At 55.8% G+C, this 67,972-nt stretch overlaps 5 protein-coding genes across 8 annotated transcripts; 3 read left to right on the forward strand and 2 right to left on the reverse strand.

The window, feature by feature from the left end:
- Positions 1–4,061: 4,061 nt before the first annotated feature.
- TULP1 (TUB like protein 1) lies at positions 4,062–16,440 on the forward strand. The gene is made up of 14 exons (XM_046639862.1): positions 4,062–4,268; positions 4,627–4,753; positions 4,989–5,147; positions 5,528–5,914; positions 6,670–6,771; positions 6,848–6,967; positions 7,279–7,394; positions 9,941–9,946; positions 10,049–10,219; positions 10,391–10,503; positions 11,671–11,785; positions 11,857–11,955; positions 14,101–14,272; positions 15,851–16,440. The coding sequence occupies exons 1-14, from the start codon at positions 4,062–4,064 to the stop codon at positions 15,982–15,984; spliced, it is 2,028 nt and encodes a 675-aa protein (XP_046495818.1). The 3' UTR covers positions 15,985–16,440.
- LOC124226537 (translation initiation factor IF-2-like) lies at positions 14,279–26,805 on the forward strand. The gene is made up of 2 exons (XM_046639906.1): positions 14,279–17,397; positions 26,671–26,805. The coding sequence occupies exons 1-2, from the start codon at positions 16,386–16,388 to the stop codon at positions 26,682–26,684; spliced, it is 1,026 nt and encodes a 341-aa protein (XP_046495862.1). The 5' UTR covers positions 14,279–16,385; the 3' UTR covers positions 26,685–26,805.
- On the forward strand, positions 26,691–38,832 carry TEAD3 (TEA domain transcription factor 3; the record flags this gene model as incomplete). Its single annotated transcript, XM_046639863.1, has 12 exons — positions 26,691–26,922; positions 28,902–28,966; positions 32,792–32,854; positions 33,696–33,707; positions 34,556–34,693; positions 34,803–34,852; positions 35,406–35,467; positions 36,024–36,157; positions 36,332–36,505; positions 36,676–36,816; positions 36,894–37,046; positions 37,239–38,832. Coding segments are annotated over 12 exons (1,338 nt in total), but the record flags the coding sequence as incomplete, so codon positions are not given.
- Positions 38,833–43,192: 4,360 nt separating this feature from the next.
- On the reverse strand, positions 43,193–45,461 carry RPL10A (ribosomal protein L10a). Its single transcript, XM_046639907.1, has 6 exons — positions 45,388–45,461; positions 45,020–45,094; positions 44,854–44,934; positions 44,464–44,612; positions 43,676–43,848; positions 43,193–43,394 (listed from the first exon to the last, which is right to left on the reverse strand). The coding sequence occupies exons 1-6, from the start codon at positions 45,390–45,392 to the stop codon at positions 43,224–43,226; spliced, it is 654 nt and encodes a 217-aa protein (XP_046495863.1). The 5' UTR covers positions 45,393–45,461; the 3' UTR covers positions 43,193–43,223.
- A 2,211-nt stretch (positions 45,462–47,672) lies between these two features.
- On the reverse strand, positions 47,673–59,248 carry FANCE (FA complementation group E). Of its 4 annotated transcripts, XM_046639902.1 has the most exons (10): positions 58,823–59,248; positions 55,794–56,427; positions 55,163–55,207; positions 54,802–54,870; positions 54,365–54,508; positions 53,817–53,940; positions 53,514–53,592; positions 52,072–52,138; positions 50,858–50,983; positions 47,673–49,323 (listed from the first exon to the last, which is right to left on the reverse strand). In XM_046639902.1, exons 1-10 carry the CDS (start codon positions 59,068–59,070, stop codon positions 49,222–49,224), a joined length of 1,638 nt encoding a protein of 545 aa, XP_046495858.1. In that variant the 5' UTR covers positions 59,071–59,248; the 3' UTR covers positions 47,673–49,221. The 4 variants fall into 4 exon arrangements, with proteins under 4 accessions (XP_046495858.1, XP_046495859.1, XP_046495861.1 ...); XM_046639903.1 differs by lacking the exon at positions 55,163–55,207; XM_046639905.1 differs by lacking the exon at positions 54,365–54,508.
- Positions 59,249–67,972: the final 8,724 nt, after the last annotated feature.

The following is a 67,972-nucleotide window of genomic DNA, read 5'->3' on the forward strand; positions in this document are numbered from 1 at the left end:
AAGGTCACCCAGCTGCAACGTGGTGAAGCAGGACGCTTGGGTCCGTTTCTGGGCAAAATCTCCAGCTCTTAACCACTGCTTCAGACTTGTTCCAAAGACCCCTCCTCTCACCTCTGTGCCACATAGAGACCTGGGTCTGAGTCCCTGAGGCACTTGGGGCTCCGTTTCCTTTTCTGTGAAATGAAGGGAAAGCGACACGCAGCTGACATAGGCAGGACACCTGCTCTGTGCCAGGCCCTGTGCTAAGAAGTTACATGTGTCGGTCCACTTAATTCCCACAATGACTTCCGGAAAGTCAGGTACGATTATTGTCACCACTTAACCGGCCAGAGAGTGGAGGCATAGAGAGGGGAAGTGACGTGCCCACCTGCCTCTCGAAGTTTCCGCAGGGACTCGAGATAACACAGTAAACACCAGGCACAGACCAGGTGCCTGGTCAATGGTATGGCCCGGAGTCACTTACCTCCTCCGGGCCGCAGGTGAGCGAGGGTGCTGCGAGGATGGGTGCTGTGAGCACGGGTGCTGCGAGGATGGGCGCTGTGAAGATGGGTGCTATGAGGCTGGGTGCTGCGAGGATAGCTTGAAAGCCTGGGGCGCAGTGCCCGAGACATGGTAGCAGTCATTTATTTATCAGCATCATAGTCACTGGTGGTAGCAAATCTTCATCTTCTGAAAGTGGATTTAATTTTAGAAAATGGCTAAAATTCATGTGGAATTGAAACTGGTGACTAATGCCAGTGATCAAGCTGAGAAATGTCATTTTTAGACGAAAACAAGTTGTAATTATAGAGCCTGAAGCCTGTTTTTCTCTGTAGAGAGGCCCGGTGTTCTGGCGTCAGACCTGAAGCTGCTAGAGGTTGTCTGTGTTCCTGAGCTGAATCTTATCCCCAAATTGACCCTCCTTTTAACCAAAATCTTGATGCCCAGTCCTAAGCCACCCCTGACCCAAATCTGAACATTGTGCTGCCTCTCAGTTCCCCACACGTGCTCGCCAAGCTGGCCTCACCAGAACCTGGAAGTTTCTTTTTGTCCTTTTCTGTGTTCCGCTTTTGCTGCTTTCTGTTCCCATCGTGATCTGGACCTGCACTCATTCGCAAAGGACTTAAAAAAATGTAATTGCATTCAAAGCATACAAATTTGAATACATTCCCCTCAAAAGTAACTATAGTAAATGTTAAAAGACTTCTTTTTTTTTGAGGAAAATTAGCCCTGAGGTAACATCTGCTGCCAATCCTCCTCTTTTTGCTGAGGAAGACTGGCCCTGAGCTAACATCCGTGCCCATCTTCCTCTCCTTTATATGTGGGACGCCTACCACAGCATGGCTTGCCAAGCAGTGCCATGTCCACACTGGGGATCTGAACAGGCGAACCTGGGCCACCAAAGTGGAACATGCACACTTAACCAGTGCACCACTGGGACAGCCCCTGAATTAAATTTTTACTATTTATTAATCATAAATTATAATCATAAATTATGTAATTTAAATGGTTTTAAAATTTTTAATTCCATCTTGTTAAATTTTTTCTTTTCTGAAGAATATTCACCCCGAGCTAACATTCGTGCCAATCTTCCTCTATCTTGTATGTGGGTCACTGCCACATCACGGCTGCTGACGAGTAGTGTAGGTTCACACCCAGGAACTAAACCCAGAAGCTGAAATGGAGCACACCAAACTTAACCACTAGGCCACAGGGCTGACCCCTAAATATTTTTAGAAAAACAGAACTGTTCCCAAAATAGCATCTAATGTCCCACTAGCCGCTAGCATGAAGAACTGCTGTCAGGCTTCACACGTAATGTTCAGACGGATGTACACTCAAGTTCAATAGTCCAGGGAATTGTTTAATGTTACAAGATGTTCCTCAGTGCTGTGTGCAACTGTTATGAATACCGTGCTAATTCATGAGACCCTTCATAACACAAAAAGAAGCCAGAAAATGGACATTTTGTCATGCAAGTATCTGTCACATCCATGCAACCTGAGAGGGAAGATCTGAGGAGTGAATTTATCCTTTCTTTCACTGAAGAGCTTCTACTGTTCAAATCCGCCTCGCACTCAGAAAGAGTGTCCTCTGACGTGGGGGGCAGCTCAGCCCACGCCTCTCCTGTGGTCCCATGCAGGCACCTTGGGTTTTGAGAACAGTGAGCAAGACGTGGGGAAATGTTCCCTGCAGCCTGAGTGGTGTCAGAACGTGGATGTCTATGTAGGTTTGCCGTCTGGAGGTCAGCGCTGAGCCCTAGGCGCCCTGTGGTTCTTCATCATGTGTTTGGGGTTTGAGATCTTAGGAATCTTCCGAGTGCAGTTTTTTTTGTTGTTTTTTTTGTTTGTTTGTTTCGGGGTTTTTTTGCTGAAGAAGATTAGCCCTGAGCTAACATCTGTGCCAATCTTCCTGCACTTTATATGTGGGTTGCTGCCACAGCATGGCTGAGGAGCAGTGTAGGTTTAACCACCACACCATGGAGCCAGCCCCCTGAAGTACAGGTCTTAGGCAGGGCTGTTCTCATCTTGGTCGAGAGGGCAGTACTGCTCCATTGTGCCAAGTTCTTTGCTGCCTGGAAACATTTTGCATAAGCTACACCTTGTGTGTGGAACATTCTTTTTCCTAGTCTGAAATCCTTCATGTCTCAGTTTAAAAATTCCCTTCTCAGACAGCCCTATCCTCTAAATCCAGACTGGATCCCTCTTCTCATGGAACCCAGTTCTTTCCTTCTGGGCATTTACTATAATCAATAATAATGAGATCATTATAGCTAATCTGTGTATTTGTGTCTTCACTATCTGTCTTTCTCACAAGAATGTAGGCTCCATGAGGGCAGGGACCACACCCTTCTGTCCATCACTGTATGACCAGTGCTTAGCATACTGTTTGGCGCATAATTGGTGCCCAGGAAATATTTGTCAACTGACTCTCAGTCCCAAATTTCCTAACCTTTAATATCAAGGAGTTAATGTTTGCCTCATAAATATTGGGAAGATGGAGAGAGAATGGGAGCAAGGGGCTGGCACACAGTAGGTGGTCAATAAATGCTATTATTATTATTATTATTATTACACATTCAGAGGCAGGTGAGGACTGAGGAATCTTGGAGGGGGGGACTTAGGGCCACCGAGAGTTGGATAGGTTCTGAGGAACAGGGAGGGCATTGCAGGAAGGAGCAGCTTGAGCGAAGGCCATTTTATGAATGAGGAAATGGAGGCCCAGAGAGGCTTAGTCACCCAGCACGTCCCTCTCTTTGAGCGGCAGAGCTCGTGGCTTGGGCTCAGGGCTGACCCAGGCCTGAATGACCACCTCCCTCCTGGTGCTGGACCTCTGAACACATGCCTGGCTATTCCCAACCTCCAGGCCTTTTTCTTGCTGTTCGCTTTCCAGGGACACATCCCACCTTTCTATTTTTCATTGACTTTTTCAGCCTGTGGAACTCCCACTCATCTTTCAAGTCCAGGAAGCCTGCACGACCCCCCATGGGACCTGTTCTGGGGGGCTGTGGGGGGGGGGGTGCCCTCAACACTTAGTGAAACCTGTGCCCTGACACCCATCACACCAACACTATGTCTCCGGGCTCCAAACTTTTAAAACAGCATGTTCCCTATCAGTGAAAAATAAATAAGTGTACACCCTCAAGGTAGGCATGTTTCTTTCTACGTACCCATGCTTCTGTCAATCCATATGTGTTAAGTAAATCCTGGTCCTTTCTTTTATGAAAAATAAAGATAAATACAGGATCAGAGCTAATAGTTCTTCCTACACCCCACTGACCCCCGACGAGTCACAGGCCGGCATCTCTAACCGGAAGCTGGGAGTGGCTGGTCCAGCGATGCCATCCTTCAGGGCCTGGGGGTCTAAGAACTTGGGAGCTCAGCCTCCTGCTCCCTCAGTGGGCTGGGCCTCGCGGAGGTTGGGGGGGCGGGGTCGGGGAGGCGGGTCTCCCTCGGGGCTGCGGGGCCGCCCCTCCCAGCCGGGGAGGTGGGGGCGAGGCTGAGCCGGATTAGCTGGGGGGCAGGAAGGCTCCCAGAGCGGCAGGGTGGCCACAGGAGGGGCTGTGGGGAGGCGAAGGCACGATGCCGCTGCAGGACGACACCCTCCGAGAGGTGTGGGCCTCCGACAGGTCCGGAAGGCACCCCCACACACACCTGGACCCTGGGGGGCCAGAGGCATGGGTGGGGAGGCGGGTAGGAAAAGGGGAGGCAGACCCTCATTCCTTTGCTACCCTCAGCGGGCACGAGGAGGAAGGCCAGAGCCCGGAGGTCCAGCGGCGCCCCAAGCAGGTATGTCACCCTGCTTGGAAAGGGGGCAGGAAGACCCCCAACTATAAGGCCACGCAGGGAGGGGATCCGGGAGCGGGGCGGGTCCCCCTCAGTGGCGTCTGGGGTTGCTTATCTGGAGTGTTTTTGTAGGAAAGGGGCGTTCGGAGGCATGGAGGGTCCGGAGGAGGAATTGGGGGTTTGGGGCATTGCACATTGCAGGTGGCCGTGATGGAGGGGAGGGGTCATCCTGCCTCACCCCAAGAAGGAGGCTGCAGTTCGCCTCCCGCTAATCTGCATTTATTCCTGACGGCTCAGGGATTAGAGGGTGACTGGCAGCCCTCACGGCCCCCCTTTCCTTCCTTTTGACCCGCACCCTCAGCGGCCCGCCCGGGGGCCGAAGTTGAGGAAGAAGAAGACGGAAGCCCCTGAGTCCCCCTGCCCCACGGCATCCAAGCCCCGGAGACCGGGCGGCGGGCGGGGGGCCGAGCCCGGGGGCGCCCCCCAGGGTGAGGGGCGCGGGAGGGAGGGACCTGCGGGCGCGCGGGGTGGAGCCCTCCCAGGGGAGGGGGAAGGGGAGAGGGGGACCCGACGGGTGGGAGCCGGGGAGGTCGGGGGCGGGGTTGGAGGGATGGATGAGAGCCGGGGAGAGGTGTCGGTGGTGGAAGCAGGCCCAGGGGAGACCCCGGGGCGAGGGGCCCCAGACGGGAGGGGGTCCTCCCTGACCCGCGCATCTCGGCCCAGCCGGGCGGAGGGGGAGGCCGCGGGAGGAGCCCGCCCCGGGGTCGGCCGAGGTCCCCGCGCCGCCGACCGTCTACACCAGGTTCCTCAGGGACCCCGAAGCCAAGAAGCGCGACCCCCGGGAAACCTTCCTGGTGGCCCGCGCGCCGCACGCGGAGGACGGTGAGAGAGGGCCCGAGGGAAGGGCGGGGGGAGAGAGGAGGAAAGGGGCTGGCCGGGAACCGCGGTGGGGAGGCGGAACACAGAAAAACCGCCTCCACTCCTCTGCTTTGTCTTTGAGCCAAAAAAAACCTTTATTCTCTTGTTCTTTCTCCCATTTCCAGATAGGGAAACTGAGGCACACAAAGTTTAAGAGTTTTGCCTTAAACTACAGCCAGGGGCCAGAGGTAGCCCAGATGGGTCTGCTCAAGGTCAGAAACAGAGACAGACAAGGACAGGGAAAAGCAGAGTGGGAGAAACAGCGGAGATGCAAAGAGACGGGCAGGGAGGGGAGAGTGTGTGAGGAGGTGAGGGTCCCAGAAAGAGCGAGGGAGGGCCTGCAGAGGAGAGTATTTTCCCTGAACAGGACTGCCAAACCCCCAGCAGTCCCCACCTCCAGCTCACTCTCCTGACTGTAGGCCCCCCCCAAGACTTGGGTGTCACCCCCATTCTTCTCCTGTTCCTGTTCCAGAAGGGGAGTCTCCCACCCCTGCCGCTCATTTACCCTCTCTGGGCAATTGAGGGACGCGGCTCCCCAGATAGGGGGGCCTACCCCAGCCCCCATTGTGAAGAGTTTCTCCCTACAGAGGATGAAGAAGAGGAGGAGGACGATGAAGATGGAGAGGAGGAAGAAAAGAGAGAGAAAATCCCTCTGCCTCCCAAGAAGCCCCCTAAAGAGAAGGCTTCTGCAGACACCAACGGGAGGCGGGCTAAGGCCCAGGCCCCGAAGGGTGGGTGTGGCGGGCGCAGAGCAGAGCACAGACACCGCCAACTAGTCCTGCCCTGGAGGGGTCAGGGCCTCGCTGATATGCAGGAGGGAGACTGAGAAAGTCACCCGGTGCCGGTCCCAGAGCATTTCTTCCCCCTGGTGGTCCTGAAAGGACCTAGATAGATATGTGCTCCCCACCGTCCCCCCTGCCCTCTGGCCCCTGCCCCCTGCCCAGAGTGCTCTGTGAGCCAGGGGAGGGCAGAGGATTTGTTTTCTTCGTGATGTTCATTTAGTTTTTTTAACAATATGAATTATTGTTATAATTTTTACAAAAGTATCAAAGTGATTGCAGTAAAAATCAATGGGGGAGTAAATGCTGGTGGCCAGGGCACCTTGCCCTGTGGCTACCGCAGTCTGCTGTAAACGTGGAGGGCGCTAGACCGCGGGCCTCCGCGTGAGGGAGAGCTCTGTCTGTGGCAGCGGCCAGAGGTTTTCAGGGGAGATGGGGTGGGAGCTGGGATTCAGAGGTTTGGTTAGAGGGCATGGCCTTCATTCATTCATTCATTCATTCATTCGGTAACTGCTTATTAACTTATTAAGCTCCTGGTGTTTGTCCAGTTTTGGACTCAGGGTTAAACATGTGAGGAGCAGAGGGCAGACCCTGGGCCTTTGTCAGGGCTTCAGCATCCCTGGGGCCTGAAGGCACCGCGAGTGGGTTGGAAGGTGGCCCTCAGCCCCAACAGGCCTTCTTTGTCTAACCCCACCCTCCATGACCAGGGGACCTGGGGAGCCCTGTCCCCCCGAGGAAACCTCTGCGCAGTAAGAAGAAGGAGGCACTGGCGGGGGAAGGGACCAAGACGAGAAAGACGAAGAAGAAAGGTGAGGCTGGTCTCTGGAGGACCAGGGGCCTCGGGGTGCCGTGGGGGGTGTGACCCCCTCCCATCCACACACGCAGGGGCTGGGGAGGCTGACAAGGACCCCTCAGGGAGCCCGGCCGGAGTGAGGAAGAAGACCCCAGCAGCCATGTTTCTGGTTGGAGAAGACGGCCCAGCTGAGAAGGCTCCCAAGAAGAAAGGTGGGTGGCAGTGGCCCCCCGGTGCCATGACATCCGAGGCTGTCCCGGGGTGGGGAGCTGGGGTGCAATGTGGGTAAGGAGTGTGGGTTCTAGAGTCAGAAGTCTTGGGGGACATCTGGATCCCCGCTTTACTAGCTGTGTGGCCTCAGGCAGGTGTCTTAGCTTTCTGAGGCTCTGGTAATAGTGAGACGGGGTTACTCTCCTGGGGTTGGGGGGTGGTCCCAGTGAGACATGGGGTGAGAAGCACTCTGCAAACCGTGAAGTACTCCGCCAGGTCAGGGGTCATCAGTGTTGTCCCCCTCCATGCCCAGGCACTCCCAAAGCCTCAGAAGACAGGAAGGAGGAAGAGGAAGAGGAGGAAGAGGGGGCAGCTGTGGTGACCACGAACAGCAATCCGAAGGGCAAGGCGAAAGGAAAAGGCAAAAAGGTTGGGGACCAGAGGGGAAAGGGGCTGAGGTCCCTTCAGGGAGCAGTGACAGGGGCCTGGGCTCCGGGGACTAGAGTGTGGGACCTCATGCACTAAGGCCGGGGAGTCACTTGGGGTCAGAATCTTGGCTCCCCCTCTGGCACCAAACTTGTGAGAACAGAAGAGGCAGTTGTGGGGGACAGGCTGGGACTGGCCACCTGGGGGCCTTCTGCCATCTGGATTCTAAGCCCTCCCCTCGGCAGCCCAACCATCAGACACAGCCGGGGGACTCACACGGCGCCCACATGAAGAGAGACACGTTTTCTGTACCAGGGAGTAGAGCCCACAGGCAGACAGGCACATGTGCACATGCCCTTGGGCACAGGGGCTGACCCATAGCCAGCGGTCCATGGTATCAAAATATTTCCACCCTACTGCTCTGAGTTCCCCAAATGCTTTCTGCCGCCCCACCCAGGACCTCCCAACCTTCCAGCAACTAAGGGGTTAACACTGGCGGTGAGGGCCCTCTGGACCCTCCTCCAGGCGACCCACGTCCATTCTGACTGAGCATTCTTCATGGGCAGTACAGCTTGTGAAATATTTTGAATATCACTCTTACTCACAAACAGGACTCAGGCACCAACATGCACAAATGATTAAGCAAGAGAGAGAGGTCCAACCGAAGAGAGAAAGTGAGGGAAGTCTTTGAGAAACTGGTTTCCATGAGTGCAGAGATCCCCATGAGGGCAGGGCCGGGGTCTTAGCTATGTGGGTTTATTAGTTTGTTCAAGAGTCGTCAGATCTCAGGGGACGGATTCACATTAGCCAACATCACCAGATACTGATGTATAAACTGCAAGGCCAGTTTATTATCTCCCTGGAGGACTATAACTGCAGTCCAGCCTTCAATACAGTAGGCCCTTGAATTCACAGCTGCAGAAATGTTTGAATAAGCTCTGGCTTTCTCCATATCACATTCCGAACATAGTCTTGTGTTTCCTAAGTTTCTTCTGGAACAGCCTAGAGTGGAGAAGAGATGCTCACTTGCCCGCAGGCTAAGGGCCCGCTCCCCAACACCAGCCTCACCTCCTACACAGTGCAAACTTGCCCTCAGCAAAAATGGCCAACCACAGCACATGTGAACCCGGGGCTTCTCAGTGGCTCAGAAATAGCATTCAATCCTCATGTGCGCACAGCAGGGCTGGCAGTCCCTTCTCTCCGCTGTTGGGGAAATTGGGGTTAGGATCTCGGCTCCCGCCTTGTGAGGGGTAGAACATGAGGGCAAAGGGCAGCAGGTTGGTGAGAACAGAGGGGCAGTTGTGGGGTCACCAGGCCAGGGCAGGCCACCCCAGGGCTTAATGCAACTCAATTGTTACTAGGAGTTTCCCCAGGGGCAAAATGAGCTTATTCATTCATTTGTTCTCTTAACCATGTATCGCTGTATAACAAAGCACCTCGAAATGTAGTGCCTTCAAACAACAAACGTTTATTTTCCTACTTTCTGTGAGTCAGAAATCTAGGAGCAGCTTAGCTCAGGGTCTTCCATGAGGCTGCAGTCAAGATGGCAGCTGGGGCGGCAGTCATCCTGAGAGCTTGACCGGAAATGGAGGAGCCGCTGCTCACATGGCTCGCTGCCGTGCTCGCTGGCTGGAGGCCTCTTCACAGGGCTGCTCAGCTCTTCTTATGACATGGCAGCCAACTTGCCCCAAAGCCTGAGAGTGGCCCAAGAGAGAGCAAGCAGAAGCCACAGTATCTTTTATGACCCAGCCTTAGAAGTGACCCCCCCCATCACTCCTGCCGCATTCTATTGGTCACAAAGACCAACCCTGGGACAGTATGGGAGGGGACCACACCAGCATGTAAATACCAGGAGGCAGGGGTCAGGGGGCCATCTTGGAGGTTGGCTACTCCATCCATTGTGTGTCTACTCTATGCCCATAATAACAGCAGAAGCCAACACTTCTGTAGCACTATGTGCACAGAACGCAGCACTCCATACCTCAGCCTCACCTCAGTTCGCCCTGAGGGTGTGTCCACCTGGAGCAAGGTCTTTCTAAAGGCTCTGGATGTCACAGGAGGCTGGGCAGCGTCCACCTCTTACTAGCTATGTGGACTTGGCCAAGGTACTTAACCTCTCTGAGCCTCAGCTGCTTCATCTGTAAAATGGGACAACCCCCTCAGCAGGTACGGAGAGGAGGATCAAACGAGTTAATATTTGCAAAGTGCTTAGAACCATACCGGGCACATCAGTAGACTTCCTATGAGTGTTTGTTAAACATATAAACTAAATAAGGTTGTCCCAGGGATCCACCCGACCCTACCCACTTCTCGGATGGAAAAACTGAGTCGCAGCAGGGTTAAAACTTGACGAACTTGACAGTTAGTGGTGGAACCAGGATTTGAACCCAGGCTGTCTGGCTCCAGAGCCTGGGCTCTTAACCACAAGCTAAAGGAAATAGTAATAAAGTGCAAACCTCCCCAGAACCCCCTAACAGAGCCCACTGAGCTGCTGGGGACCACGAGGGCCTGGCTGCAGTCTAGCTGGCCTCTGTTCTCTCCCCTCACAGAAAGCGGTGAGTGGTCCGACCTACCCTGCCTGTGTCCCGGCGCTGGGGACCTGCTGAGGGCACGGGAGCCAGGGCTCTGGGGCTGATGCACCCTCTGCCCCCACCCAGAAGGAGGAGAGGGCTCCGTCCCCACCTGTGGAAGTGGATGAACCCCGGGAATTCGTGCTTCGGCCCGCCCCCCAGGGCCGGACAGTGCGCTGCCGGCTGACCCGGGACAAGAAGGGTATGGATCGGGGCCTGTATCCCTCCTACTTCCTGCACCTGGACACGGAGAAGAAGGTGGGTAAGGGGAAGGGAGGGGGAGGGGAGAGAGAGTGGAGGTGCCAGGCTGAGGGAGGGTCTGGGGCCAAGATGAGGGGCTACAAGGCAAACAGGGCTTCTCCTCCCCTCCCCCTCGTCCTTCTGCCACCCCTCCTTCCCATCCTCTCACCTGTCTCCACCTCTGCCCAGGTGTTCCTCTTGGCTGGCAGGAAACGGAAGAGGAGCAAGACGGCCAATTACCTCATCTCCAGTGACCCTACCAATCTGTCCCGAGGAGGGGAGAATTTCATCGGGAAGCTGAGGTGGGGCTGGGAGGCTGGGGGCAGCAAGAGGGCCACAGCCAGTCTTCTCTGTCCCCTGTGCTTACAGAGTGCCCACCACACTGGACACTTGGGAACTGCCTCCAGCCCAGGGGCTCTTACACTTTATATAGATCTCTTGGGGGATCTTGTTAAAATGGTTTGGGGGTGGGGGCAGCTGGGTAGTGCAGCAGTTAAGTTTGCGTGCTCTGCTTTGGCAGCCTGGGGTTTGCAGGTCCAGATCCCAGGTGCTGACCTACCTACCGCTCATCAAGCCATGCTGTGGCAGGTGTCCTACATATAAAATGGAGGAAGATAGGCACAGACGTTAGCTCAGGGCCTATCTTCCTCAGCAAAAAGAAAAGAAAAGAAAAGGTTTGGCAGTGGATGTTGGCTCAGACCTAATCTTCCTCAAAAAAAAAAAAAAGGTTCAGTGGATCTGGAGCTTGGTGGTGGGGGTGGGGGGAGGTGTTGAGATGCTGCATTTCTAACAAGCACCCAAGTGATGCCCACCCTGCTGGTCCAGGGACCTTACCTGAAGGAGAGCATAGGCTTCAGGAGGGCAGGGCCCATGCCTGTTTTGTCCATGGTGGAATTGCTAGCCCCTGGCACATAGTAGCTACTCAATAAGTATTTACTAAGTGAATGAATGAGCAAATATTTGGCACCTACCCTGTGCTGTGTCTCCCTATCTATCTCATCTAATCTTCGCCACACATCTGAGCGGTGTGGGGAGGTGAGCCCCAGTCAGGCCTTTTTTCTTTTATTTATGTATTTAACAAACACTTATATAAGGTCTACCTATCTGTCAGGCAGAGTTCTAAGTAACTTCCAAATATTAACCCATTTAATCATCTTATCAACCAAATGAGGTAAATACTGCTATTATGCCCATTTTACAGATGGGGAAGTTGAGGCTCAGACAGTTTAGGTGGCTTGCCTAAAGTCACACAGCTGGTAAGAGAGCTGAGATTTGAACGCTGCCCAGTCTCCTTCTAGACCCAGCTTTTGAAAGACCTCATGGGAGAAGCCAGGGGCAGGGGACCGCTCCGTCCCGGGACAGCCCGCCCTGGATGGAGGAAGCTCTCAGAACTGCTCGGCTGTGAGGGAGGGTCTCGAGCAGGAGCGCGGGCGCCCCCCGCCGCGCGCCCAGCTCCGCGCTGCTTGCAGGTCCAACCTCCTGGGGAACCGCTTCACCGTCTTCGACAGCGGGCAGAACCCGCAGCACCGCGGAGGCGGCGCGGACGTGGCGAGCCTGCGGCAGGAGCTGGCGGCCGTGATCTACGTGAGGACCCCCGTCCCCCGCCGAGGCCCCGCCCCGCGCGGCGGGCCGCCTGACACGCCTCTCCCTCCCAGGAGACCAACGTGCTGGGCTTCCGAGGTCCCCGGCGCATGACCGTCATCATTCCGGGCATGAATGCGGACAACCAGAGGGTCCCCATCCGGCCCCGAAATGTGAGCCCTGCGCCTCCCTCACCCGTCTCCCCCAGGGTCCTGCTCCCGACGCCACCCTCCCCTGGGAAGCTGGGGGTGGGGGCTCAGCTTCCCCCCACCCAACCGCCGGGAACGAACTCACCCTCCTCCAGCACCTCATCATTCTGGCAACTTGTAGAATGAATTTGGGGTTTGTGTAATTGAATTCACAGAAACAAGCACAATGGCTTTTTTTTTTTCAGTTTACATCAAATCATCCATTCATGTATTCACTCAACACACATAGATTGAGTGCCAAGTGTTATTCTAGGCACCTGGAAGATGTCAGTGGACAAAGTAAAGACTCGCCCTCCCAAAGCTGGCATTCTAGTGGAGCAAGACGGTAGAGAGTATCTGTGAAAAATACGTAAATTATGTAGTATGTTAGGAAGTGATAAGTGCTATGGGGAAAAAGAAGTCGAACAGGGAAGGGTGATGAGAAGTGTGTGTGTGTAGGTTTCAATATTAATTACAGTGTCAAAGTGGGCCTCATTGAGAAGGTGAGATCTGAGCAAAGTCTTGAAGGAGGTGAGGGAGCAAGCCTGCAGATATCTGGGGAAAGAGCATCCAGGCAGAGGGAAGAGCCAGTGCAAAGGCCCTGAGGCAGCAGGATGCCTGGTGGGTTTGAGGAACAGCAAGGTGGCCAGTGTGGCTGGAGGGAGATGAGGTCAGAGAGGTGAGAGTGAGGGGCAGATAAAGCTAGTATAACCGGTTTTTACTCTGAGAGAAAGAGAATGCCATAGCAGGATTTTGAGTATAAAAGCCTGACATGATTTGACTTATATTTTAAAAAGCAAAGGTTGTTTGTTGCATGTGTGTGTGTTTGCAGGTGTAGGGTAAGATGAAGAGATGTCCTGGAGAGAGGTCCTTCAGAGTGTCCGTCCAGTTATCTGCTCCTTAGCCCTGCAGGCCGATTGAGGCCAGGATTTCAGAGACGGGATGACTGGCATGCTCCATATTCACAATGATGTCACTTTACTCATTTACAATGAAAAATAATACCCGTGTCAGCTGATCACACATCCTTCCTGGCTGGAAAGTCACACCGTAATCAGAGGCGAGCCAACCCGTGGGGCAGCAGCCATCGGAGGCTCTGGTCTGGAGGAGCCTGTGGGTCCCACACTTGCTCCTTCCGTGCCTCGAATAAACACACAGACCCTGCAGAGGCAGTGCCTCCCACGTGTGTCTGGGCTTCGTGACAACTACCCAGTGCTGCTTTGGGTCTCTCTTCAGCATCTCACAGGTCATTCTTTCTACAATCATTTATGAAAGCCAGGCACTGAAGATCCAAAAAAATCAACACAACGGTTACCATCCAAACAATATCTGATACTCACTGAGCATTTCGGCTGTGCCAGGAACTGATCTAAATAACATTACAGGTGCTATTAGCTTATTTAACCCTCACAACACCCTGTGGTAAGGGAAACTGAGGCACAGAGACGTTACTAAAATTCTGTGCCTGCCCTTAGAGTATCTAATTCTGTCCATTACAGCACAGGGGGAGGAATGGTAAGAGCGAGGTGTTATGAGAGCTCAGAGCTAAGACATCTAAGTCGGACCTGGGGTCAGGAAGCTTTCTTAGAGGACGTGATCTTGAGTGGACTCTAAGCCATGAACATGAACAGGTGACAGGGAAACTCAGGAAAGAAATATCTCAAGAGCACCATCATACAGACACCGCTTCTTCCTTCTAGAAGCTCTCTTCCAGGCCATTTTATTTTAACCACTGTTACCTGTCCATGTCCCCCAGCTCAACTGCAAGCTCCCTGTAGGTCCTAGAATGTCTGGTTCATCTTGCAATCAGGTGCCAGCATGTGGCCATTCCTAAGACCAATGGCACAAAGCCAACTACTGTGTGCCAGATGCTACTTTCCATTTTCAGCCCTCCACTCGTGTCCCACAGCAAAGCCGCATTCTCCCAGATGTCCACCCTGCCCACTAGGACACCCCAGAGACCCAGCCTGCTCTCAAGGATACCCTGAATGGATGTTCACCTCCAGGCTGCACACCTGCACACACGCTCAAGGGCGTGCGCATAGGTCCCCAGGCCCCTTCCCCTGTCAGTCCTGAGATATCTCAGCCACCCCTAATTGTCCTCTCCCTAATTCTTCCCCGGGCACCCAGGCCAGCGATGGGCTGCTGGTGCGCTGGCAGAACAAGACCCTGGAGAGCCTCATCGAGCTGCACAACAAGCCACCTGTCTGGAACGAGGACAGCGGCTCCTACACCCTCAACTTCCAAGGCCGAGTCACCCAGGCCTCGGTCAAGAACTTCCAGATTGTCCATGCCGACGACCGTGAGTGTCTGAGGGCCCAGACTGGGCTGTCCCCGGCACCCCCACTCAGGGCCTTCCCCACCTTCTCTCTCTCTCACGCTCACACGCATTGGCCTGAAGCTGTCCTTCATCCCTGGAGTTGAAACATCCACGAGGTCACTCTCTCCTGCGGGCCGTTGCCACTGTGCTCCCAGGAGCCTCAGATGTCCCGAGCCGGTGTCTTGGGGCCCATTGTGCCAGGCCCTCATTCTAGCATTGACCAGAGCCCCGGAGTAGACACTGGGATATTCCGGGTAAGACTGTGTTGAAGGGAGAGAGTTAAGCTGCTGGAGTTTGAAAACCACTGATAGCCAAACCCTCAGGATGCTGAGGCTCAGAGAGGACAGCCTCTTACCCAAAGTCTCTCAGCTCCTCCAGGCAGTTCCACTGGCCCTCCAATCTTGTTTCACAAACACTTAGACAGGGCTTTCTATGTGCCAGGCACTGTTCTCAGGAATTTACGGACATGGAATCATAAATCTTTTCAACAAGCTTGTGAGGAAGGTACTATTATCGTCCCTATGCAGCAGATGAGAAAACTGAGGCACAGAGAGGTTGAGTTACTCGCCCGAGGTCATACAGCTAGTAAGACGTAGAGCTGGAATTAGAACCCACAGAGTCTGGCTCCAGTGCCCTGGCTCTGAACCCCTTCAGGATGGCTGCCCTTCAGGAGTGGGGAATATTAATCCAGCCTTTCTGAGTGGCTACTCTCTTATCTTCTCTCAAGTAAGGTCAAAGGCCTGCCCTCAAGGAGTTAGGGAAACAAAATGTACCTGGAACGTAATTAAGGAAAGATGTCCCTGTTCCAAGGCTGGGGGAGAGGTCCCCACCAGGGGAAGGAAGTCTGGGAATGGAAAGTTGTCTCCCAAGGGACTCGAGGTTGCCAGGGTTGGCTAACAATGAGCGAGTTCCCCATCCCCCACTCCATCCTAGGGGTGTGCTCCCAGTGTCACCTGTCCCCAGGCCTTGGAAAGCTGCTCTCCAGATCACATTTCTGGTGGAGCCTGGTCTGCCGAGGTTGGGGGTATTTTTAGCAACTTCCTTTCCCTATGGATGCTGGGGGAGGTGTTGGCATTGGGGCTGGGAACCTGCACCAGATATGGGACAGCGGCTGAGTGGGGCCCCTGGATGAGGAAGGGAGCCAGGGGGCTAGTCAAGGCATTGAGCCTGGCAGTCTAAGATGGGACTTGGGGTCTAGGGGTGGAAAGAAGAAGGAATGGGGTCAGAAGACAACAGAGACGTCAGAAAAGAAGGATTCTAGGCTTCAGGACGTTTGACAGGTTCCTTTACTTAAGTGCCTGTTGTATGCATAGCCCTTGGCGGCAGAAGATAAGGCAGGGTCCCTGCCCTGGGGGTCTTACAGTCCGATGGATGGTAAAGCTGGAGGGTCGGGGTGGTTGGGCGAGATAAGAAGTGGGGGGTGGAGGGTGAATAACTGAGATGGTGGCTGAGGATTGGGGCCCCAGTGCAAGGGAGGGGGACTTTCCGCAACGTTGAGGGCATCCTCTGCCAGGACGGGGAACTCAGGTCTCAGACAGCCCCGCCCGTCTGTGCCCACAGCCGACTACATCGTGCTGCAGTTCGGCCGCGTGGCCGAGGACGCCTTCACCCTGGACTACCGGTACCCGCTGTGCGCCCTGCAGGCCTTCGCCATAGCCCTCTCCAGTTTCGACGGGAAGCTGGCCTGCGAGTGACCCGAGCAGCCCCCCGGCGCCCCCAGAGCCTGCCGGGGTGGGGCAAAGGATTCCGTGGAGGCTCGCCAGAGTCCCTTCACCAAAGCCCCCACGGAAGACTCCTCCCCTGTCGGGGGGCTGACCCCTCACGGTCTCCGGATGACCTCCATCCACTCCCCAGCCTGGCACAGGAGGCAGGGGAGTAGCTCAGACGGCGGGTCGGACGGAGATGAAGAACATCTGGAGTTGGAGCCGCACATCTGGTCGCGGAGCCAGCCTGCGCCGCTTCCCCAGCCCCCGCCCCCTGCCCCGCGCCCCAGCCACTTCCTGTCCAGGAGCAGTAGTCAGTGTTGTCTTAACCCCCTCTGGGACCGTGCTAGGGCTCCGAGGAGCTGGGGCGGGCTCGGAGGAGGGGGTAGGTGATGAGAGACGAGGGCCGGGTACCCACATCCCCAATAAAACCGCGTCCTAGGCCCAGCGGCACGGTGGTTCTTCAGCGCGTGCGGAGAACGCGACGGCGGGAGGGGTCCGGAGGGCGGGCTGGAGGCCTCCCCCCGCTCCCGCCCAGGCCCCGGGCGCTCCCGCGTCCCCTCCCCCGCGCCCATCGCCGGTCCTACCGAAACTCGGCGGGCTCGCAGTGTCGAGACGCCCCCCATGGGGGCCCCGGGGAGCCGGGCCGAGAGGGAGGGCCTCGGAGGTCCGGGAAGAGGGGGAAAGGGAGAAATTCGAGAAACAAGCCTCTCGGGGAGAACCAGACAAACCGGGTCCGGGCAGGGCGGGCGCAGCCGCCAGGGCGGGGCCGGGTCTGGGGCCCCGGGAGTGGGGGGCGGGCTCTCGGGCGGGAGCGGGCGCTCCGCCTGGGCGGCTCGGGCCTGGGCGGCGGGGGGGAGGGAGCCCCGAGGCCCGGGCTCTCCAGCTCCGCTGGGCTCCTCGTGACGCGGCACCCGGGCCCGGGCACCGACGGGAGTCCTGCCCCCGAGGCGGGAGCTCCGCCCTCGGCCCCGCCCAGGCCGGAGCCCCAAATTGCGGCGGGGTGCCGGGGAGGTGCGGTGAGGCCCGGCGCGCCGCGGAGGGTGGGAGCGCCGCACCTGCGGGCGAGCAGGGGGCGGCCCGGGCCGCGAAGCCGCGGGGTAGGCAGCCCGAGCGCCGGTGGGGGCGGCCCGCGCGGCCCCGCCCCTCCCGGCCGGTGCCCGCCCCCTGCGCGCCCCGCCCCCTCCTTCCCCGCAGCCCCCACCCCCCGCCCCGGCTCCTCAACACAAACTTTCCGTCCCGCTCGCTCCCTCCTCCGCGCCCGGCGCCTCCCGCTCCAGCCCGGCTCATTCCGCACATTCCGGCCAGCCCCCTCCCCACGACCCCCCTTCCCCGGCCCCCCTCGCAGCTCCCTCGGGCCCGGCGGAGCGGCCTGGCCGGAGCGCCCCCCCGAGCTCGGACCAGGTAAGCCCGGCGGACGCCAGGAGGAGGCCCTGCTGGGAGAGGTGGTTTGGTTGGTTGGTTCTGGATGGGGGTGGGGGGGCGCTCGAGGGGGGCTGGGTCCCCGAGCTATTGTCCAGCCGGAGCCGGAGCCCCGGATCCGAGTGCCGGGAAGTTTAGAGGGAAGGGGGGAAAGCTCTCCGGGAAGCCCCGCCCACCCCTCGCGCCCCCCCGCGACCCGGACGAGTTGGTCCCGGGAGGTAGGGGAGCCGGGAGATGGTCCCCGGTGCCGCCGCCTGTCCCACCGTCCGCGCGTGGGGTGTCGAGGCAGGGCTCTGCGGGCCTCACGGCTTGGGGGCCTGCCACCGGGGAGCTCGTCCCGGGGCGCCCGGGCTCGGGCCCTGCCGCCCTTTGGACTCCGGCTCGCGCTCTCGGAGCCCGCCCGGCCCCAGCTCCGCGCAGGCCTCGGCCCGGCCTCCCGGCGCCCGGCCGGCTCGTGCGCGCGGCGCCCGCGGCTGCGCTGGGCTCTGGACGGCGTCTGGGAGCGAAGCTGCGCCCCTGGGCGGGTGCCCCCGAAAGCAGAGGCGGGGGCTTCAGCTCCCTCCAGTTCTGCCGCCTGTGCCGAAGTGGAAGTTCGGAGTTCCAGCCCTGAGCCCTGTGAGCCTGGCTCGCAAGGGGCTGGATTTGGGGCCTTCTCTTCGCCACACTTCCTCAGAGCCCTTGTTTAGACTTTAGAGGTTTGAAGAAGGCTTGTCCCCCGAGGATCACCACCATTGTCTGTCATGCCCTATGCCGTTTACTCCTGCCTAGGGAGGGAAGGACCGGAGTGCCTGTCAGTTTCTGGTTTCCTAGCCTAGCCAGGCCCTAGGGCAGTGTCAATGAGACCCCACTCTGTCACCTTTCTGGGAGAGGGGCCCTGATCCAGGGCTGAGAGATTCTTTCTGGACAAGGGGCCCTGGGGGAGGGCTTCTCAGGGGGCACCTCCCTCTGTGTCTTCCCTCTCTCCAGGTAGAGGCAGAACCAGGTCAGGCCTGGACTTGTAGCCCAGGAGAGCAGGGGGTGGGGGTGGGGGCTGGACACATCTCCAAGGGGCTGGTGCCCGAGGCACTCTGTGTATCCGCTCTCCTGCGGCCTGATTCTGTGTACACATGTTCCACCCCAGTGAAGGGGGCCAGGACACCTTGCTGGCCCGATGCTGGGGGCAGCCTGGGGCAAGGAGGGAAATCCTAAGTCCCTAAAGTTGGAGATTTGGGGGAATTATGTCCTCCTCTTTCCCCGATTCTTGTAGCTCCCTTTCCAAGACCTCTTTCCTAGGGCTGCCACACCAGGATGTGGTTCTGTGGTCTTCTGGATCCCTGTTTACCCTCCAGGCAGGGCATGGAGAGACATATCTTCTAGGACTAGGCTATCTGGTGAGGGTGACATCAGGGGCCCTGGATGCCCCCTCCTCAGAGGCAGGCTGGGAGCCAGTGGCAGTCTCAGCCTCTTGGGCCTTACCCCACCCCACTAGGGAGGTAACAGTAATTCATGCTAATTAATGCATTGGGCTGGGGAATGGCTGAGTAGGATGGTCAGTGTTGGCAGGACAGAACTCTGTGTGTGTGTGTGTGTGTGTATGTGTGTCTGTCCGTCTCTCTCCTAGGCCCTGCTCCCGCCCTCACGCTCACATTTGCAGACCCTGGTCCATTCTGCCAGTTGAGGAAATATTAAAACCAGAATGAGATATCTCAGCAGAGGTCAAGAGATAAGAGCACTGGTCCCAGCTGGGCCTTTAACCTCTGTGTCATCTTGGTGGAGCTCTTTGGGCCTCCGTTTCCCTGGTTGGGATAAGTGACTTCGCAGGTCCCTTTTCTCCGAGTTCCTCCCAGAGTCTCTCTCTCCCAGTGGGCCTTCCTTCTCTCACTGTGGAACCTGAACCTGATGGGGTCTGGAGAGGTGTGTGACTGATCCCAGGGGTCTCAGGAGAAGGTGAGGGCAGCCGGGGGGTGACTGAGGGGTGGCTACACCGGTGAGTGGCTGAAAAGGCTGCAGCAGCAGGCGCCAAGGGACAGGGGTGCCAGCTGGAGCTGGCGGGACTGGCCTTCTGAAGAGGTGGGGTCGGCAAGGCTGGACGGCGTGAATAGTGGTCAGAAGCCGCATGGATGGAGGGCCTCTCTGCCCGACTCCCAGACCCCCCTAGGGGCTCAGCGTGGAAGCCGGGAGGGGAAGAAGCTATCAGTCCTGCCCGCCTCCTCACTCAGGAAGGGGAGAGGGGTCTGCTCACAGCGAGGAGAGCGGGGAAGGGAGCAGGTGGTGCCAGACCATGGCGGGCGGTCTCTGGTCAGAGCTAGGGCAGACGTAGCAGATCACACTTGGCCCTGTCCTCATTCCCTCTCCTCCCTCTTGGTGTTATGCCAGCCTAGGATTGTCTGTGGAAGAGGGCAGAGGGCAGAGGGCTCTGCCCATCCTCTCAGGGTCCCGCAGAAGGCTGAAGGCAGGGACCAGAGAATCTGTCTCTCTTCGGATCCCCAGAGCCCCAGCCCCTGGGGTTTCCTAGAGTGCTGATTGCTTCCTGTACTCCGTGCCAGGCCCGAAAGGACAGGAAGTGAGAGGGAAATGAGAGTGCAACCGTGTGTGACGCTGGATGCGTGTGAGAGAGACACTGAGTGGGACATTCTGTGTGGGTGAGACTGTGTGGGGGTGGATGCGTGTGTGAGAGAACCGGGTAAAACCAGATTGTGTGTGTGACTGCACGTGAGGTTGGACATATACCTGAGAGAAACTGGCTGTGACGATGTGACATGGTCTGTAACTTGGGGACATTCACGTGTGAGAGAGAAACTGTGACATTCTCGGTGTGTGATTGATACTGCATGGACGTGAGAGAAACCGAATGAGTGATGTTCTTAATGTGGCCCTGTGTGACGCTGCATCTGTATGGGTGACATTCTCTGTGTGTGAGTGGCCATCACCTGGGGTACATTTATCAAAGAAACTGTCTGCTTGACCAACGGTGTGAGCCTGTGCCTGACCCTGGATGGCACTCTAATGCTCCACGTGTGTGAGGGACGCTGCGATCTTGTGACGCTGTGTGCGTCAGAAGCAGAATGGGTGGCGTTCTCTGGGATATATGATTCTGTGATGTGACTACTTATGGTGCTGTATGTGTGTGAACAGCGTATGAGATGGGGTCAGGTTGGTAGAAACTCTGATGGTCCGTGTGTGACTGTATATGACACTATGTATGAGAAAAACCGGGTGACAATATGATATATGTGTGTGTGTGTGAGGAGAAACCATTGTGACAGGTAGAATATATTCAGTACACTCTCTGTGTGCTGAGAAGCTGTTGTCATAAGCTGAGTGTGAAGTCAGGTGTGTAGGTGAAACCGAACGTGAGAAAGAAACCCCACGTGCAGCTCTGCGTGTGAGAGAAACTGTGTGGGGTGTGACTGAGACTGACTCTGTGGGTGGTCACTACCTGAGACTGTTTGGGACTGTAGGATGGTGTGGGTGACATCCTTCAGGGCTGTGCCAGACACGGCGTGGGATACTGTGTGTGACAAATTTGGGGGCCTGTGACCCCGATGCATGCGGCGTGTATGTGGAGGACCGTGAAAAAGATAACTGTTAAAAACAAGGAAGGGATGTACTTAATGCCACTGAATTGTGCACTTACAAACAGTTAAAATGGTACATTGTATGTTATGTATATTTTATGACAATAAATTTAAAAACAAAACAGAAAGGAGAGAGGTGCAGCTCACGGTGAATGCAGGACAGTGGCTGTGAAGAGGGTCGTGTGTGGAAGAGAGAGGAGGGGCCGAGAGAAAGCCTGTGTGTTTACAGATGACATTGTGGCTCTCGTGACGCAGAGACTGACTCAGTGACTGGTGGCAGCTCAGTGGGTGACCCAGAGGACAAGGGGCCTGGGCTGGGGAGGCCCACTGACATGTTAATTGGGAACCCTGAAACCCAGTTTCCCAGGTTACCCATTGGCTGCCTCCCTGCCCACCCAACCTGGGTACCTGGCCTTCGCTGGGACAAGATGAAGCGACAAGACTGTCTTGAGTTGGGGTGAAGGGAGGTCTGGGAACTGGGCCCTTTCTTTCTGCAGGAGGTTTGAGGGCTCTGAGTCTCGACCCTCCCACCGTCCTACACTTCTGGGGGGCAGGGTGATGGTGGGGGTGCGCTTTGGAGAAGGCAGGCTGGGGGCCACCACACCCCCTTGCTCCCCAGAAGCCCCTGCCCGAGTAGTGGGGGTGGATGGGTGCGGAGAATTTTGATTCCCAAATTGGAAGCACATTAATAAGCAGAGGAGAGGGGAGGAGGCCCCCCCACCTCCCTCCTAGTGGGCTCTGCAAATTGCTTCCTCCTGTAAAAATCTCAACCCTGCTCCAGGGAGGAGAGTCCCCCCTCCCCAGCCTGGCAGGGTGCGGCCACTTGGCAGGGTCCCTCAGGGGTCCTTGGACTGGCGGTGGAGGAGGCAGACACCATCCCCAACCCGCCCTGCTCTCCTGTCCCGACCAGACCAGACGTGGCCACTGCTAGGGTGGGAGCCTCTGGCAGCTGGAGAACAGCTGGCCTCGCTGTGGGGGCGGGTGGGGAAGAAGGAGGGAAAGGCAGAGGGGGTGATGAGGCTCCCTTAGCCCTCCTCAGCTGCCCTCCCCATCCTCAGCCCCCTGGCTGGTCATCGGCTTGGGGGCGGGGGATTTGGGATGCAACTGCCCACTTCTCTGACCTTCCTGCACTTTGAGTGGTGATGAAGCCAGAGCACTTTGGGGGCTGGGGTCCCTGCAAGAGTAGACGGCTGCTGGCCACTAGATCCAATAGGGCCCTGGGCTGGTTCATGGGGAGGGGTAAGTGGAGGGGAGGGAGTTGGGGAGCATCTGCCTCAACTTGACTTGCCTGCATCAGAGGCTCTGGGAGAGCCCAAGCTTCAGGCTGCACCCCTCCCCCGCCTTGAAAGGGAGGTATAGGGCTGGGTGGTCTGAAGGCTGCGGGGGCCGATGCGGGTGGGGGTCTAGGGCCTCTGCAGCAGCCACAACTCTGGCAACTCTGGCCTCGTCTCTGGAGCTGTCCAGCCAGTTATTCCAGCAGGTCTGGCCCCAGGGTGGGGAGTGGGCAGCAAGGTACCCCTTATCTTCCCCAGGGCCCCAAAGCCTGCTCACCCAGCCTCCCAGCTCCCATCCCTGCCACCACCCAGAGGCGCCTGCTGCCCTAAGGAGGCTGAGGGCCCCGGGAGAGGGGAAGCGGGTGCAGCTGGTCAGATTGAGGGTAAAGGTAGGGAGAGCACAGGAGGTCCAGCCTGTTGTCCTAAGGGGCCCTCTGCAGAGGGAAACAGGAGGTGGGAGGGGGGGCGGAGTGCAGATGAGACAGGAGTGGGGATGTCCTGAACAGGGCCCTGTGGTGGCTGACCCCAGCCCCCAGCCCCCAGCCATGGCTTCTCTTGTCACTGCTTCCCTCCAGGTCCGCCCTGGCCTCTGGGTCTTTCTGTTGGCTCCCGCGTGTGCGAGCACCCTCTCCCATTCTCCCTCTCGTTCCCTCTCTGCTGGTCCCCTCCCGCTCGCCCCTCCCTCACAGGCCTACTGTTTCTGAGATTGCTGCTCTTTCCCCTTCCTGCCCCTGTCACCCTCCTCACTGTGTGTCTCCGTCTCTGCAGACCTGGATCTGTCGGTCAGGGCCCTGTCTCCCTCCCCTGTGGATTGGCCTCTCCTCAGCGCTCTACTGTTCTCTCTGTCTGTCTCTGTCTCTCTCTGGGTCTGTCTCCAAAGTTCGCTCTCTGGGTTCTCGTTTTCTGTCCCTCACTCTGGGACTCTGCTGTCTCTCTTGTCTGTTTTCTCGTCTGTCCGTCTCTGAGTCTGTCTCCCCTACTTACCCTACCCTGCCGTCTCCCCGACACTGTCTCCCCTTTCCCTTCTGTCTGTCTCAAGCTCCATGCCCCTCACTTGGGCCTTTCTCCCTCTCTCCCACCCCTCTTGGTGGCACAGCCCAGCAAGGCAGAGGTTCCAGATACCTGGGTGAGCGTCAACAAGCAATTGGGGGAGCTGCCACCCCTCCCAACCCCTCTCCACAGGGGCAAGACAAGACCCCATCCTGGGCTGGGGCCATCCCAGGGGGCCTGCCCTCTCACCCCAAGCAGCCCCCTCTAGAGCCCCGTCCACCGTGCCTGAGTCCCACATGTGCCTCTCAGGCCAGCCCTGCAGCTGTCTGGGGAGCCTAGCCTCCTCTCTCACCCCCAGCGTTGGGTCCCCGTGGCTTGGGGGTCTAAGGAGAGGAGGGTGAGCCCGAACTAGTCTCTGTCCTCATTCCGCAACAGCAGTAACTCTGGGAAGACCAGAGCAGCCTGTCCAGAATCCTGGTGCACAGCCCCTGCTGAGTGATGCCATAGCACAGAGACCCCAGTCCAGCCCCCAGCCTGGCGCAGCTGCCTGCCCGCCATTGCCCATTGGTGTGCCTCAGCCTGTGGGTACAGATATTCTCATCTGGGTGTCAGCCCCACACCACACAGTGTACCTGCACACAGGTACCCCTGTGCATGGCTGTGTGAGGTGGGGGTCACCTGCGGGCCCCTATGTGGGTGCCTCTGCCCGCAGGAGTGTTCCTAGAAAGTGAGTCTTGCATGTGCCCAGGAGCCAGCGGAAGGGACGGTGGGCCCTCTTCTCTCCTTGACTTGTCCTTGTAGCCGCCCCCTCGGCTCCCCTCCCCCTCACCAGCTGCCAGCAGTCCCAGCCAGGGGCTGCCGCCCCGCCCCCCCCCCCCCCCCCCCCCAGTCTGTCCCAGCTCCCAAGCGCTGCTGTGTTCGCCATATTTGGCCACAGTGCTCCTGCGGGGGGCGGGGCGGGGCTGACATCACCCCGAGAAGGGGGGGCCACCGCCTGGATGAGGGGAGGCAGGCAGAGGCTTGGGGGAGGCAGGAAGGTTGCTTTTAAAAGTCTGGGGCTGCTAGGGCCCCCCATGCGCTGGGCCCCTGCTGCTCTGAGGGAGGCCTCAGGAAAGGATTTGGGGGGAAGTGGGTTGACAGCTCTATTAGGAGGGGTTTTGGCTTGCTGCAGCCCTTCTTCTGTCTTCCTTCTGACAGCCCGTGGCAGTGTCAAGCCTGGGGGAGGCCCTGCATCCCAATCACCTCAATATTGGCATCTCTAGGACCCCCAGACTCCCTACACCCCTCACATTTGCATTCCAAGAACTTGGCCTTGGGGCTGAGGAGGGGCTGGGGATGGGAGACAGCGTCCTGCGGTGAGAGACAGGCTGCGGGTAGAGGAGTGTGGCCCCTCTACCAGCCCCTCTGACTGGCCAGGCATGTGGCTTCCTCTCTCCCTGGCTGCCCTCTGGGGCAGGAGAGCTATTTCTGGTGGTCTTGGAGGCCTCACAGAAAGGGCTACAGCAGTGTGGGGGTCCTTGAAGTTGCTCCAACCACTTGGGCTGAGGGAGGCCCCCTGGACTGAACCCCACTGGGCAGACTCAAGGTGGTTGCCATGACAACTGGGCCTCCTTTCTCACTACAGGTGGTGGGACATCTGAGCTCCATCTTCTTGATTAAAAGACTGAAGCCAGATTGACTGGGTTCCCCCCTTGACTCTAGCACTTCCTAGCTGTGTGTCCTTGGGCAAATTGCTTGAGCTCTCTGTTCCTTGGTTTCTGCACTTGTAAAGTGGGAATAATAATAGTATCTACCCCATAGGTTATTGTGAGGATTAAATGACTGAATTTGGGTAAAATCCCAGAACAGAGCCTGCCATATGGCAGATGCTGTCATTAGCAGTAATATGTAGTTTAAACTCTATATCCATATGATATTCAGGCCCTCCCCATCTCATGCCACTAGTGGCCCCCTTCAGGCCTCCCTAAGCAAACTGGTGGCCCCACAGGGAGAACCCCTACCCATTTAGCAGAACCTGGAATTCATGTCTGAGGGGAAAGAACTTTCTTCCCTGGCTTCTGAGAGGGTCCCTCGCCTCTCTGCCTGCTTTTCCTGCGGCCCCGAGCCAAGCCGCGGGATCTAGCCATCTCGGGCTCTAGGCTCCCAGGCCCCTGATGTGCACTAAGCATGCAGGTTCTGAGGCCGGAGGGGGTTGGCCGGAGACTTGGGGCTGTGTGTGTTGGGGACTGGCAGGGTACAGTCTAAATTAATAACCGAGCCTGGTGTATGCAGGGAGCACAGTTTACAGAGCCCAGGCCCGTCCTCGATGTGGGCCAGGGCAGAGGCTGGCGTGTGGGTAGTTTACGGGCTGCTGTGGGGCCGGCAGGAGCGGGAACAGGAAGTGGGCTGGAGGAGCAGGTGGGGTTGAGCAAGGCTGTGGGCCAGGCACCTTCTCCGCCAGCGTCGCTCCCTTCTTGCAATTCCCGGGGCAGTTCCAGCCCCACGATTAGATTTCTTGCCCGGGTTCTTGTGAGTTCTCTTATGGGGAAGGCAAAACCACCCCCTTCCTGGGTCCCTCCTCATCCCACAGGGCATCCTCAGCAGGGTTGCATTGATGCTGGGGGGAGAGTGAGAGGCGCGGGTCCCTGCTTGGTGATCCCAATGACAGGGAGGAGGAGCTGGCAGAGTGGGAGCCCAGGAGCCCCTCTGAGAGCCCAGGAGACACTGGGCTGCCCTTGTGTTCCTCCTCTCTCTGCTCCTCCTGAAGCCTTTGGCAGCTGTGTGACCTGTGGGCCTCAGTTTTCCTCATCTGAATCCTGGGCGTCGCTCCTCGCCCTCCCTGCCTGGGTTTCAAGGATTGAATGAATATGAAAGTGCTGTGTGGATATAGATAGGCGTTATCATTGTGGTTATTGATCACCACCAGTACTGTGTCTTAAGTGTCATGAGCCAGGCATTGGGGTCAGCATTTTGTCATGATCTTATTTTTCTTTTTTTGTTGGGAAATATTTACCCTGAGCTAACATCTGTTGCCAATCTTTCTTTTTTTTTTTTCCTCCCCAAAGCCCCATACATAGTTGTATATTCTAGTTGTAGGTCCTTCTAGTTCTTCTATGAGCCACTGCCACAGCATGGCTGCTGACAGACGAGTGGTGTGGTTCTGTGCCCAGGAACCAAACCAGGGCTGCCAAAGTGGAGTGCACCGAACTTTAACCACTAGGCCATCAGGGCTGTCTCAATCTTGTTTAGTTTTAACCATCAGACCTCAAGGAGACTCTTTCCTTATTTCATAGGACAGAGGCTCGGAGAGGTGAAGTAGCTCACCCAAGGTCACACAGTGTGATAAGCATAACCTCTGGTTACCTCCACCCTACCCTGGAGCACCTGCCTCTGGGGTGGGAGATTGCTGTGGTCTGGGAGGACCCTGGCCCTAACCCCTCTGCCTCTGCCCCCAGGCTCAGGCTGCTGAGTGGGCTCAGGCCCGGAGCCCAAAGCAACCAGCACAATAGCGTCCAACAGCTGGAACACCAGCAGCAGCCCCGGGGAGGCCCGGGAAGATGGGCCCGAGGGCCTGGACAAGGGGCTGGACAACGACGCGGAGGGCGTGTGGAGCCCAGACATTGAGCAGAGCTTCCAGGAGGCCCTGGCCATCTACCCGCCCTGCGGCCGCCGCAAGATCATCCTGTCGGATGAGGGCAAGATGTATGGTGCGTGTGGGTAGGCACAGGGACACTGGCCGGGACTGGGGGAGGTGGCCTGGCCCTCGCCGGCCCCTCCCCCTGCTCTCTGCCCCCTCACCCAACCGGTTTGGCGAAGTCCTGCCAACCCGCCATGGGCTGGGCGAGTCTGGGCGTGCAAGCCTGTGTGTCTGGATCCTCCTCATAAACAAGCCGGGCTTGCCCCCTTCAGAGCTCGGCCCACACCTTGACACCCCCGTCCGCTCCTGCTCCTCCCGCCTGCTGGCCTGGAGGTTTCGGGGTGACTCAGTGGGCCCAGGAAACTGGGTCAGTCTGGTGTGCTCCAGGCTAGGCCTGGGAGAGGGTGCCTCCCCTGGGAGGATGTAGGCTAGCCGAGGGGGGAGGCCTGGGGTGGGAGTCCCGGCACAGAGCGGGGGGTTTCCCAGTGTGAGTTCCCTCTGGGGTATGGGGGGCAGGGGGGAGGGGCTGCAGGGTGGTGCAAGGCCACACCGTGACAAGGGCTGGGGCCTCATTCTTTCCTCACACCCCCACCCAAGTCTCTCCTGGCCCCTCTCTTTGCCATCTTGCCCACCTCCTGCCTCCAGAAGGGAGTGTCCCCGTCTCATCCAGCCCTGAGAGGGCTCTCCCAGAGCTGCATTTTTGGGATAACTCAACCCTTCTGGGCCTGGCTCCTTGCCAGCTCCCTCCAACCCTGGGTGATAGCCTGTGGCTGAGTGAGGCAGGCCCTCAGCCTGTCCCCTCCCAGCATCCAGTACCATGCGGGGCACAGGAAGGAGACAGCTGGGCCGAGTGGTAAGGGCTGCCGCCTGTCCCGCTGCCCCCGCCCTCTGCGCCCGCACGCCCCTCAGCCCAGAGCCCCGCTCATGGGCCAGGCAGATGTTCCATGGCGCCTTCTGGAGGGCGGGGGCTCCCTGCCCCCAAGGCTCCCCTCCCAGATGGCTGGGGCAGCCCCACAGGGTATTTTTAGACAGGGCGAGGGAGTGGGGTGGAGGGGGCAGGCAGGAAGGGAGGGGCAGTGGGGCTGGTTCTGTCATCCAAGAGGAATTTGGAGAATGTGGCTGTTCTGGGGAGGCTATGGGGCCGGGGGACAGGAGGCCTGGATTTGGGGGGTAAGAGGTATACACTCTAAGGATGTGGACATAGCCTTAGCCATGCGTCCCAAGCACCCCCTTCCTGGGGCCAAGTGCCCTGGATGCTGGCCAGCTTCTGGCGCTCAAGGGTCTGTGGTGCTGCACAGAGCGCCCCCCTCAAGGCCGATAGGCAATTGGGCTCTCTCGCAGGGCAGGGGAGACCCTGGTAACCGGTGACATGGGGGTGACAGGCTCAAGGACACAGTGACGCACTCAGTGACGCATCCTGACACAGGCTGTCTGTGTAGGAGGCAGGTGGGAGACCATCCGGTTCTTCCTGCCCATTTCCCCAGAGAAGGGAAGTGGCTTGTCCACGGCCTCCCCCTGTGGCCAGGACAGCCAGGACAGGACTGTCAGACGTACATGGGGACATGTGCTGAAATGCCTGCCACCTGGGGCAGACCTCACTCTCACACACGAATGCAGACACTCAGAGACTTGGAGTGGGTGACGGAGCCCAGGGAAGAAGGAAGCCCTGTCCAGGCTGGGAGTGGGGGCCCAGCTGTCCTGCTGCCCTTGGGCCCCACCTGGCCCTGTCTGTCTGCAGGGAAACCCATCAGGTCGCCCGACATTGTTTCGCCCGCCCTCCTCCGACTCTGCGGCCCCCACTCACCCTGTCCCCCACAACCAGCCCCCCCAGGGCCTGGAGGTGGTGGGGCGAGCACCTGGGCCCTCCCCCCTGACCCTTCCCTGTCCTGCTTGTGCCCCTTGGGGCGGTTGGAGTGAGGAGAGTGGGGAGGGAACACAAGAGCAGCGTTGGGAGGAGGAGCCTGGTGTGGCTTCCAGCTGGTGGGGGGTGCCTCCAGCCACCAGCTCCCCTTTTGCCCACTGCTCACTTTTCCTCTCACTCCAATTTAGGTCGAAATGAGTTGATCGCACGTTATATTAAATTGAGGACGGGGAAGACTCGGACGAGAAAACAGGTAAAGAGATGCTTCGTGCTCTGCCCACACGCACTCTCGCAGCTGCCTCCCCAGCCCCTTCCTGCCTGCAGCTCTCCCAGTGACCAGCCCAGCCCACCCCTCCGAGAGAGCTGCCCCTCACTCAGTTGCTCCCCGGCCCTCCCCCTGGTGATGTCACTCCCCCAGGCTGCTCCATCACTCCTCTCGAGGTCTTAGAGAAAAGGGCACTGTCCTCTCTGACCACCCACCACCCCACCGAGGCCTTTGGTTCTGTGACCACAGATCAGCCCCATGGGACAGCTCCATGGTCACTGCTCTGAGTGACCCTGAGCAGTCAAGAGGACAGACAGGTGGACAGACGAGGACAGAGCAGGGTGGCATGGCTGAAAGAGGCATGTGTGCGGCCGGCCAAGCATTTAACCAGGACCAGGCAGGAGAAGGGAGGAGGGAGGGCTGGGAAGGCTTCCTGGAGGAGGTGACACTCAAGATGCATTTTTAAGAAGGAATAGGATTTAGCCAGGCACAAAAGAGGGAGAGGATTCCTCCAGGCTGAGGAAGTTGGATGTACAAGTGGTAACTGTGAACCCATGCAGAGCTTACTTTATATGAATTTATTTAATCCTCACAGCAGCCTTACGAGGTAGGTACAGTAATTATCTCCATTTTACAGATGAGGAAACCGAGGCACGGGGAAGTTAAGTAACTTCCTCAAGGTCACTCGGCTGGTAGGTAGTGGACCCAGGATTCAACCCACTGGGCAGGAAGGAGCCTCAGTTAGCAGGGTGGTGTCGGGGAGGGCAGAGTGGGAAGAGCTGAGGGCGGGGAGAGGCCCAAGGGACAGGTTCCCCTGGGGGCAGCTGGGGGCTGTGGAAGGGAACAGAGCAGGGAGTGGTGGGCGGCAGCTGTCTAGGAACCTTGGCCCTGGAGCAGCTGGGGCAAGGGCTTAGAGGGGGCCAGGGGGAGGCAGGGCCCTGGAGCCACAGCCATGGTGGCTGGGGAGTACAATGGTTGGGGGGGGGGGTGATCTGCCAGATGATTGGGTGGCTTCCAGTCTAGGGAGGGCAGCAGTGTGGTGACAGTACACCTGCAGGGGAAACCTGAAGGGTGGGGTGCGTGTGGGGTTCCTGGGAGACAGCAGGCTGGAGGGAGGTCCCTGGAGGGGCGGGCGCCAGCTCTGACCCTCAGCCCTCCCAGCCTCCCTGTCTGGGTGGGGTTTGGACCTTGCAACCACCTCGCCAGGTCCCCATGTGTGCATATGGCCAGCCTGCCCTGTCCCACCTCATGGTCTCAAAGGAAGGTCCCACTGAGCATGGGAGCAGAAACACTCCCTCATTTCTTCAGAGTTTATTACCCGCTCTCCCTGGGCCAGCTCATGTCGCACAGCATTTATTCACATAGCAAATTATTGAGCTGCTACCGTGTTCTAGGCACGAGGGACACAGCAGGGAGCCGGACAGACCAGGGCCCTGTTCCCTGGAGCCTGGGGCTGCAGGAGGAATATGACCGATCAGCCCCCCAGGGTCAGATACCTGCTCCCCGCCTCCGAAGAGGGGGTGCCCCGCCTCCCGGCCTCTCTGCCTCGCCGTTAAATTAGCCAGCGTGCGAAGACTTAGAACAAAGTGAGCACTGCGTCACGACTTGCTGCTCCCCTTGCTGTTATTATTATGAACAGAAAGCCATCCCGGGCTCAGGAGAAGGGCACCGTGTCCTGCTTCTCCCGAAAGATGTGCTGGTAGGAGCCGGTTCCTCAGAGGGGGCGGGGCCAAGGGATGTCTAAGCTCAGTCGCTCTGACCCGAGGCCCAGGGAGGGGAGCAGAGCCTCTTAACTCTGGGTCCAGCGTTATCCCTGCTCCTGGCCGAGTGTCCCAAGGAGGCTGGCTGTACAGCCAAGTCAGCAAGCTCAAAATTTAAAAAACCGCTGGCCTTTGTCATTTTCAAAGGGTGGACCTCCTCTAACTTTGTTCTTTCTTAGAACTCGGGTGTCTGATGGCTCCTTAACAGGGGAGCTGTCCTGTGGTTGTGGGGGCGAGGCATATCTTTGTGTGTCACAAAGAGCAACCAGCTGACAGGGAAGATGTTTTTGGTTGTCTTTATTCTACTTTTGGTTAAAAAGAAATGCAGTTTTATTTTTTTATGGATACATACAGCCATGAATAGCAAGTACCCTGCCTCCACGTTGAAAACAGCTAGGCATTACATTAGGATCGAGTCCCATGTGGCTTTGAGCTGTCACAGAGTTGACCACGTGGAGGGGGACCTCTGCGCCGAGGGTCTCAGAGGCCTGGCAGTGTAGTCCGGCGGTGGAGCAAGTGGGCTCTGGAGTCAGGCCCTCTGCGTTCAGATCTCAGCTTTAGCTTCCAGCTGTGTGACCTTGGATAAGCTGCTTAACCTCTCTGTACTTTGGTTTCATCATCTGTAAATGGGGGATAACATTCGTACCGACCTCCTAGTGTTGCCGTCAAGGTCAGATGAGTTGGTACGAGTCAAGTGCGGAGAATAATAGTAGCCCGTGCTCGATAGTCGTCAATTATTGTCAGGACGTGAAGTGAGCGATAATCTTGCTGTGTGCTGGCTGATCCCTGTGCACGGAGAGGCAATGGGAGGAGCTCCCAGCTGGGTCCTAACCAGGAGCGTGGGGGCTGCCCAGCATCACATACATAGTAACTTTCAGTCCGTGATTAAAAAGAAAAAGAAACTGTTTCTTTGTGGAGATAAAAACAGCCATCAGCGACTGCTGATGAGGAAAGTGTGAAGCGGCCGGGAGGACCCAGGCATCCCCTGTGTTTCACGGGAAACAGTGACATTTAGGTTCTCTGAGGCTCAGGGGCAGATCCCTGACAAGGTCGAGGGTCTGTTGTGCAAGCCCGTGGCACGCACATCCAGACCACGGTGAGCCCAGGTTTGCCAGGAGAGGGAGGCTTCGGGGAGGAGGTCTGGAGAAGAAATGCAATTAAGAGTACCTACTGTGTACACATGTGCATCCTGCCACATGTTAGTCCAAGGAGGAGGAAGGCGTGTCGGGGGAAGATGCTGCATGAGCAGAGCAGGAGTTGGAGCAGGCCTGGGTCTGGAGGCTGGCAAGCTGTTGGGAGGCCTTCGCAGTGGTACAAGGATCCTTCGTAGAGGACGTGGCCTTGATGTGTAATCTGATGGCCAGCAGGAGCGTTATGGCCATTGCTAGATTCTGTGATGCCAGTTAGCAAAAAGTATCTCCTCTGAGTATGAGAACCAGTCACCCCTTTTTGGAAAAAGGAAAAGATACCCTTCCTCTGGGTTAGATGCAGCCCAGCACCAGGACATGTAGCTTGGCCAACAGAGCTTAGGCTGGCTTTTAGCCCTCACTGGGCCAAGTACTCTTGTGTGGTGAACAACCTGTACAACTGTACATGGTGGCCCCAGAAGCCACTCTTGATCTAGGCTCTTGATGAAGACAGAGCCAAGAAGAGAGCAGAATTGTCAGGGCTCAGGGGTGTTTGCCCACATTTCCTCCCACTTACACTTGGTCCCAGAGGTGAGGGCTGGGATGCTCCTTGCCCGTGGCTGCCCCATGCTGTGCCTCCTCACTATCTGTGTTTTCCTCTCTGGCGGGGCGTGGGGCGGCCCCTAGGTGTCCAGCCACATACAGGTTCTAGCCCGGAAGAAGGTGCGGGAGTACCAGGTTGGCATCAAGGTATGTTGGGCGCCTGCCTGGGGCCTCCGGCGCCTCCACGGCTCTCCCTGCACGGCTCAGGCCTCTGCCTTGGCCGGCTCTGCAGCCCACTGTGCCTCTTTTCTGTCTGAAGCTCTGTTCTTGCCTCCTCTTCTGCTCTTGCTGCTCTTTTTCTCTTTCTCTCTCTCTCTCTACAGGTCTCTAGCCACTTGCAGGTTCTAGCCAGGCGGAAATCTCGGGAGATTCAGTCCAAGCTGAAGGTATGGGGTGCCCTGCCACTCAGCCTGGCCCTGCCCAGGCCTGTTGCTGCTCTCTGACCCCAGCCTGGGGCAGGGAGGGGGCTGAGGAGCTCAGGAGTGGGGGATATCTCAAACACAAATAGCAGCAAGAAGCCCAAAGGCTCTTTCAGGCCACACAGGGCCACGGCCTCTGGAGACTAAGCAGGGACCCAAGGGGACAGCCAGCCCGACAGTGAGGGAGAGGAAGACCATCTGGGGGCCACTAAGGCCCACCTCTCTTCTTCTCCGTTTCCTTTTTTCTCCTTCCTCCTAATTGCTGCTTGCTAATTGCATGGGACTTCAAGGGGTCAGGGAGGAGACACTGGGGGGTGTTGGCTGGCAGAGCTGCTGTGGCAGGCATGGCCGTTCCTTGCATTGGATGCTCAATCCTGGGTGCTCTGCAGCTGAGGATCTCAGAGCCTGGGGTTCATGGCCTGGGACCTTATCAGGGCCCCTGTAGGCTGCGGCAGCTTCTCCCTGACCACAGCTGCCTGGCAGACTGGGCCTCCACCCCAGCCCCACGTGCCTGAGCACAGCTGCAGAGGACGTGGACAGGCCCACATCCAGGGGCGCTGGCTTGGTCCACTGCCTCAGTCTCCAGCCTGTCCTCCCTCGGCCCCCCCTTTCCAGGGCACCCCCAGCTGGCAAGCACTCCCTCCGGGTGGCAGTGGGGTGGGGGAGGACCCACAGCTGCCTCTGAGCTTCCCTGGGCTCCTGGGGAGCTGAGAGCAGGTGGGCACTGAGTGGAGGAAGGTGGAAAGAGAGGCCCCCCCGTCTGGCCCTCCTGTCTGTCTCCTCTAACCTATTCTCCTCTCCTTCACAGGCCATGAACCTGGTAAGTGGCACTGCCCCTCCCCTGGGGGACAGGGAGGGCACCTAATACCAGATTTTCAAATTACGGATTGTGAAATCAGCTTGAGAGGTTTGCAAATATCATTTTTAACAAGTGAAATAGAGTGGTTCTCAACCTTCACCGTGCATCGGAATCGCCTGGAGGCCTTGTGAAGGCAGACTGCCCGGCCTCACCCTCAGAGTTTCCGATTCAGTAGGTCTGGCCTGAGAATGTGCATTTCTTTTTTTTTTTTCTTTTTTTTGAGGAAGATTAGCCCTGAGCTAATATCGGCTGCCAATCCTCCTCTTTTTGCTGAGGAAGACTGGCTCTGAGCTAACATCTGTGCCCATCTTCCTTTACTTTATATGTGGGACGCCTACTACAACATGGCTTGCCAAGCGGTGCCATGTCCGCACCTGGGATCTGAACCGGCGAACTACGGGCCGCCGAAGCAGAATGTGCGCACTTAACAGCTGCGCCAGCGGGCCGGCCCCACGAATGTGCATTTCTAACAAACTGCCAGGGGATGCTGGTGCTGTTGGTCCACGGACCGTACTTTGAGAACCACTGATGAAATAGAATAGGAAATATGAGAGTGCGTGACACACAAAATAGAGGACTTGTTTTGACATATACTGGGTTACGGAATAAAATGAAATTATTTCTTCCTGTAGCTTGTGGTCAGAGGGGTGAGGTACACCCTGGACTCTCCTGAGCCCACACAGCAGAGCTGGGGCTGTCGTGCAGATCTGAACTCCGGGAGCCCCAAGGGCCAGGGAGGGGGTCCCTGAGGCAAGCCCTGTCCTGTCTCTGGCCTGGCTCAGGCCTCACACGGCCCCTCCCCTCTCCAGGACCAGGTCTCGAAGGACAAAGCCCTCCAGAGCATGGCATCCATGTCCTCCGCCCAGATTGTGTCCGCCAGCGTCCTCCAGAACAAGTTCAGCCCGCCCTCCCCTCTGCCCCAGGCCGTCTTCTCCACTTCCTCACGGGTACAGGGGTCCTGGGAGGTGGGGCTGGGGTGAGGGAGTGCCTTTGGGGCTAGGCTGTAGGGGGCACATGGATACTGAGGGGCTCCTGGGCTTTGTCCCATCTCTGCAGTTCTGGAGCAGCCCCCCTCTCCTGGGACAGCAGCCTGGACCCTCTCAGGAGTGAGTATTGGGGTGCACCCCTCCCACACCCCCTCCTTTCCCTGGGCAGCCACGCTGGACTTCCCCTCCCAGCTGGGTCCCAGCCACAGCTGAGCAGAGTTTGAATTCAACAATGGAAGGATGGGGCTCCCCAGACAGAGAGCTAGTGCATCTGTCTGTTCATTCATCAGCCCGCTCAGCCGCTTGTCCTCCGCCCTTCGATTCCTTTTCGTTTGGTTAATCCCTGAGCCAGTCTCTCAGTCCACGAGTCAGGGAGTCGCGTACACTTGGTTATCCTGAGACGCACACCTTGGTTTAAGGAGCAGCTCTTCAGGGCGGGGTTGAAATGCTACACACATGTGCGCATCCATTGTGCAATGCAGCAGGATTTCACAGAAGCTAAAATGTGAAGAAAATGAAAAGCTCATGAGTTAGCTTGTCAGCATGCATTTCTGGGCCTCCGCTGAAAGGCTGGGTGGCTCCCTATTGGAGTCCCGCAGGAGACCCCAAGTGACTGGGCTGGTGGAAGGTGGGGAAGGGAGACCCTCTAACCCAGCTCTGCTCCTGTCTGCAGCATCAAGCCCTTTGCACAGCCAGCCTACCCCATCCAGCCGCCCCTGCCGCCAACGCTCAGCAGTAAGTTCCCTCCTGGGCGGCCACCACCACCGCCCATCCCTGGCCACCTGTGCCTCTGCTCAGGAGAGCTGCGGCCCAACTGTGTGTGTGTGTGTGCGTGTGCATTGGGAGGAAGGAGTGGCTGGCATCTCTAGTGGATTGGGACAGGCTGGGAAGAGTCCTCTTTTTACACTGAAATAGCCCAACCTTTTACAATGTTGCTTCTGGAACTCTCTTACAAGTACACACCGCCAAAAGTATTACATTTATATGTGTATATATGTATTGGAATTCTGGGTAATTTTTATTTTTCTCTTTTTACTAGTCTGTATTTTCTGGTTTGAACACACATTGAGATTGACCTAAGGAAAAATCCACTGATGTGGACTCCCAGGGCCACCATCCATGTCGTGTGTGTTGTACATTGAACAAGGAGACCTGGCAGGGAGTCAAAAGCCAGCCCATGTTCCCACCCAAAAGGGCGCTGTTTTCTAATTTGCACGAAGGCTCCATGCAGGCAGCTCTCTGTAGCCAGGACCCGCGCGCATGCCACTGAGCGTCCGTCTCATCCTCCCAGGTTACGAGCCCCTGGCCCCGCTCCCCCCAGCTGCCGCCTCTGTGCCCGTGTGGCAGGACCGCACCATCGCCTCCTCGCGGCTGCGGCTCCTCGAGTATTCCGCCTTCATGGAGGTGCAGCGAGACCCTGACACGGTAACGTTGGGGGCGGGGGAGGGTTTGTGCAGCGGAGGAGAGACCCTGGCACGGCGGTCCAGGGCCGCGGCTCAGGGTCATGGGGTGGGGAAGCCACAGGGCGGTGCTGTCCCGGTGCAGCGCCCCGCGCCTGCGCCCTGCAGCGCCTCCTGACCCGGCCCGGCCTCCCAACAGTACAGCAAACACCTGTTTGTGCACATCGGCCAGACGAACCCCGCCTTCTCGGACCCGCCCCTGGAGGCCGTGGACGTGCGCCAGATCTATGACAAGTTCCCCGAGAAAAAGGGTGGGCTGAAGGAGCTCTATGAGAAGGGGCCCCCCAATGCCTTCTTCCTCGTCAAGTTCTGGGTAAGCTGCCAACAACGTCCCCCGCAGATGTGCGTGCACACCCCATTGACCCCTGACCCCGCCCTCTCTCCCCGTGGCCTCTGGACAGAGGTCTGGAGATGGCTCCTTGGGCAGGAAGCCTCCCTCTGGCCTCCACCACCACCTGACGCCACCCCCGCCCCCTCCTCCAGGCGGACCTCAACAGCACCATCCAGGAGGGCCCGGGAGCCTTCTATGGGGTCAGCTCCCAGTACAGCTCGGCCGACAGCATGACCATCAGCGTCTCCACCAAGGTGTGCTCCTTCGGCAAGCAGGTGGTGGAGAAGGTGGAGGTGAGTGGGGGCCTGGGGCGGCGCGGTGGGGCTGGGAGCGGGCACGCCGAGCGACGCTCCCTTGCGGCTCTCCTCAGACCGAGTACGCCAGGCTGGAGAACGGGCGCTTCGTGTACCGCATCCACCGCTCGCCCATGTGCGAGTACATGATCAACTTCATCCACAAGCTGAAGCACCTGCCCGAGAAGTACATGATGAACAGCGTCCTGGAGAACTTCACCATCCTGCAGGTGTGGGGGCAGCAGGGGTCGGGGAGGGGGATCACAGCATGGCCCCAGGCGCAGGGACCTCAAAGTGGGGGTGGCCAGACCCGTCGCTCAGATGAGGAGACTGAGACCCAGAAAGGAGAAGGGTCTGCTCAGCCCCCACATCCTGGGTCTGTGTGCTGCCTGAACGCCCGAACCCGCCTATTCATCCCCCAGGTCGTGACGAGCCGGGACTCCCAGGAGACCCTACTCGTCATTGCTTTCGTCTTCGAAGTCTCCACCAGCGAGCATGGGGCCCAGCATCACGTCTACAAGCTTGTCAAAGACTAGGGCACCCTCTGCCCCCCGACCAGGATCCAGGACGGGCATCTTTTCCGCACACCTGCCTGGCACCCCGGAGGTCCAGGATTGAGGATTCATCCACCTGCCAGGCTTCAGGCCAGGACCCCGGAGGCCTCGCCACCCACCCCCAGCACACACACTCCCTGCCACTGTTCTGCGCTTTAATTGTGGAGAAGAAAACAGGGCTCAGCAGTGGGGCAGCTTGCCCGGGCCGCTGAGCCACCATCACCCAGCTCTGCCCAGCCTCGAATGAATGGGAGGACACCTTTGGGCTCTGGCGTGTATGGCCACTGGGCCCTCAGGGGAGTGTGACGGGCTGGTGAGGGTAGAACGGAGGCCGAGGGAGTCGGAGTACAGAGGCCCTGAGAAGGAGAGTATTGAGTTGGGGTTGGGTCGAGAAGAAGAGAGGGGCCCACACTTCCTTTGTACCTGCTGTGTGCCCGGTCCCTGACATGCCTTGTGCCATCCTCAGACCCGCCAGGCCCGCGTGGGTCCGGGTGTCTCAGATGAGGTGCTGAGGCTCCGAGAAGTTGCGGGATGGGCAGAGTTGGAGTTCTCACCCAGGGCTGCCTGTCCCCAGAGCCCAGGTTTACACTACCTCCCTGGAGCGGGGCGGCCACAGGGGGCAGGAGAGAGGGTCTGCACCAAGGGGCTGGGGCCAGCTGGGTGGGGAGCCCTGAGACAGTGCCTCCTCCCAGAGCCCCCTGGCAGGAGGGAGCAGCCGCTGCTGACCAGGCGGGAAGAAGGAACACAGGGGCGAGGCGCCTGGTGGGTGCTGTCTATCAGCCTGTAGTCTGGGGGGGGTGGTGTCTCAGGTGCCTCCTGTGCTGACCTCCCCCGAGCTGCCCTGGCCCAGAGCCGGGCGAGCCCCCAGCAGCCTCCTGACTGGGGACGGCCCCAGGGGCACGCCCAGGCTCAGCCCAAGGCTGGAGGGGCAGGTGGGAAGGTGGAGTCCCACCTCTGGGCAGACCAGTGGCCTGGGGACCAGGAGGGGCTGAAGGCTTTGGTATTTTCTCCTGCCCAAGCCTGGGGGGGGGGGGGGGGGCACCGCTCCCTGAGGTTCTCTGCCCGCCTCAGACTCCCCGGCCTGGAGCAGCCACTCCCCAGACCCTGTTCTGGGGCTGAAGCTTAACCTCCCCCTGCTGCCCCTTCCGGACCCCCGGCCCCTCCGCCGCCGGCCTGCCCCCCAGCCGCCTCTGGGTATTTATGAGTTTCATATGAAGTACTGTGCCCCGCCCCCGCCCTGCCCCTGAGCTTCCCAAAGGTCCTCACCGTTTGCATATCGCTCAGGCCACCTCCAGACCCAACCTAGGTTTTATAATGTATATTATATATTTTTTGTGTATTTTTTAAATCCAGCTGTGATGGGTTGTATCATAAATGTGGCGTGGGGCTGGGGCAGGAGCCCTCAAGGCCCAGCTCCGGCTCAGAAAAAAAAGAATAATTAAAGTTATTTGTTTGTGGGTTAGTCGTGTGAGCAGTGTTGCCAGACCTCTGGGTTGGAACAGCTTCAGGCGCGCACTCCTCCTGGGTGAGGTCCTGGCACGTCACCCCACCCTGTCTCTGCCGGGGACCCCCCCCCCCCCCGAGCCCTACCCACACTCAAAGTAGATATGCTTCAAGGGTCCCCTGAAAGCTTTGCCGACTCTAGCCTTTCTCCCACCCCCTGCCCAGTGCTGGCCTGAGCGCTTTATGTTGCATTGTCTCTAAGCGAAGTGGCTTGCCCAAGGTCACACAGCTGCTGAGGTGGGCCCCCTGCTAAATGCCCCCAGCCTTCACGGTGGCTCCTGCTGGCTCTCACAGCCCCGTCTGCACTTTGCACATGAGGAAAGAGCCTCAAGGAACATGAGTGCTCTTCCAAGTGGGTGGCCGCCAGCAGGGACGCCAGGTTCTGCCCAGCTCCTGAATGCCTGGGGAAGCCCTGTGCCCCCCTCCTAGCCTTCCTGTGCTCACACAGCAGGGACCACTGGGGTGGGGGGGGAGGTGGTGGAGAGGCGGCATCCTCAGTGGACATGTATTTTGTCTGAAATTCAAAGTCAGCTGGGCGTCCTGTACTTTCATTTACTAAATCTGGCAACCCTATTCTAGAATCTAGAGTCTTCTAGATCCCTCTAATCCAGCCTCCAATTCTGCAGATGGGAAAATGGACTGAGGTTAACTGCTCTCCTCACTCGGCTGATCAGGGGAACTCCAGGATTTGAACCTGCTCTGCCCCACTCGAGGTCCATGCACCTGGGATACTATTTAATCAGGTGGCCTTTTGTCCTGGTCTAATGCATTGGAGGGACCCCAGACAGCCACTTGCAGGATGGAGAGGGTGCCTGGAGCCCCAGCCATGCGGGCGGGGGTCCTGGAGGCAGAACTTGGTTTTTGAAGCCCCGCCATGTGCCAGCCTAGGGCTGGATGCAAAATCCATGCTCCCCGCTAAAAGGCGATGATGTCTATTGGGTGCTGGAAGCATCGTCACCTGGGGTGTTTCGTTCACTCTCTGGAGTAAACAGCCCTCACCTCCCCTCCCCTCACCCCCACACACAAATGTAACAGATCCAGAGGTGCGTGATGACCAGTTTCAAGGTCCCAAGGTAGAGAAGGAACCAGGATAAGAAGGTGAGTCATCTGAGCCCAAAGCCCAGGGCTCTCCTGGGAGTGGGTCCCCCTGCTCAGGGTTCTGTGGGAAGCTGCAAAGAAGGGCCAAGACAGCTGGGCCCCAAAGAACAGGCCTGTTGTTCTGTCTTTCCTGCCCCTCCCTTTCTCTGTTCCGACGTTCCCAGGGAAGAGGGAGGAGGGCCATGTTCCTGTCAGTTTGATGTTAAGGCCGAGCACTGTCCTGGGGTCTCACGGGGGCTCTTTATTTCCCTGCCGCACAGATACTGGAGTATTCTAACTCAGGTGCACACTAAGCTTTAGACTAATCCTCCTAGAGGCTGGGATTGGATTAAAATAGCTCAACCCTCAGTACGGTCAAATCAGCTGTCCCCACCGTGTTCTCGTTGCCTTCTGTTCTGCAGCCTAGTCCTTCCGTTTCTCTTTATCATGGCCCGTGGGCCTCTCGAGGGCCGGCACCGTGGCTCTAAGCAGATTCCCCAGAACCCAGCAGAAAGCAGCGGGTGTTTGTTACTGCAGCTTTGGTTTGTAAGGACTCCTACCCCAATACATCAGGCTCATTGATTCCTAAAGGGGAGTGGGTTCGATTTAAATTCACGTGATTCAAACCAATCTGGGAAAAATCCAGTTGCCAAATATTTCTAAAACATGCCCGTTTATCTTGCCTTAGAGTCTCCAAAACTATTTTTTAAGGATTTTGATCCCTGGCTCATTTCAAACGGGAGCGTGGGACTGCTTTGGAGGGCACGCTCTTCTCCCCGTTCCTCAGCACCGTCGAGGAGACGTCCTCAGTCCGACCGAGCCAGACAAGGACCTGTGTACCGGCCTGTGACGCAGGTGTATGTAGCGCTGCGTATTCAGCATGTCCTAACCGCTGTTTCGGTCCCTGGCACTATGGAAAGCATGTAACATTCTGACGCTGGAACAACTGTCTTAGGGAGGTACTGTCAGCGTCTGCACTTTCAGGTGAGAAAACAAGAGTTTGAGAGAAGTTCATAGACCCACTCGACAGGCTCACATCGCTCCTGAGAGGCGGAGCTGGGATTTTAACGGGGGCCGTGGGAGGGCCTCAGGCCACAGTCACGTGGCTGGTCTTCTTGCACCCAACGCATTGTGGAGCATGCATCTGAGGTCATGAGAAATCTCCTCCGAAACCCTTGGCTCCATGATGACTCCGCCGACAGCACCGCTGCCGGTGCAAACAAACGTCTTTCTGGTCTTAGGTTCACGAGGTGGTTTGCTTTTATCTCACGGACCAGATCGTGTGCCTACCAAGGCCCTGAGGTTGGCACCACAGGTGCAGCGGGGCCACGTCGACATCGCGGTGACTTCTGCTGGTTTACGCCTGTGCCTCATGGCTCTCATGCCTGGACTTTCTTAGTTCACTGCCTTGTAAGCAGCTTGGAGACAGAGGCAGGGCATAACATTCTTCTAGTCATCAAAACACCATAAATGTTCTCACTTTAGCTTGTAAGTATTGTGTGTCTCGGGGAATAGGGGAGGCCAGAGGAGAGCAGGCACTGAGAACACACGCATCTATCAATTAAGCTTGCCGGTGTATAGGGGCACGGTTCCTGGTGCCCCAAAATAACTACAATAGTAACATCAAAGGTCACAGATTACCATAACAAATACAGTAATGACAAAGCTTTAAATATTGTGAGAATTGCTAGAATGTGATAGAGACACAGGGTGAGCAAATGCTGTTGGAAAATCTTGCCTGACACAAGATTGCCACGACCTTCAGAGTGCGGAGTGCCATGGATGGAGATGCACTGGCCCTTCTCTCCAATACTGTGGTGACAGCCCAGAGGAAAGAGCGAGCTGGGCCTGACACCTTGAGAACCAGAATTCAGTGCTCATCACAAGATTAGGTCATAGCTATTTTACCTGCAAGCAAAATTACTAGTAACTTAAAAGCTGAAACGGCAAAAAAACGCTCGAGGTCTTTGATGAAAACCTCGTGCCCTTCTCTATTCAGGTTCAAAAGGACAGATGCGGCTTGTTTGGAGAAGGTGCAGCATTTTTATTTATGCTTTGGATTAGCCTTTCAGCTCTGTTAAAAAGCGGAGGGATGGACTGGTCCCTTTATTGACCAAAGTTAAATGAAGCAGATTCCAGTCAAAGGTTACACAGGTGCCACCTCACCAAAAGCCACCTTTCCAGTACAGGGTGCTGGAGGCCAGAACAGCGAAGTTCCTCAGGCCAGGGAGGGGACGGAGCCTGCCTGGCCCCGTAAAGCGCCTGAAAGTTACCACAGCCGATTCCACCCATTCGCTAAACTCACCTAGAAAACATCGACAGGGGCCATAAATGACTAATGTCTTCTACTTGCATTTCTCCAAACCTCTTAGGCGGTAACCTACGACCCTGAACATAGGGTATTCAATTGGGGGTCAGGCAAGCAAGTACTAGACCCATTTCTCAGGGTTAGTGGCCCACTCTCCTCTGAAGCACCAGGGAAGCCCACCCCAGGCCTGCTGGAACCCAACCTCCATTTGTAACAACTTTCCTCACATCCCTACAGACCAAGACCCCAAATGCATGATTTAGAGGGACTGGAAAACAAAACACAAAAACCCCAGGTGCCAGCCCTGCGGGTTTAAGTTCTCGTATTCCCCTTCTGTGGCCCAGGGTTTCCTTGGTTCAGATTCTGGGCACAGACATGGCACTGCTCATCAAGCCGCGCTGAAGTGGCGTCCCTTATAGCACAACCAGGACCGACAACTAGAATATACAACTACATACTACGGGGCTTTGGGGAGAAAGAAAAAAGAAAAACAAAGAACATCAGCAACAGATGTTAGCTCAGGTCATCTTTAAACAAATTTTTCTAAAAACCCCACACAGAAAGCCCACGTTAAGAACCCGACACACAGGGAAGCAACTTGAGGTCGTAACTTAAGAGTGCTGCCAATGGCTGAGTCAACGTCCTCCCCCTCTCCGCTAGTAAGCAGCAGGAGTGCAGGACAGAGTCCTAGCTCTGATTTGTCCCCTCAGTGATCAAGAGAGCTTCAGTCCAGATTAGCAGCCCCACTGTCATGAGATCTGAATTACACCGCACGGTTTTGAAGGCAGAAAGAATGCCCTTCCTGGTTTGTAGTATGGGTAAAATTACTGATCGCTGAGGTGCCAGAAGCGGCAGGCATCAGCACAGTGCTGTGGTGCAACACCAGGTTACAAAGCACCCCTCCCCTGCCCCCGCCAAGTCCCAGGCAGACAGGTAATGGTGGCACTAGTTTATTAAGCTCAGTTTTAGTACAGGCGCTGGGGCTTGCCCATGGTGCTCTTGATGTATAAAGCCCGGACGTTCTGCCAGTTCTTCTTGAGCAATGACACCAGGAAATTGACAGCTAAGTGGATGTTGTACACAAGCTCGTCATCTGTCATCTTCACGTGGCCAACAGCCACGGCCAGACACAGCACCTTTGGGGAGAGGAAGGTCAAATCTGGTTAGAGGCTAAACAGAACAGGGTCAGGAGAATGGGCGCCATCCACAAACACATGGCCCACCCCTCCAGGGACCTAACCAGCGGTGCTTTTGCCCCAAGCCAGAAAGACCAGTGCTATCTGGAAAACCTCAATCCTGCCCAGCATGTGCTCTAAGTATCCAGAGACTCGAAAACCAGGGCTCCCACGGGAAGAATACGGATAAACTTCAGGGCCCCGCCACCACCACAAGCCAGCAACCAGCCAGGCCTCTTTACCTTCTTCATCTGGAACTTGATCGTGGACTTGACCTCATCAACTTTGGCCACCATGTTCTCATTATGGGTCAGCAAGGAGGGGAACTTGCCAGCCTTATTCAGGCCTGGGCCCAGAATTCGTGGGATCTGCTTGATCAGAGACTCCGAAGCCAAAAAGGCATCGTACTTCTTGGCTGGTAAAGGAAGGAAGCCGTCGGATGCTTTTAGGATCTGAGTCCTGCAGGCAGACCTCCAGGAGGGGCTCTGCGAGCCCGCCACAGACGAGGCCTCTAACCAGCACACTCTACCCCCGCTAGGTACCAGTCTGTTTAGTCCTCTCCTCGCTCCAGTTCCATCACCTCCATCCTCTGGACTTCTGCAGCAACGTTCACAAAGCCCAGGCTGACCCACACAATTCGCGATGGGAAAGGCACACTCTGGTTAAGCCTGCCTGGGTTCAAGGTCCTCCTTCCTACTCTCTACCTCCATGACAACGTGCATCCTGGTGCTCAGACATCAAGAGTAGAAAGAATGGGAGCTCTAGGTAGAATTCCACTCCAGAACGTGGCAGCCCCGAGACCCGTCAATTTAAGAGCTCTCAGCTGTTTAGAAAGAACCACCGCCTGGCCCATCCCTTCTAAAACCCAATCCTCGAAGCAAACTGCGAAGAACCCTTACAAGGCTGAACACCACCAGTCAAATACACCACCCGCAGCACAGCCTCTCCCCCGTGATTCCGGCCCTTCCGTCACTTTAAAACCCACGTGGCAGAAACGCCCCTTCCTCGCCGCCCCCCCGCCGCCGCTCACCCAGCTTCTTGACCAGCTTCTTGTTCTTGTTGAGCTTCTTCAGGGCCTCGATGTCCATGTGGGGGATGTCCACGGCCTTGGCCTCGTCGCAGTGCTGCTGGTCCCCCAGGACACACACGGAGAACTTGGGGCGCGGAGTGGACTTGAGCCTGCGTTTGGGGGACGGGGCCGGGGCCGGTCACGCGCGGTCGGGGCGCGGGCGCAGGCGACGGGGTCTGGGACCGCGGCGGAGCCTTACCCAGCGCGTCCGGTCACCGGCAGCTAGTCTGGCCTCTCAGACCAGCCGGCGGGCTCGGCCAAGGCCTCCCCACGCCTCCCCTCTTGTTTCAAGACCCAGGGTGGGGGTCCGTCCAGCCACGCCCGCGGGGAGCAGGGGGCCGAGGTGCCAACCTGACGGTGCCCGAGAAGCGCTTGTCCTTCTGGGGGTCATAGTTCTTCAGGCTGATCTGCAGCTCCACCGTCTCCAGAAACCTTGGGGACAGGCAGCGTCAGCCGGCCGCCCGCCCGCCCGCGGCGCGCCCTCCCCGCCGCCCGCCCCGCGGCAGCCCGCGCTCACTTCCGCCGCTTGCGCTGGTTCCCGTGCAGGACTTCCCGCACCGCCTCGTACAGGGTGTCGCGGGAGACTTTGCTGCTGCGGGAGAGAAGCGAGACGAGCGCTCAGGCTTCCAGACACGGGGACATGGCTCCCCACCCCACGCGCCGGGCGATCTGGGCCCAAGAACCAGATGCAACCCCGGGGAAGAGGGACTCCAACGGCGGCCAGGCTCGGCGCGCGAACTTGAACGCCGGCGCCCGGCCAGAAATGCCCCGCAGCGAAGCAGGGGTAAGGACCCCCCCACCCGGATTCCGCCCGCAGGGTCTCCGTCCCCAGAGGGGCGCCCAGAAGCCAGGATGACCACCGATAGGATCCTAAGCGCCGCTCACCTCATGATGCCTCACGCCGCAACAACCGGAAAGAGACTATGGGATTTGCGCATGCGCTCAAATAGGGACTTCGTTCTCGCGAGAGATGCCTTCTTCCTGTGGTTTCTCCCCTGAGCTCAGCGGCGTCCCTCAATCCAGGAGAGCGCCGCCATCTCCGGCCGCTGGAGGGCGCTGCTGTGAGCCGCGGCGAATGACCCACGCGAGGACCACTTGAGATGCTACAGTCCAGGCGCCCCGCGGCACCCTGTGAATATCCCCATCTTCACTAGCTGCTGCCAGGCCCTTAGGGAAGAGGCTGGGGCCAGGGGTCGAGCTTCAGTGGTCACACGTACTGGGGGTACCGCACTCTGATGACAGCTGAGAGCATGCAAATCCCGCAATCTCTGCCCACTTCCTCCGGCGCTCCGCACCTGCTTCAGTTCTCATAAGCAGGCTTTTCTCCTGACCTCTGTCCCTCATCATCTTGTTCTAACCGGGCCTCACAGCTTCCGAGGAAGTTGTGAGAAGGAAAAGGTCAAGAAAGTTTTGTTTCCGGCTCCTCAAAGCTTGCAGTGGGGAAGAGCTGGGAAGGTACTGGAATGAACTTTCACCTGATACTTGATTCAATGACATCTACCTGTTGTGGTTTTTTTTGGCTATTCAAAATGGTTAGCAAGCAGCGCAAAAACAGTTCATACAATCTGTTTGTTATCCTCAATGACAACCCTGTTCTGTGTTTCTCTAGATGCTTCAGCCTTTGCATGAAATGTTCTCTTCAGGCAGCTGCAACAACCCTCTGAAGGCATAATTGTTAATCTTTTGGTCCCCACGAGGCAGTTAAAATCCTCCAAAATCCATCCTGGCTCTCACTCTCACCCTAAGGGCCATTCTGAAAGGATGTAGTTTGCCAGATCTCTGCCCTGTTTCTAAGGGAGGGGAATACCCCCCAAATCTTTAGGCAATTCACAGGTATCAAATGTCAGCCGTTTCAATGATGAGAGCCCATTTCTAACATGTTATATAAAGGAATATGTTATATAATAGGAATAATTCCTGAAGGGCTTATAGTAGGTGCTTTGGGAGTGTGACCTTGCTGATTAAATACCAGCTGAGCACTCCTAGAATGTAAATTCTTGTTCACAAACATATTTAGATAAAAAACAAGAATGTAAGCTCCATGAAGGCCGGGGCTTTTTTGTTCACTGCTGTATCTGACCTATAGTAAGTCCTCAAAGATTTGTTGAATGAATAAATATGCTGACTCTGCTGAAGTATTTAAGTTGCAGACATTATAAAAATAAACATATTTTGGCCACAGCATTTTTTCTCTCCCCAAATCCCCCCAGTACATAGTTGTATATTGTAGTTGTGGGTCCTTCCAGTTGTGGCATGTGGGACGCCACCTCAGCATGGCCTGATGAGCGGTGCCATGTCCGTGTCCAGGATCCAACCCGGTGAAACCCTGGGCTGCCGAAGCAGAGCACGCGAGAGAACTCAACCACTCAGCCACTCGGCTGGCCCCCCGCCACAGCATTCTAAATGCAACTACAGTAAGAAATAGGTTTGAAACATACAGTCCTATTTTAGGGAGTTCAAGAGCTTAAAAGGAAGAGAGGGGAAGCATCTGAGTAAGAGGACATGTACGCCGGCTTTCCAATACTGGCTGTTAGATACTCTCGCTAGGATGGTATTAATTTGGCAACCATAACAGAGGCCCGCTGAATCTAAAAATTACAGCCAATACGTTGTGGGCCTGCATTTTCTGTATAGCTTTTAACTCCTTTTCTCAAAATATTCACCCAGTTTGGGCAACAGTCATGCCAGCAGCAACAAAATTCCATCAGGTTTTAAAGTAAGTGTACTTTGAAAAGAGAGAATTCTAATTTGCAAAATTATGTAAATTAACATAACTTCAAATTATTTTATTTTTATGCTAAAACATGGAAATTATTTTAACATTCTTCCCTTGCTTTTAAGTAACTTATTTTTAAATATTTCACCTTATTATTTCACCATATTATTTGCATCATACTAAACCCTGGACAACCCTTAAAATGTTAAAGTAAGACATTACCGTATTTCTTAATGCATACACTAAACTTTTATGTATAAGTACTTTTATGTTCAGCCCCTGTAAAGCCATTAAATGTTTGGAAAAAGTTTTCAAACATGAATCACAGTCTAGTTTTTTTTATTGGCACCTGAGCTAACGTCTGTTGCCAATGTTCTTTTTTTCCTCGCCAAAGCCCCCCAGTACATAGTTGTATATTCTAGTTGTGGGTCCTTCTAGTTCTTCCATGTGAGACGCCGCCTCAGCACGGCTTGATGAGCAGTGCTAGGTCCGCGCCCAGGATCCAAACCGGTGAAACCCTGGGCCGCTGAAGGGGAGCACATGGACTTATCCACTCGGTCACAGGGCCAGCCCCTCAGAGAGTCTAGTTTTAAGAACTTAGCTATGAATGGTGAGATCATCACGCATTTAATATAGTCCCCCAAATGAATGACAGAATGTGTAAAATAAAAAGAAGCTTCCTGAGATTTTGAAATTCTTCTGTCTTCTTTGTTCAAGAAACTTGTAGTCATTTTCAGAATCCACTCCAGAGCCAACGTCTTAATTTAGGTATCAGGCAAACCAATCAGGGCAAAAGATACACAAAGAAAACCACCGCCAGATCCAAGAGAATGAACAGCCAGAGATCCGACCAAGTAGGAGAGTTTTGGAAACCAGTCAGCCCCGCCCTGAGACCGTACTTTGTGGCTGTGCTGCTGCCTCCCAGCTTCTCCAAGCCTCGCCTGCTCCCAGGGACCGTCTCCACCATCTCCTGCTGCCACGTCCACCTCCATCTTGCACCAGTCGCCGCACCACAATCTGAACAGCTGCAAAACCCTCAGTTCCTGTTAAGTGTTTCCTAGGAGCGAGGCACCTGGGTAGGTGCCAAGGGAATATAAAGATGTAAAACAGACATGCCTGCAGTATCACACATCCTTTCTACCCTTTGCTCTGTCCAACAGGCCCATCCTCCTCTCTGCCCACACTAACCCCAGGAGAGCCTCTGATCCCTCCTCAAACGTCATCTGCCCCAAAGCCTTCCCCTACTCCAGACTGAGTCCCTCCCACTTTCAACACCCATCCCCAGGGGTCGGTGCACGCCTCGCCTACCCAACAGACAGCTCTGATAGGTCTCAGCTGAGTGGTATCACACAGCATCTGGCCCACAGAAGGTGAAAGAACGAGCTTCAGAACTCTACCAACTTCCCCTCACAGAACACTTCACCAGGAAAAAGATGCCCCTCGTCACTGAGCAGGGTGGGGCGAGGAGGAGTGGTGGTGGTGCGTGTTGCTTTTCAAGAAATACCCAGAGTTAATAGAAGACAGGCACTGCTTCTAATAAGACTACTGAACTTCCTGATTTTTATTAAATACTACTGATAAACTACTATTCAAGTCCGAAACAAGAATAGAGGATCATAACATACACTTGAGCACAAGAGTGTGCTGAGCACACGGGTCCCCCAGGGCTCCTGGAGCATCACTCGTCCACTCTGGGTTTGCTTTGACCCTACTGAGGCCTATGGGAAAGTTTCTGCCCCTGCAGCCTGAGGTAGAAGTGACAAGGAGTGAGCCCAGCGTCAGCAGCCCCTGGCCTCATCCAGCCCCCTTAGCCCAGGACCCTCCCTGCTGGCTGGGAGGCCAACATGGCCTGTCTGCAGCCTGGCGCAGGGAGGCCGTGGATCCCTGGGATGGCAGGCTCAGCCTTTACCCCCAGGCCAGGGGTCAAGGGGAGGTGCTGAGGGCAGAAGCGTCCTTCAGAAAACTGGTGAGGAAGCTCCAGGAGGCAGTCCCTTGGTGGATGGTCAGGGGGCCAGGTGTCTGAGGGCAGCCTGCAAGGACTTCCTCAGGAAAGTGGCGTTGAGCTCGAGGGCTGCAGCCAGGCCCAGCCTCTGGGTTTCAGTGATCTGGGGAGAAGGAAGAATCACGTCAGGCCTCCAGCAGCGAATCCCTCCCCTCTCCCCTCTGCCCCTGGGCTCTGTTTAGGGAGGAGAGAGGAATCCAGGACACAAGGGCGATGGAAGGAGATGACTCCCTGAGCGGTCGAACCTCATTATTTCACCATGGTTGAGCAAGGTCTTTGGATTCAAGCAGACCCGGGGTCAGATACTAACTGCACAACTTCCTAAGTCAGCCACGCTAATCACAGGTGACAGTTACTGGGGGCTTACTACGTGGCAGCACTTCATACGTATGACTCCATATAATCCTCATTACCTTCCCATTTTACAGACGAGGAAACTGAGGTTCAGAGATACTCCACTGCAGCTGCCACCTTCCTTCTGGGCCACACTTCTTCCCTGACTTGTTGCTACACCTCCTGAAAAGTCTCTGCCCTGTACCTTCACTCTCCAAGCCCCACTCCTTATAGAGGCCAGAAGCTTCTTTATAAAATGCAAATCTGACCAAGTCACTCCAGGTGAAGGCCCTGGGATGCCTCACATCGGAGGTCCTTCTTCCAGGTTCTACAGAGGGTCTCCAGAGGATCCAGGAGCCTCCCGAAATTGGGCATAAGATGTGTGCTCACCTTTTCATTTTCCTGGGAAGAGCTATAACTTTCATCAAATCATCAAATGGGCCTGTGACTGCCAAGAAAAGGGTAAAGAGCCAACAGCCAAGAACACCTGGCCTTCAAGATAAAGTCCAAGGTCCTCACCATAAACCACAGGGCCCTCCGTAAGATGCTCCCATGGCCTAGCAATGTGACCTCGAGCAAGTTACTTTAATCTCTCTGAGTCTTAATTTCCTCACCTATGAAATGGAGCTAATAACGGTATCTTCTCATAGGGCTAACACGTGGAATAAACTAGTGAGTTAACATATGTAAAGGGCTCAGAACGGTGCCTGAGATGCAGGGGCCGTGTATTTTAAGCCTAACCTCATCCCCTACCACCACCCACTCGCATGTTGTGAGGCCCCAGCTACGAGGAACTACCCAGACCCCCTCAGAGGTTCGCTGCTTACACTGTTTCCTTTGCCTGCGATGCCCTTCCCTCTGTGTCGCCCCCTGACTAGCACTCACCCTTTAAGAGCCAGGAAGCCTGTCCCAATTCCCAACAACAAACAAGGTTTAGTCGGCCCTCTTCCTCTGCTGCCAAATGCCCTGTGCACGTTTCTCACCTGGCTCCTGCCGGATGTTACAATGATCTGCTTGTCATCTCTCTCCCCTCTCGCTAGCCCGGCAAGTGGGGGAGAGAGTCAACTCAAGGACAGAGACTACACTACGGTCAACGTTGATTCTCCAGGCCCCATACAGCATCCGGCCCACAGTGGTGCTGGCTGGCTGGCTGAATTCCTAAGCAGTCTCATTCCCCAGTCCTGGGCTTGACCTTGGGGTTTCTCTGCCTAACACTCAGGCTTTCCTCCCTGGCAAACATCTGCACACCCTCGTGGCGGGCTCAGAGCAGCAGGACCAGCCCTCACGGCCCTATCAACACTCACGTTGGCCTGATACTTGGTCAATACTGTCAGCACGAGCTTGGCATAGGCCAGGGATGTGGTGGCCGCTGGCCCCTCTTTACAGAGGTTCTCCATCAACACATTGAACTTCTCTGGGGTCATCTCCACCTGCACACATTGGGAAATGAGACAGCAGCATGGGACAGGACCCTGGATTCAATCCCCAATTCCACCACTGCCTAACTAGGTGACCTTGGGCAGGTCACTTAACCAAAGCAAGCCTCAGTTTCCACATCTGTAAAATGGGGCTCACAATATGTAACTCTGAAGACTGTGAAAAGGATTAAATGCGATAACGCTCATAAAGCCTGGCATAAAGGTCTCAGAAAATGGTGGTTATTGTTGCAAAGGCTCGGACAAGGACCAAGGGGAGGCCAAGGATCCCCAGCCTGGCTTAGTGGTGAATGACATAAAGGAGTGACGGGTCCCAAGGGGTATTGCCAGCAGAATAGCTCTTCACAATCATAATTTAATAAGCACTTATTACGCATCAGGTGCCGTTCTGAGCACTTTATGCCAATTATCCCACTTAAACCTCACCCCGGTCTTACGCGGGAGGTGCTATCATTGCTCCCCTTTTCTAGATGAGGAAACTGAGGCATAAAGAGGTTAGGTCAACTACCTAAGTTATAAACAAATGAGGCAGAATTTTAGGTACTGATACAGAAAAGCTGCCAAAATATAGTGTTAAGTGAAAAGAGCAAAGGACAGAGCACTGAGCTTGGTGTGTTGCCATCTATGTAAAAAGCCAGGGAAAACAAAGTTTAAACACGTGTCCTTGTACATATAAAGCATCTCTGGGAGAGTCCCCTGAAACTAGTAACACTGACTAGTCCCAAGAAGGGAATCTGCAAGGCTGGGGAGTATTTCTCACTATATCCTTTTGAGCTTTCAAAATGGTGAACATAATGAATCTATTACCTATTCAAAACTTAAATTAAACTCACACACAAACATCAGAAAGCCCTCCCAAAGGCCACACAAGCAGTAAGAGGTGGGGCTGGGATCTAGCATGCAGGCGGCCCCTGCTCCCAGCCTTTCAAGCCCCAGGACTCTCCCCTTCACAGGGCACCTCCTACAGGGCAGCTCTCCTGCCTTCTCCTCCATCTCCAAGGGGACCGGAAACCCAGGAGCGCCACGCCCATGCAAACACTGCAGCACTTCCTTGTCCATCTTCCCCAAGGCAGCCTGCTCACCTGCCGCTCCAGGAGTGACTGCAACACCAAGGACATGTGCTCCTTCCAGGGCAGCTCCAGGATCTGTCTGCAAAGCACAGGCCCCGGTGAGGAAAGCCAGGTCTCCCAGCCAAGCCTGGGTAGCTACTGCTCCCACCCTTGCCAGGCAGTGCAAGGTCCTGGGGACAGCCAAGATCCCCAGCAAACAGAGGAGGCAGTCAGAGCCCCTCTGATGCTGGTGGCTGCCCAGAAGCCACTGCTGCAGAGCCCATGCTCAGTGCTGGGAAGGCCACAACCCGAGACCCCCGGGAGCTGACAATGAAGGATTTGGCAGTGAGATATACAAAGACCCCCTGAAAAATAACGAGGAGTGGAGAGTGCATGCTGAGTACGAAAGTGAGGGTGACCCAGGGAAGAGGAGGATGATGGAGTGAGGTGACACACATGAGGCTTCCCGGAGGAGGCAAGCCTTCCTTGCAGAGCCCACCGCAGTGAGGTCCACCCCAGCTGCGCTTGCCCTTCTACTGGGCAGCCCTCAGACTGTTTGGAAAGGCAGCATGTCACATGGCAACGGTGTGGCTTCTTGGGTGCGCAGATTTGGGTTGGATCCCAGGCTTTCTCATTGTCTGGCAATGTGACCTTTAGCCACATCCCTTAACCTCTCTGAGCTTCAGTTTTTCCATCTCTAAGGTGCCAGTAGCCCCTATCTCAGGGTTGCATGAAGACTGAGATAACGAATCTAAAGCACAGAGAAAGTGCTCTGTAAGTGGCGGCTGATACTATTTTTGAGACTGTCCTCTTCTCATTTATTCTTAGCACTTTACGTTTCATGTCAGTGTCCAATGGGGTCTTACCTACTTATTGTTTCTACATGTCTGTATCTTGATTCCCCAATTTTAATACCCAAATTTAACACCAATTTAATAATAATTTTTGAACACATACTAGGTGCCAGATATGTGCTGAGCATTATCACATTTAATATCTAGAAAAATTCTAGAGTGAATTATTATCCCTACTTTCCATATGAGGAAAAGGAGACTCAGAGAGACGGAATAATCTGTCTGAACTTACACATTTAAATAAAAGGCAAGGTTGAGATTTGAAACCATGTCTGTCTGACTCCAGAGCCAGTGGTCCCGACCTCTGTGCCATGTGCCAACTACGCTGTGAACTACTCAAGAGCAGGGAGCACCAGCCCCCTCTCTGCATTCCCCAAGGCACCTGGCGCTGACGACTGAAACCATGGGCTTGGAAAGGTGCAGGGGCCGGCAACTTGCACAGGCCCACAGATGGGAGGTGCAGGCCAGGGTCAGGCAACAGGGAGAGAGGCATCAGCTGTGCCACTGCCTGTCTTTTGGGGCAAGTCCTGGTGCCCAGGCGGCTCCCACTCCAGAATGCCAGGAGCAGATGTGGCCAGGGGAAGGAGGTGGGAGGGGGTGGCATGGAGACCGTACACTCACCCCAGCATTAGAACCTGCACATCTGGCTCCAGGGCCTCATCCTTCATAAGGCAACACAGTAACTCTATTTGAGCTGGACCTGGGTAGGGGACAGCAGAGAGGAGAAGTCTAGGGGAAAATGGCAGGAGAGGATGGGACTAGTGGGGAACAGAATGCCTGGCTCATTATAGGGGGCATTGTCAGGGAAGCAACAGGTGTCTTTACTCATTGGGCACCCAAATCCTGCCAGGGCCACCCTGGGGTGAAGCGTACTGGGAAAAGAGCAGGCAGAACTACCAGGCCTGGGGCTGGTCCCAGAATTACCTGTTTCCGGGGCCTGGAGCACAGGGCCAACGAGGGCTCTGCAGACAGGGTAGGTATACTTGGCACAGAAGGAGGTCAGGGCAGTCGTGAGCAGGCGGGAGGCTGAGGAAGTCAGGGAGAGAACCTACAGCCAATGGGGAGGAAGAAATTAATTCATTCACTTCTTCTTACCTTCAATAAATGTTTATCAGACACATTCTGTATTTCAGATGGTGATAAATGTTCAGAGAAAAAAAAAGTTCTTTTATCTCGGACTCAGATGGACCCACCCAGTGGAAAAGACACACAGCTCCCTGCCCCAGCTCCCAAATCCCTGATCCCGAGTCCCAGATCCCTTCAGCTTATGGAAGGGTCTGAGGCCCAAGAAGGAGCAGTTATGTACCATGTGGGTAGATGGCCTGGGGGACCATGCCCTCCCCTTGCCCCAGGCGGCCCGGAGAGGCCAGATGCCCACGAGGCTGGAACCTCCTCTCCAAGTATCACCCTTCTGAGGGCTCAGACTCTCCCCCATGGACCCTGGCGCTCTGAGTGCATCCCAGTGCACCTACTCGCCCAAGAAAGAGGTTCCTGGTCAGCACAGTAGCATTGCTGAGGCTAAGATCTGGTGACAGGGACAGCAGCCAGGTGCAGAGCTGCAGGAGACCTGTGTCCGAGAGCTGGGGGAGCTGCAGCTGGGCACAGAGCAGGTCCACCTGCCAGGGAGGAAGACGGGCACAGGGACACTCATCTGTCTCTGCTGGGCTGTCTCAAGCCAACTAGGCAGCAGGAGGGGGAGGGCAAGGACACTAGGGTAAGGTGAGGCTGGGAGAGACAACCTACGGGGAGGAACCAAGGGCTAACTGGCCCCTGCCTCTGAGACTAGAACACCCAACAAAAGCCCCTCCCAAATTCCCACATGAGACAGGGAAACAGGAAACATCAGTGGAAAAGGCTGGGAAGAGATGCATCCTGTATCCTCAGGGCCGGGCAGTTTTTCTGGACTCACCTGGCCAGGACTGCATTCGTGAAGAAGCTGCAGTTCGACCGGGGGGGTGCCCTCCAACCCCTCCAACCCCTGGGAAGGCAAATCCCACGTTAGGGCTGGCAGAGCCATGGGGACAAGTCATTGCGGCCACCCCTTCAAAATGGCAGAGAGGGTGGCTGAGGACCTGGGAGGTGCTACCAGAGAGGCACTTGTCTGGGGTAGATGACCTATCTGTACCCCGGCAGTGACTGTCCTCAGACCTTCACTCCAATCCCCCCTCCCAAACCGCCTGTGCCTCGCGCCACTGGGGCTCCCTGGGCACGGCTGAGGTCCAGGCAGAAGGCGGAAGAAGGGCTCCAGGGAACAGGGCAGCGCCAGTCACCTCCCCGAAGGTCTTGAGCAGATGCTGCAGCCTGGGAACCTGGTCCTGCAGAGGAGAGCCCAGTCACTGCCAAGTCCCTCCCAGGGCAGCGTGGCCCCAAACTCAGCCCCGGTTCCCTCTCCTGAGAAGGCCCCAGGTCAGTGGGAGCTGGTGGGCAAAGATGATTCAAGAGAGCCAAAAACACAAAGCCTAAACCCTGAAAGGTGCTTAAGAACTCAAACTAGATAATGCCATGTAAATCCAGCTGCCTCAACTTGCCTTCTCTGCATCCACCAGAACAGGGATAGACCCAGGCTTTGGGCTGGGAGGGCCGGCTGACCGCTGGCATGATTCGCCCCACTCCAATAGGATGGGGTGGCAGGGGTGGTTCCGGAGCCTCTCCTCTTCCTGGCACCCTTTAACCTCCCAGTATAGATTTGCCAGGCCAAGGGTTTCCCACATCGATAACTCATTTCCCCACCCCCTCCTCAGAGTGGGGGGCAGACTACATTCCCTCAACCCCACCCTCCTTCCCCTTGCTCCATGGACTACAGTCGTTCCAATTGGGAAATAGGGTCCCAGATGGCTTTTTCCCTGGATAAACACCCCCTCCTGAAGGATGGCTCTAAACCCAGCCTCTTCTCCCTAGTACCTGGATAGCTCTGGGCAACTCCAAACTCTCAGCCAGGCCCTTAGCATCCTCCAGACTCTGACCAGCCTCATTGGGCTCAGCCCCTGCAACAGGCTGGTCCTCAATGGGTGATGTGCCTTCTCCAGCTGCCAGGAATTCCAAAGCTTCATGTTCAGGTCTCTCCTCCTCCTGGCTTTCTTCTTCTTCTCCGTCTTCCCTGTCCAAACGCCGGAACCTTTTGGGGGCACTCTCTCCCTCAGGACTGGCAGGTTCCTCCTCTGGCTCCTTTCTGCGTTTCCCGGGCTGCTGGGAGCCCTTGTCCTCCTCCTCCTTTTCTTCCTCTTCAGGGTCTGGAACCTGGGACAACTTCAACCTCCTGCCCCCCTGGCCCAGCCGCCGACACAGGCCTCGGAGCTGTCTCTGGCACCTTGTGGACAGTGGGGACGCTCCCTCCGTGGAGACTCCACCACCCAGATCCCTTCGCAGCAATTCCGCCAGGGCCCGGAGCCAGACGTCAGGGTCAGGGCTCGAGTCCTGCTGTGCAATCTGCAGCACAGGGAGGAGCCTGCTTTCAGGCAGCACCGGCCGAACAGCCGTCAGCAAGGACATCAGGTTTCTCCGGCATAACGGGGGCAATCGCAGCAGCAGCGGTTTCCTGGGTAACAGAGGGAGGGCAAGCAGGTAAGAGCATCTTGCTGAAAGGAGCACAGGGCAGAATGGGGAGAGCTAGAGGCTAGAAGCCAATGGACAGACAGGGGGCTGGGAGGCAGCACCTGCGAGTCAGTGTGAATGAAGAGCATGAGAGGCATTCAACAAGTGCACACTGAACATCTCTTCTACGCTAGGCCCTGCTCTTTGACATCTCCGATTTCAGCTCAAAAAGTCATGTTGGAACCTACTCTATAATAGATCCATGGTTGTTTTATGTAAAAAAGAAAAAAAGTCCTTTCCCAAACCTTACGTAAAAATAATACTCCAGGATGCTGTGCAATGCTTAGTCTGTGGCCCTGTGCTCCCCTTGGCAACCCCTGGAACACACAGTGTTTCATCTGTCCAGCTGAGTTCCTGAGGCAGAGGCAGTGTCTGCTTCCTCTGTGTCCCAGCACCCAGCACCCAGCACAGCACCAGCCCATAGCAAGCACATGGTGCACATTTATTGAAAGAATTAACTAACTGAAAATAAGTGTCCAGAGATCAGCAAGGGCTGCTGTGGACAGAGCAATGTAGCCGTCTGTAATGTTGCAAAGGCACAAATCCAGATGCTGTGCAACCTGAGGCTTGGTGGCGTGGCAAGCACGTCATGGGTGCCCTGGCCCACCACTCATCACACCTCTGCTCCTCTCTATACACAAATTTGCAGGGCTGGTCATCATCGCACACAGAGGCACTTGGGATGTGTGAGAGAAAAAATGTGACTTTTATTTCCTTGTGGAAAACAAACACTAAGTGAGAGAGAAAACTAGAGTAAAAGTCAAACAGACGGTCAATTTGCAGTGGAGGATATTTGGGAGTAGAGGTCAGGAAGACCCTACTCCAAGGGTTTTGAACTCTTTTTTTGTGCACGGATCCCCATATCAGAATAAGTGTTAAATGCATAAAATAAAATACATAGGGTTACAAAAGAAGCCAATTATACTGAAGTACTGTTCTATCCCGGGACCTCAGATTAACTCTCCCTCCCCTTACTCTGTCCAGAAAAAGCCAGACAGCTGGACAAGCATTTCTATAGCCTCCAGTGTGGGGTTTCAGAAAGTTTTCCTGACTCTTCTCTTGAAAGAAATTCAAAGTGGAGTGTGGGAAGAAAATATCAGAACTTCTACTTCTTCTTATCTAACATATAAGAAATTAAGTATTACACATATTTAACATATGGATTGGCCCTCCCTATTCCAGTCCCCAGTCTCATTCTGAGGGACGGGGATCCTAGAAGAGCAGAGGGACTGCACTTCAGTTCCCTAGAGGCTGAAGGCAGCATCTCACTCACTTTTTTTTTACTTTCTGTATATTCCAGTTAATTATGATAGTTAAGTGGATTTATGGATACTCTATTATCTTTTTTTTAATAAACAGAACACTCACAAAATGGACACAAGGCTTATAAGGATGCCTGAAAAGAAACTGCATGCCCATGACGGAAGCACACCAAATAACAAGAAAATGGCAGGGCTGACACTTCTGCTCCTAGTAGGAATTCTCTGTCAGCCACATAAAGAGGCAAAAAAAAAAAAAAAAAAAAAAAAAAAGAGTTCAGTCACCCAAAAGACTAGAAATTACCAAGAACACCATTCTTTAAGATCAGCACCTGAGCTAACGACTGTTGCAAATCTTTTTCTTTTTCCTGCTTTTTCTCCCCAAAGCCCCCCAGTACATAGTTGCGTACTTTTAGTTGTGGCATGTGGGACGCCACCTCAGCATGGCTTCACCTCAGCATGGCTTGATGAGCGGTGCCATGTCCGCGCCCAGGATCCGAACCAGCAAAACCCTGGGCCGTCTGTAGCGGAGCGCGCGAACTTAACCACTCGGCCACGGGGCCGGTCCCAAAAACACCATTCTGAAAGAAGTGATCTTGCCCTAAAATTCGTATGATGCTTTAAAAAAACTGATAAGGCCACCACGATCAGACGATTATTTATCGCGTTTTAAATTTCTATTTTTGTACACTTTGTAACCTATTTCAGCACGCGTACGCTTATATGTAAGTATACTGATACTGGAGGCAGGAGTTCTATTTTTTCTAGAGATGGAAGCACACGATCAAAATCGACTTGCGTCCTCTGACTTCTAATTACTCACTTACACCCCGCCGAAGGCGTGCGCCCCCCGTCGAGGGATGGCACTGGGCGGCACACAGCAGGTGCTCAGTGAAGGCCTGCTGGACGCCCCTCCTCAGGGGTGTGCGCCCGAGACTCCCTCGCCGGGGGGAGTTAATTAACCTCGCAGGCCTGGGTCTCCGCATCTAGAAACGGGGGTGGCGCCAGCCCCCGCCGGCCGCGAGCGTGGAGGATGCAGGGCGGCGCCCCGCGCCACGCCCGCCGCGACCGACGACTTACAGCTGCAGGCGACAGTCCGGGCCCTCGACGACGGGCTCCTCCCGGCACAGCGCCTCGAGGACGCGGCCCCAGTCGAAGGGCTCCCGGGCCCGGCCGCCCAGCGTCCGCAGCACACCCAGGCCGCGCCGCGCGCCGTCAGGCCCCGCTTGCAGCGCCTGCAGCAGGAAGCGCACCGGGGCCTCCAGGTGCGCCCAGGGCGCCGCCTCCGCGCCCTCCGCCGCAGCGCCCGCCGTCTCCGGGGCCGCCATGCCGGGGGTCCCGGGGCCCGCGCCGCCCCGCGCCGCCCCGCGCTCTGGTTTCAGGTCTCAGCTCTGAGGCCTGGGGAAACGCGGGAGAACTCCAAGGCCGGCCCCGGTGCGGCAGTGGGCCCCGTCCCGCGGCCGCCACATTCCCTCCTGGCGCCCGGAACTCCGGGAGCCCGCGAGGATCGCGCGCGCTCGGACAGGAAGAAAGAGGGCGTGGCGGCCGGGGGCGGGGCCGGACTCGAGGCGGGGCGCGAGGGCGGCTGGAAGGGGCGTGGCCAGGGATGGTTCCCGCCAGAGGGTGGGAGGAACGGAGTAGGGGGCGGGGCGAGGGCCCTGAGTGTCTCTGTGGACGGGGCGGGGCCAGATTGGGGGCGGGGGCACAACGGAGGAGTGAGTTTGTGGGCGTGGGCGTGCTCCAGATAGCGCGTGGGCGGGGCTTGATGGAGGGGCGCATCCTGGGCTGCGGACCCGAACCTTCTTCCCTCCTGCTCTGCTCCCTGAAGTGGGGACCTAGGGATGCAGAATGAGTGTCAGCGATCCTGTTATACTTCGGGATCCAAGCATCATTTAGTTTTAGCTGACGCCCATGTTTCGTGTAGATCACGGGCTATGCGATAGGATTTGATCTCAATTTACCACCTTACCTTCACGTCACCTCTTCCACAGGCCGTCAACTGCCATCATATGGGTTTCAGTCTTCTCCAGAAATATTTGATGGACAAATATCCCTGAGAATGAGGTCTCAGTAAAACCTACTGCCATCTATCTGCCAAAGACCTTGCTGTGAGCTTCCTTCCCAAAGGCCAAGCAGCAGCCTTGCTCTGGTTGCTTATAAGGGGCCAGGGGTGGCTCCACCTCCCAGGGTTTCAGCTTAAGGAAATCTGCCGGAGGAGGCAGTCTTCCAGCAAAGCGAGGGATCCCTGCAGAGGATAGGAATAAAGGGAGAGGGGAAAAGAGCCCCACAGCACCTCGTAAATCCTACTTTGGGTGCCAGCTTGTAAAACCCATCCTCCCAGCTCTGCTGCCACAAACATATCCATTCCTTCAAGAAATCTTTACTGAGCACCTAGGGCTGGGAATATGGGGAAACAACAGGGGACATTGTTGCTGACACTCAACTGGGGAGACAGACAACTGTATAAGCAGACTATAGAAGGTTTGATTATGATGAGTGCTTTCAAGAAGAACTTAGCAGGGAAGGGAGATAGAGTGACGCAATTTTAAATAGGTGTTCAAGCAAGATGAACCTGAAGGAAATGAGGGCACAAGGCCGGTCGAGGTGTGTGAAGAGACCATTTCAGACCGAGGGAACAGCAAATGCAAAAGCCCTGGGCAGAAGCGTGGCTGGAGCAGAATGCACTTGCTGAGGAGCAGGGAGCAGTAGGAGAGATCAGAGGTACCTGGGCGTCTTGTGAGGCCTTGAGGCCATAGGGAGGGCTTTGTCTGTCACCCTGAACAGTACGGGAAGCCATAGGAGCTGTTTAAGCTACATCTGATTTCCATGGAGCCAGAATCTTTATTTTCTCAAAAATGATTTCGAAGGAGCTGTTGGGAAAGACTAAGGAGTGTTTCTTAGATAGTGCCTGCTTTGCAAAGGCCAAAATAACAGGAAAGAAGTTTCTGCCCGGCACCTCTATCTCAGGTTAGCAATTCCAAATTCATGGATGTTTTCTGTGTTCAAATGACCAAGTGTTGGCATTGGGAACGGGGGGGGGCTTGGGAGGCCCTGACAAGTAACGGGCAGGGCCGAGAATGCTAGACAGCCTTCAGTGCCCTGCCTATCCTCAACCACCCGCTGCACCCTGTAGTGGCTCTGGCTCACGCCCACCAAGTCTGCATTCCAGCTAGTGGGAAGGAGTGCAGGGAGGGAAGTTCTAAGGTGCTTGAAGAGCCCTGGGGGATCCTCGAGACCCAGTCATGGGATCTGTGACGTCATTACTATTTTCACAATGCTAAGATGTTATTTGCCCTTTCCGTTCTCATTCCCTGTGAGTGTAAAGTGAGGTTTTCCAGAGGCTGAGTGCCTCAGATTGAAAGCAGAAGCCCCCCTTGGTGGGGGTGCGGGTGGGGCCCCTGGGCTATGAACAGACGCTCTTCAAACACCAGCGGTGACGGCTTGAGTGCATTTTATTGGTTTTCTTTCAGAATCCTTCTACAAAAGAGCAAAGTTAAAAACCAAGTCCCTGAAGAGGGTGAGACCTCTTCCTCTTTCCCAAGAGCCTCACCCCTCCCCACATCCCCAGCTGTGTCACTGCTGCAGGTCATGGGGGGGAGTGGCTTACTTCTTTCATCCCCCACCAAGCCCCAAAGGGAAAAGACCTACCACCAAGCAACCCTTGCCCCTCAGCCCCGTCCCCCCCACACTGGTCCTGGTTACAGGAGGCCATGGTAAGAACTGTTAGGATCCAGTAAGAGTTCTGAACCCCAGAAGGCCATGGCCAGGGCACAGTCGGTGAAGAACACTTCGTCCTCTGGCTCGGCGCCCCTTAGGAATGCTGTTGTGCCCAGCACCTGGGAGTAGAGAAAGAAATCAGTGAAAACCCATCAGCTTCAACCCTAGTTGCCCTGAGAATCAAGGCTGAACATAAGGTTGGGCAGGTTGTACATAGCACAAATGTGCCACATCTAAGCAGTCACCATTAACATCCTAGACATCAGACATTTATCACACTTATTATAAACCATGACCATTAGCCTCCCCTGCCGCATGTCCCTGCTGTTACCATCTCACTCCCAGAGGCCAGCTGCATACTCTCAGGCCAGGGAAGGTCAGATGTCGAGGCGTTATCTGGGAGCTGGTGCAGGTAAATGCAGTCAGACTTGAAGGGGCAGCGGCCGTTCCCCCGCACAAAGAACCGGCAGTGGATCTGGCTATGAGACGGCAGAAGGAGAGAGGATCATTGCCTTCAGGAGGTAGGGGCACTCAAGGCTGACACATAAGGTTGGGTAGGTTGTACACAGCACAAAGGCACCACCACAAGCGTCACAGTATAGATTTTACATTTATTACAACTACTTTCCTGCAGATGGCAGTCAAGTGTCTTAAGGGATGCCTTTCTCTAATTCCCACAGTCTCTGTTTGGGCCAGCTGTAATCCTGGGAATCTCCTTTCCTTCGCTGAACTAAGTTTCAATAATGCTACCCAAAGGAGAGGAGGGTAGCAGATAACCCTAAAATGTGTCTCCGAAACCAAGTTAGGACAATGTCCTGGTCTGAGGGGTGGCCTTATGAGCTGGTAATTGCTCGTTAATGAAATTGATTAAGAAGCTTCCCACTTCTGAGATTTCAAATTTCACTCCATGAAAGGTCAAATACAGGAGGGGTTTGTGGGCAACTCGTGATCCACTTGAGGAGGACCAGCATTCTCCTCAAAGAAGGAGAGATGACAGAGAAAGGCAGATGAGAAGGAAAAAAGGATAGCGCGCATGTCTGTAGCCTTTGTCCTGCATTATCACTGCTAGATTCCAGCACACTTGAGTCTTCCCCACTTCCCACAGCCCCAGTGTGAATGCAGGACCCCAGGGACAGCCCAAGCCGGAAGCCTGGGGCTCCCTCTAAACGACTAGCTCTTCCTCTCCCTCCTCCTCCCATTTGACCGAACCTAGAGTCAGGACCCCTCCATCCGGATAGCCGGCAAAAAGCCCACCCTCGACCTGTCCAAATTCCCACCAGCTTCCCTCTCCCGGGTCTCATGTGAGGTATCACTCCCGTGGCCACCTCTGCTGGAAACGTTAGTCATCTTAAATTTTCCTTTCAACCTCACGGTCGTTTGGCCACCCAGGTCTGGCCCTTTTCCTCTCGAGTCAGTATCCTCCCTACCACTCCTATGTGTCCCGCTATGAGTCAGAACACCTGGGTTCAAACCCCGCTTCCTTACTTAAGTCATGCAGACCATGCCTCAGTTTCTTCTTCCACAGCGTGAGGACAGGAAGTGTCCCCGCTTCATGCAGTTACGAGGTGCCAAGTCTGTCATACATAACGAACCCCATCTGCACCGTCTCCCGTCCTCCCTGGGCCTGGGTGCGCCCCTCTGGCATCCCCGCAGCCAGGATTCCCCACTTCGACCGCTCTCTGCCTGGGGTGCTCTCACCTTCTCCTCCCGAGGAGCCCCTACGCCTCTCCCGGCACCCGGCTCAAATACTACCCCATCTGAGAGACTCACCCAAGTTTTTTCTCAGTGACCTTGTTGACGCAGCGATTACAGTTTACAGGCAAACCCAGGTGTCTTCCCAACAAGGTTGAACGTGTCACAGGTAGAGACAAGACCCCCTTTATCCCACCCTTTATCCAAGGATACTTTGCATATTTCAAGTGCAATAAACCCTTTGAGAGAGTGGAATTAAGAACCTGGAATTATAGCTAATTCCAGATTTTGCATCAATGCCTACCCTCCCCGAGAGATTAAAACCCAGCCAACTTTTCCCTGTCTCCCAAGGCTTCCTTTTAGTCTCCCTCTCAGAGCCCTCGCATTTTCTTTTTTTTTTTTTTGAGGAAGATTAGCCCTGAGCTAACTACTGCCAATCCTCCTCTTTTTGCTGAGGAAAACTGGCCCTGAGCTAACATCCCTGCCCATCTTCCTCTACTTTATATGTGGGATGCCTACCACAGCATGGCTTGCCAAGCGGTGCCATGTCCACACCCGGGATCCAAACCGGCGAACCCCGGGCCACCGAGAAGCGGAACATGCGAACTTAACCACTGCGCCACCAGGCCAGTCCCAGAGACCTCATGTTTTCAAAGATGATCTAAGCAACCAACATGTATTCATATCAATTTACTTTCCTGCTTAAAAAATAAATAAAAGCCAAGCAGAGCTTCTCCTTGCCCCAAGCAAGGCTGAGTTGCCGGCATGGATCCCGAGCAAGGCTAGAGGAGAAACTGGGCCTTGTTCTTCAGCGGCTGTCTCAGCCACTCGCCATTATTTACTGGGCTTTCTGCAATAGTGGAAACAGTTCACACCCTTGCCTGCCATCTCCATCACTCTGAACTTCCAGGATTTGGGGATCCCAGGCTGGGAACCGTGGCTGAGCCAGAATGGATGAGGGGCCGTCTTCCCCTCCTTCCTAGCCCCAAATCACGTTCCGCCTGCCAGCCTCACCTGGTACGAGCCTTGAAGTTCCTGATGAGTTGTTCCTTCTCAGCCCCTTTGCTCACCCAGAATTTGTGGGGGATGATGTAGCTGGAATGGACGCGGCACTGGGGACAGGCCCTGCAAGGTAGGGTGGGGCAGGAAGCAAGAGAAGAACAGTCACAAGGCCACAGACCGGCCTCCAAGCCCCCCCGGGCCATCTCCTTCCCTCCCTGCTGGCCCCTCCCTGGCACTGACTTGATGACATCCAGTGGGAAGTCCTGTCGGCTCTTCCGCCAGGTGCGCAGGCAGCCTAGGCAGTGGGCGTGGGTGCAGTTGGGCAGGATACCGAAGATCCGCTCAGCCTCTGGCTTGTCCCACACCTTGTCCATGCAGATGCCACACACAACATCCCGACTGTCCTGCTCCCTCTGCAGCCAGGGGTATGGTCAGAGCAAATCTCCCCCCAACACACTGCCACCCCAAATATAGCCCTAGGGACCACAGAGTCATCCTCCAGCAGGTCTGGGCATCCCAGAGGTCCAGCATGTCATCCTCTGCCACTCGCCCTCCCTCGTTACCTGCTGCCCCTCAAGGTCCAGGCTCTGAAGTGGGGCCACGAGCTCCTGGATAGGGTCTGACTTAGGCTGAGGCTTCAGGGAGTAGCTGTGATCACCGTCAGCAGCTATCAGAGAAAACTGGATCCATTCACTCATTTACTCATTCAGGCAGCATCTACCGAGCATCTATGGCACACAAGGCCCCATGGGTGCACAAAGTCCTACCCCCAAAGAGCTCAGAGTCCAGGCAGAATTATAAGTTTCTAACACAACTATTTAGAACTGCGCTGTCCAACACGGCAGCCACTCGCCACATGTGGCAGCTGAGCACCTGAAATGGAGCTAGTCCGAACTGAGATGTGCTGTAAGCGTAAAATACACACGAGATTTTGAAGCTTAGTACCAAAAAGGACTCTAAAATATTTCATCAATAACTTTTTACATTGATTACATGTTGGAATGATAATACTAGATAGATAATTTTTGATACATTGGGTTAAATAAAATACACTATTAAAATTAATTTCACCTGTTGCTTCTTACTTTTTTTAGTGTGGCTACTAGAAAATTTTAAATTACCTATGTGAATTGTAAAATGGTGTGAAAACATTTAGGCACTTCTACAAAATGTTAAACATAGAGTTAACACATGATCCAGCAATTCCACTCTCCTAGGTATGTGCCCAAGAGAAATGAAAATATGTGCCCACACAAAAATTTGTACATAAATGCTCATAGCAATATTATTCATAACAGCCCCAAAGCGAAAACAACCCAAATGCCCATCAACAGATGAATGAAACAAAAGGTGTTGTGTACGTATGCTATACATACAGCAGAATATTATTTGGCCATAAAAAGGAATGAAGTACCGCTCCATGCTACAACATGGATGAACCGAGAAGATATTATGTAAGGTAGAAGCTGCCAGCCACAAAAGGCCATGCATTGCTTGATTCCACTTGTATGAAATGTCCAGAATAGGCAAATCCATAGAGACAGGAGACCGATGGTTGCCAGTGGCTGGGAAGGGCAGTGGATGGAGGCTGACTGCCAATGGGTTTCTTTTTGAGCTGATGAAAATCTTCTAAAATTAGATAGTGGTAATGTTTGCACAACTCTGAATATAATATACTGTGTCACATTGAATTGTACATCGTAAATTGGTGAATTGTTTGGTTTGTGAAGTATATATCAAGAAAACTGTTACAAAAACTACATATGTGGTAAAGTTTTATCGGACAGCACTGCATTAGAGCAATAATTTAAAAAATAACCACTGACACTTAGTATTTACTCTGCACCAGGTACTGTGCTAAGCACATCACACGTATGAACTCATCCCACCCTCACACGACCCTGTGCAGCAGGTACTATTATCAGTGTCCTTTTCAGATGAGGACACTGAGGCCCAGAGAGGTTAAGCGACTTGTCCAAAATCACACAGCTACTAACTAGTGGAGCTGGCATTTGAAACTAGGTGGTTTGGTTCCACAGGCACCCTGGCATTCTGCTTCTAGATAGAGAGAGCAATGCAGCCAGGAGGAAACTTCCCTCTAGCTGGCAATATTGAGGAGGGAGAGGGGAGGAGGGAACATCAAACTTGCTCTGAGCCAGAGCAGGAACCCTGATGCCAGGTCCCACTTGTGCCCACCTGCAGTGCCCCAGACGACTCACATGATGGTGACAGGGACTTCCAGGAACTGACACCAAACTCCACGGCCTTGCTGGCCATCCCCTCCAGGCCAGGCTCCGTGTCCCCGCAGGCGCCGGCCCAGCCCCAACCCACAGCCACAGAGGGCAGGTAGGTGGGCTCGGAGCCCCTGCGGGTCAGCCCCAGCCAGGGTCCTGGCAGGGTGACGTGTGGCTCTGAATGGCGGCGGCCCCACTCCAGATGGCCGGGGGGCTGCTGTGGATGCTGATAGCTGTAGTGGGGAGGAGAAGGGTGAGGAGACAGGGATAGCCCCTCCAGGGCTCAGAGCTAGCTCAGCCTAGAACTTGGAGCTGTGAGGGGAGTTGAGGCTCTGGGAAGAGGCGTGGTCCCTGAGGGGTTGATTCCTCCTGCGTCCCCCACCCCACTCCCTGTTCGAGGAGAAGAGGTGCTCACCTGCATCCATCTCCGTGGAAGCAGAAGCCTCGCTGGAAGTATCTGCAGACCTGGGGTGCCTTCCCAGCCTGAGCAAAGCGGCAGCTCGGCCCCCAGCCACAGGCCCCTTGCGCAAAATGCCTAAGAGACGGTGGGAGTCACACCCGGCCCGGCTTTGGTTCCTGCCTTTGTGACCCTTCTAGAGAGAGGCTGTGATATCAGGACACAGGCTCTGGAGCTGGTCCTGTGTTCAAATCCCCGCCCCACTGAGGAGCCCCGGGTGGGGAACTCAGCTTCCCTAAAGCTTGGTTTCCTCACCATTAAGGATGAAGGTGACGATGCCTCATTGCTACCTCAGGCTTGTAGCGAGGGTTTAAGATTCTGCACAATGCACAAAGCCGGTGCTCAGTAAATCACAGTGATGACTATTACTTCCTCCAAGCCCAGAATCTTGTGGGTTCTGGAGTCAGAATTCCGGGTTTAAATTCTGGTACCAGGGCTGGGTTCTTGGGTGTGGATCTGAGTAGTCACACCAGGGTCCCACACTTGCTTTTAATGCTCTGCCGTTGCTGTCTTGAAATTACTAAATTTTTGACCAAGGGGCCCTGATTTTCATTTTGCAGTGGGTCCCACAAAATGTAAAGCCAGTTCTACCTGGTAGCATGACCTGTTGGTTGTGCGAGCTTGGACAACCTTTCCACGCCTCCGTGTCTTCGTTTGTAAAATGGGGATAAGATTAGTACCTACGTCACGGGTCAAACGTAAATGAGACAGTGTGTGTCAAGTTCCTGGCACATAGAAAGCCCTCAGTAAATATGAGCTGTTCTCCTCCTCCCTCTCCCCTTTACTGGGCCTTGTGAGGGTCAGGGTGTGAGGTGGAAAGGGTGGGAGGAGGCGGTGGGCAAACGCTCATTGAGAACCTACTACGTGTCCTGGCTCTGGGTCAGGTACAGGGTAGAGAGGACCTCTGCCCTCGTCCTGTGCTTCCTTACCTGGAGGGGGAATGGACGCACACCTGCAGCGGCCAGGGCAGCAGGGACCGGGACAGAGCCCGGATTCTAGTCCCACAAGAACAGACTGCCAGCCCAAGCTGAGGGTCCGCATGGAGAGTTCCATCCCCCCAGAGAATGTCTGAGAGTGAGGCCCTGGCAGAGAAGCGGGCAGAGGGAGGGAAAGATGGGTGCCAGGCCC

This window comes from Equus quagga, chromosome 15, assembly GCF_021613505.1.
Source record: "Equus quagga isolate Etosha38 chromosome 15, UCLA_HA_Equagga_1.0, whole genome shotgun sequence".
Taxonomy (NCBI): domain Eukaryota; kingdom Metazoa; phylum Chordata; class Mammalia; order Perissodactyla; family Equidae; genus Equus; species Equus quagga.

Coding starts and splice junctions, on each gene's coding strand:
- FANCE (XM_046639902.1), bottom strand. CDS start 59,070: ATGGCGGCCCCGGAGACGGCGGGCGCTGCGGCGGAGGGCGCGGAGGCG. Junction 56,428..58,822: donor CCGGACTGTCGCCTGCAGCT/GTAAGTCGTCGG, acceptor TCTGTTACCCAG/GAAACCGCTGCTGCTGCGAT. Junction 55,208..55,793: donor AGTTGCCCAGAGCTATCCAG/GTACTAGGGAGA, acceptor TCTCCTCTGCAG/GACCAGGTTCCCAGGCTGCA.
- RPL10A (XM_046639907.1), bottom strand. Junction 44,935..45,019: donor AACCAGCGCAAGCGGCGGAA/GTGAGCGCGGGC, acceptor CCTGTCCCCAAG/GTTTCTGGAGACGGTGGAGC. Junction 44,613..44,853: donor CGCTTCTCGGGCACCGTCAG/GTTGGCACCTCG, acceptor CCCCAAACGCAG/GCTCAAGTCCACTCCGCGCC.
- LOC124226537 (XM_046639906.1), top strand. CDS start 16,386: ATGAGAGACGAGGGCCGGGTACCCACATCCCCAATAAAACCGCGTCCT.
- TULP1 (XM_046639862.1), top strand. CDS start 4,062: ATGCCGCTGCAGGACGACACCCTCCGAGAGGTGTGGGCCTCCGACAGG. Junction 4,754..4,988: donor GCCCGGGGGCGCCCCCCAGG/GTGAGGGGCGCG, acceptor ATCTCGGCCCAG/CCGGGCGGAGGGGGAGGCCG. Junction 5,148..5,527: donor CGCGCCGCACGCGGAGGACG/GTGAGAGAGGGC, acceptor GAGGGCCTGCAG/AGGAGAGTATTTTCCCTGAA.